Source organism: Neofelis nebulosa, chromosome 6 (genome assembly GCF_028018385.1).
Source record: "Neofelis nebulosa isolate mNeoNeb1 chromosome 6, mNeoNeb1.pri, whole genome shotgun sequence".
NCBI lineage: Eukaryota > Metazoa > Chordata > Mammalia > Carnivora > Felidae > Neofelis > Neofelis nebulosa.
In genome coordinates this window covers 141412975-141477503 of record NC_080787.1, presented here as the reverse complement: position 1 = coordinate 141477503, position 64529 = coordinate 141412975, and the positions used below count along the sequence as shown (strand labels likewise).

The window sequence follows — 64529 nt, the reverse complement described above, 5'->3', positions numbered from 1 at the left end:
AAAGAATTAGAAGACATTCCATTAATTCCCAAACTGCATGCTTTTCTCTATTTGTTGAACCTACAGTAATCTAAATTCTTATAAGCATATGTTCTACACAAATTTAAAAGTATATCATTGTGAGGTAATGTGTTTCCTCTTTCTTAAGTCAACCTGTATTAATTAGCCAAATTTCCTCTAGAGCCCTAGCTTGTACTAACCTTCAGAGTAATTTGTTTCACCTTATTCTTTAAGAAATAGCAGGTTTACTATTTACTGAGAAAACTCAGTAAAGACAGGCATTAATTTTAAAACTGGCCAAAGGTTATCAAATACATCAGAGAATTTGAATTTCCCTTGTAACATTCTGTTCATGGAAGGACACTCTACCTTCACAAGCACATTTGATGAAAATAGCTTTCCATGACCTATGCAACTCAAGAATACACCAACTTGTTAATTAGACCACAGGCAATTCCTGCATAAGGTCCATGTAAGATGTGTTTCCCAGTTTGTGTCTTTTAGGTCTTTCAGGGTTTCCTTTTTGAATGAAAGGGATATATCTATGTTAACTGAATATTACAACATATTATTTAATTTCTCTTTACCTCTTCTAACAGGCGATAATTAGAAAAGTTGGACTGAGATTGTGAAGAGTCTTGACTATTGAATTTCATTCTGTAAACAAGAGAAGCTCTTAAAAGTTTAGTTATCCGCACCCCCCGCCATCCCACTCCACTTCCTCACTCCCTGCCCCATGGGAAAAGGTCTGATAGCTGTATTAATGAAGGTGGAAAAGAACTTTTGAGCAATTTTTAAACTTCCTGTCCATTAGAACATCACGGTTGGTTGGAGAAGAAATCATAATACCTAGGTAATTCTAACAATGTTAAGTTTAACACATGCATCAGTAGGTGTATTATAAACACATGCAGACTGATTGACAATTCTGGTATGAATGGACACTGGCTTCCACTTCACTCACTAATATAGCTACTACCAGAATAACAAATGTAATTTTTGGAACCCAGGGAAGGATCAGGGTAGAGCAACAGTCGTGGCATGAGGCCAACTGGAACCCTAAGTCTAATATTTAAGGGCTTCCAAAGCTGTAGCTGTTCGTATAAACAATGCATCTATACAGCTATCTTCACTATAAACCATGCATTTTGTTGCTCCCACTCCCTTTGCATGTGCTGTGCTCTCCACCTGGAACAGACTCTTGGCTTACCTCAGCAGAAAGATTTCGAAGTCCAACCTAAAGGGCACCTTAGCCTCTAGGCAGAATTAACTGCCCTTCATTGGCAATTCCACAGTACTTTACCATACCAGGATGACAACATTTATGGCAAGGTAATACCAGTCTCAGGACTGTGTGTTTAATAAGGAAACGGGAAAGAGTGGGTCAGGGACTAGAATAAGCGTGTGTTGCTAGACCTCTCACATTGTCTCATGAATGGACAAAAGTATGTTTTCTTCATTCTTGTCTCCTCAGGACCAAACATTATGCTACAACAGGCACTAAACAGATGTGTAAAAGGCAGTTATAGCGAAAATATTTGTCCAGAAATCTGATATGTTATTCAGAAAAAAACAATTTCAGAGTGGCCTAGAACAGCAGTCAATCAAAACTTACTCAGCTGTAATAGCAATTTTGAAGATGCATAACCAATCACTGTGTTTAAAATTCAACCTGTCATATTCCTCCATAACCCATTTCTCAGTTTTTTTAATGGCACTACCACTCTCCCTCTCTCTCAAATTTAAAATGTAGTCATCTTTGACTCCTCTTCCTCACATGCACTTCATTGCTAAATCCTACTCTCCTCAACACTCTAATCCTCACGGATTCTATTACCACTGCTCTTTCCCACAATTACTTTTCTCCTGGACTACTTTTATGGTCCCCTGACTTCTCCCTCCATCCCAGCTGCTCTCTAGTTCAGGTAACACAACAGCCAGATTCACCTTCCTAAGAAACAAGGCTCTGATTTTGTCACTCTTTGGCTCAAATGCACTGCTTTTGCTTATTAAGTAGGAACTTAGTAAGTTCCTACTGCCTTCCAAATAAAACTGCATGTCTTAAGCGTGCATACAATACATCCATATCCACATCCAGCGTTATTTCATATTGGCCTGTTTTACTCACTACCCCCATTAGGTCACATCAAATTCATTTTTTCTGATAACTGCACTTGCATTTAAGTTCTCCCCCATCATGTTCTTTATGCCAGGCCACCCTCCTCCCCAGTCCTTCAAAAGACATCCCCAGCAGCAGTGGTTTTCATCTAGAGGCAAGCTTGCCCATAGGGGACATTTGGCAATATTTGGAGGCTAAAGATGCTACAGTGCACAGGACAGCCCCCAAGAAATAAGTACCTGGGCCAAAAAGTAAACAGTGCTGAGGTTGAGAAACCTGTCTAACAGATTATTCCCTTATCCTAGTATATAAAAGTAAATTCTCTGTCCTCTAAAAATTCTCAGTGTAACCAGATGTCTCTGACTTATCCAGTGTTGCATTATAGCTATATCTTATACACCTTATCTCCTTCCCTCCATGCTCATGATGCTTTTAGTCATTTACTGAGCATCTGTTATGTCTATTAGGTGGCAGGCCCAGATAACAAGAACAAGGGCAGGTACCATGTCCCAATTATTTCCAGATACTCCATAATATCTTGCATGTTGTAGGTCTGCAAATAAGAATTTGCTGAGGGGCACCTCAGTGGCTCAGTTGGTTAAGCTTCAGCTCAGGTCATGATCTAATGGTTCTTGAGTTCAAGCCCCAGACTGGGCTCTGTGCTGACAGTGTGGAGCCTGCTGGGGATTCATATTCTCATTCATTCTCTCTCTCTCTCTCTCTCTCTCTCTCTCTCTCTCTCTCTCCCCCTCCCTCCCTCTCTCTGTCCCTCCCCCATGTGCATGTACATGCTCTCTCTCAAATAAACTTAAAAAAAAAAATTTGCTGAAAGAGGGCAACTCTCTCTATGCTTCATTTTGTACCTAAAACCTCAATAATTCTGAAATTGAAGTGCAGGAAGAAAGAGGTACATACATCTGTTGATATCTAGTAAAATTCAAAATGGCCCTTCCTAAGTTTCTCACTAAAAATGAAATTAACAGATGCTCATGAACCTACTGAACAAATTATTTGTCAGTTAAAAATATTTCAAAATAATCAATATTTCAGTAGTAGTCTAATAGTTAAAGTCAACATTAAATAATAGGCTGAGAAAGAATGTGATAAACTATTCCAGTATACAATAAAATATGCTTAGCTATGTATATTGCTTTTTATTGCTACAGTAATTTTAATTTTCCTAATAATAGATCTTAGCCTTTTCCTGAAAAGATCAATAACTGCTGGAGAATACCTTTTAAACAGTAGTTAAGGTCCAATATAGTACAGGTGCTCAATTAATTTAATGAAAACCCTTTCTCCCCTCAAATTTCATACATTTGTCCACATCTGGAAATAAAAGAGGAGTAAAGTTCTCAAAGGTCAAATGGGGAAGTAATGTGAAAATGTACTATAAAATCAGGCCTACCCAGCAAAGGAGTAAAGTACAAGGACTTATCCAGCAGAACAGGATTGCAGGGGCACCTCAGTGGTTCAGCTGGTTGAGGGTCTGACTTCGGCTCAGGTCATGATCTCACGGTTCATGAGTTCAAACTCATCGGGCTAGCTGCTGTCAGCCAAGAGTCCACTTCTGATTCTCTATCCCCTTCTCTCTACCCTTGCTCCACTTGTGCCTTCTGAAAAATAAACATTGAAAAAAGACAGAAAAAGAACAGGATTGGAATTTTTGCTTATGAGCTGTGTAGTTCTCTGAGAATTAACTTCCACTTCCGAAAAATTAAACAGTGCCAAGGTTATTGTGAGAATTAAAGACTAACATTTACAAAATGCCTAGAAGACAAAAAGCTACTATAGTTTTAACATGCATTCAACAAATAACTCACTCCCCTGCTGAAATCCCTCCAACAACTACCACTGCAATCGGAAGAAACTCTAAAGTCCACATGTAAACCTACAAAATCCTACAGGATCTGGCTGCCACCTCTCTGACCTAATCTCTTCTAGCACTTGCTCAATGTGCTCTAGACATCCTTATCTCCTTGGAACAAGCCACGCACTTTCCATCTCTACCCTCTGCTTATTAAGCCGATCTTTGCACTGCCTACCCAACAGATCTTGGTCCAAAGCCTCCAAACCCTCTTGACCACCCAGTCATTAATCTATGCCCCTACTGCCCACTCCCTGCCCCACAATCTAGTTTTATATTGCTCTTTCCTGAACTACAATTGTTAACTGTCAGTTTCTTTCCCATTAGCATGAAAACTCCTTGAAAATCAGGGCTTTTGTTTTTCCAACCATATATCTCCAGGACCTAGCTCCGAGACGGGGCTAAGGCAGGCGAGTGGGACACATCACTCAGATGCAAAATTTAAGAGGATGCCCAAATGCCAGTAATCCAGAAAAATATGAATTTAAAGCAAGATTCTTAAAGAGGAAAAGTAATGCAAAACACCATGACGAACTATCATAATTATGCATAACGACGGGATCCAACCAGCATGTGCAAAATTCACCCCAGTCTCCGCCCTGCCTCACTAGGACTTGCCACCGATATAACTGAGCGAGTACCGTAAATCGAGTATTAACTCTCTCTAAAGCTGCAGAAAAGCAAGAGGGAGAACCCAGAAGAACCAGAAGACAAGGAATTGGACTTTTTGGAGCTTACACCCTGTAGCTTCGCCGCGCTGTGGCCAAAAGGCTGACGGCAAGGCATGCACTGTCACCAGTTAAATGCACACTCGGGCTGAAAAGTTCAGCAGGGCTAATACTGTGGCGCCAGTTGTCAACGAAAGCTTAATAAATACTTCGACCCATTCCTGACATCACTAGAAAATCATTCCCTTGGCCCGAGGCTTCCAGCCCTAGAGTGTGGGGACTGAAGCTCTCACGGCAAGACGTTTTATAAACATTTATTTTTGGAGCAGGACTGCTGTCTCTCGCGCTTGGCCCCTGAGGTAAATAAACAAAAACCCAGGAAAGCGTAGATACAAGTCTAATAAACTTAACGTCCGTACAAAGTAGCGGTGGCTGGAGAACTCTGGTTGAAAAGACAAATAAATACGCTTACAAGAAAGAAGCGACTGTCCCCCCGCGGGAAGGCCACGAGGACACGCAGCCCCAGGTCTTCAGCCAGAGCAGGTGTGAGACCCACGGTGCGCGCGCCACCGCGGCCCGCCCCTGCGCCTGAGAGAATCGCGCAGGCGCCAACCCGCCAACTCTGCAGCTACCGCCCGCCAAAGGCGCCTGCGCAAACGCTGAGGGCAGAGGGAGGGGCGAAAGTGAGAGAAAGAGAGGAGCGCGCCTAAATCCTAGAGAGGCGGGCTAAGCGGCTACGGAGGGCTGGGGGCAGGGCTTGTCTTCCGGAAAGTCTGGATTCCCCGACGACCGGAGTCGCCGCTCACCAAACACCCACTTGTGTGCTGCTCGAAGAAAGTCGGCCACGCTATATAACCATGGGAAATCTTCGGACAGAAGCCGGAGCTGCCTTCAGGATGAAATTAGGACTCGGAAAAGACCTACTCGCAAGACGGAAGGAAGCGTGGCGGGTGCACGCATGCGTGGTAGGCTACCTCCACGTGCGGCCGGGCCGGGGCCTCCCCGCGCTCAGAGGCCCCGCCCCCAAGCCCGTCCCCTGCGGGAGCATCTTTCCGGACGCGCGGAGCCGGCCAGCAGGGGGAAGGTTGGGCCTCGGAGCTCGGCCCCGCCTCTGCCGCCTCTAATTGGGCGTGGGTGAGGGCGCCCCCTCCCACCGCCTTCCTATTGGAGCGCGCGTGCGAGCAACGCACCCCATTGGGCCGTACGGATTTGGGCACCAAATTCAAAGATTTTAAAAGTACCAGCTGGCGCCTTTTAGGAGATACAGCTCTGTGAAGCGGACGGCCTGGTCCTCTCCTGCGGCAGCTGTTCCCTCACCTGAGGCAGGCCCCCGACTTCCACTGGCATGAGCCAGCGCCCCTGCCGCTGCTCTCCACGGCCCCCCTCCAGCTCCTGCCGCTGCAGCTACAGCGACCTGACAGCCGCCGGGCGCCCTCGGCCCTCAGACAGTGAGTGTGAGGAGAGGGTGCGGGAGCCCGCCTTCCAGGAAGGGTATGCGGGGTTAGGGGGCGGCTGCTTCCGAACCCGACACCCTCCCGAGTCCGGGCGTGCGCCTCACGCCGGGCCGGGCCGGGCCGGGCCCGGCCGGGGCGGGCGGCCGCGGCGGTTCCTGCGGCCCCGAGGAAAGAAGCCTGGGGCTCGGGAGGGGAGGCCAGATGTGCCGAGGCGGGTGGCGGGCCCGGGTCCCGCCTTCCTGGACGCCAGCGCCCAGGGAGGTGAAGGTCTCGGCCTTTGAGGGCGCCCTTCTCCCCTTGCAGGATCTACCTATCCTCGTCCCCACCCGGCATGAAGAGGCGCCAAATGCCCCTCCCCTCCCCCACCTCGGGGCCCGGGGGCTCTGACAGGGCTCGCGAGCCGGCGGCCCCCGGGGTCTGGCCGGGCGCCTCAGCCCCACTTCCTGCGCCCCTTTTCCGTATTCAGCCCGCAGCCTCGGGGCCGCAGTCCAGTGCCCCGGATTTTCGCCGCCTCACCCTTGCTGGCGGGCGCGGGAGATCCTGCTGGCTTATCTCCCGCCTCCGCACGGCCCGCGCCCTGAGGGGCCACCTCCCCGACCCCCCAGGGCTTCGCCTGGGCTTCCCCCCTGCCCGCTCCCGCCAAACGGAGGGACCCCCTCACCGGGCCGGGCTGTACCGGGACGTCCGAACAAAACCTTTTTCTTTTTGTCTCGGCTTTTCCCCTCTGCCCGGTAACCCGTTCCCCAGGCCTGGCTGGGGTCCGGGCGGGAGGGGGGGCGGGAAGCACTTTTCACTGCAAAACCGTGAATTTGCCCTCCGGTACCTGATTACCTGAGAAATGGAGAATTGGTTATTTTTTCTTTTTTTTCCTGCGTTCCTGAAGCCCTGGACAGCCCTTGATTCCAAAATTCGGATAGAGTGGAAGGCCCTCGAACGGTTATTTTTACCCTCTTTGTGGCTATCTGAAAAGAGATCCAAAGGCATTTATTTTTGCCTCAGAAATTACCCCCAATTTTTTTTTTTTTAATTGGTTCGACTTTGTGGGATTGGGCAATCCCTGCAAGATGCCGCTTTCATTAGAAAAGGAACTTAGAAGACTGGAAGAAAAAATAATACCTGGCTTTTAACAGGGTTAGGTCTATTTCTAGAAGATCCTCCCTCCTCCGTCTCCCTGTGAACTTCTGAAGCTTGATGGCTTTAAGAAGTGTTTTTTTATTACTTCCAGTTTGCCTGGTATTATCACTTGGCTCCTGAGAATATTTGCCGTCTCCAAGAGTTTGATCTGTTTACAGATTTGAGAAAATGAGATTAAAAATTTAATGCAGCCAAGTATTTTTGAAGGCAGGCTTTTCTAAAATTTTCTTTCAGAGATTACGGCTGATTCCCCGTTTGTGGCTGCAACCCTTGGGGGTCTCAGATTCTTAAGGAATAGCCATGCTTAACGTCGCGCACGTGTGATTATTTTCTAGGTACTGGGATTGTAGAATTTAATCATTTAACGTTGGGATAGTTGTAAAACTTTTTCAACGTGTTTTTTTTGTTTGTTTTTTTTTGTTTTTTTTTTTGGGACAGAGAGAGACAGAGCATGAACGGGGGAGGGGCAGAGAGAGAGGGAGACACAGAATCGGAAACAGGCTCCAGGCTCCGGGTGACGCCGGGCTCGAACTCACGGACCGCGAGATCGTGACCTGGCTGAAGTCGGACGCTTAACCGACTGCGCCACCCAGGCGCCCCAGTTGTAAAACATTTTAAGCATTGTAGCCTATTTATGGTATTTAAGTATGGAGTGTCACTTCTGCCTTAGAAAGTTAAAACGGAAGGTCAAACTTTGTACAGTTAACTACAATACCACCTTTGCACGATTGGACAGTGAGTGAGTAAATGATGTTTAAAAAATGCAGTATATTGAGTCTTCAACGACATGAGGCAGATATTAGTACCTCCATTTTAGAAAAAAATGAAATGTCACAAATCTAGTCAAGGCTGAGCAAGTATTTTTACTTGAAGATGGATCTGATTCCTAGGAAAAGTATGTAATCTGTAATACATAGTGTGGAAGGTATTTTGCTACTTTTAAAACCTACATGATTTGCAATAAAAGGATTACAAAGGGATTTGGCTTAAAAATGTGATAAGAATACTGTATGTGATGGGACTCTGCCATACATGTAGTCCAGTTTTGCATTCTTAACCCCATTTTATAGATGAGAATACAGAGGCTTTAGAAGTTAACTGCCTCCCTTTTCACCAATTCAGCAAATGATACTTTATAGCTTAGATGCTCAAGACTTAAACCCCAGGGTACTTTTTTACTCCACTTTCCTTCATTCACATCCAAAGCATCCACAATTTCTGTTGACTTTATTCTCCTAAATACATCTCACATCCACCCAATTATCTTCATTTCCACTGCAGTCATCCCAGTATCAGTTACCCAAACTGCCTGGACTCCTGTGATCTACACTTCTAACTAGCCTTCCTCTTTCCGCTTGTACCTTCCTACAGTCCATTCTCTACAGCTGCCAGTCTTTTGACAATGTAAACCAGATGTCTGAACTCAGAACCCCTCAGTGCTCTTTATTACACAATGAATAAGATCCGGTCTGCCCTAAAATTGTACAGGCCATTCTACTCTCCCAACCTTACAGTATATTATATAATTTCACATTTTAAAACTAAACCTACAACCAGCATCCAGATTTTGGAACCAATGAAAGGAACTAGAGTTCCATGGAGAAACAAGTGATTCTATGGCTGGAACAGGGAAAATAGAAGATGAGCCTGGAGCATCTTGTGCCAGAAAGTAAGAAATGCTCCAAAAACAAAATAATGGAAGTATTTCAAGTGGGTATGAACTTACACAGTGGTGAAAGCTGAAACAATTTGAGGAATAACCTAATGTAGTATTGGATTATAACCCAAAGTCTATGAGCCTATATGTATACTTTATATACACACACACACTTTTATCTCACTTTCCAGGATAAGGTAATGGAATGAACACTAAATTTATAGTCAGGAATGGTAATCTGTCTCTCTTAACTACCTGTGAAATTGTGGGCAAGCTACTTAGCTGAGCTTCAATTGTCCTTATTTGTAAAACTAAGATAATAACCTCTTCACCCTACATCAGAAGGTTGTGAGGATCGAATGTTTGAAAACAAATTGGAATTGTAAACTTCTAAACAACTATAAGATGCTTGGTACCTGGGTGGCTCAGTCAGTTGAGCCTGAGACTTTGGCTTAGATCATGATCTCATGGTTCCTGAGTTCAAGTCCTGTGTCCAGCTTTGTGCTGACAGCGCAGAGCCTGCTTTGGATTCTCTGTCTCTGTCTCTCTCTTCCCTTCCCGCACTTGGGCTCTCTCAAAAGTAAATAAGCATTTAAAAACAATTGGAGTGCCTGGGTGGCTCAGTCGCTTGAGCATCTGGCTCTTTGTTTTGGCTCAGGTCATGATCTCACAGTTTGTGCGTTTTAGCCCCATGTAGCCCTACATCGGGCTCTGCGCTGATAGCTTGCAGCCTGCTTGGGATTCTCTCTTCTCTCTCAAGTAAATAAACTTAAAAAAAATTTTAAAACAATTAGAAGATGAGTGAATCATCATTAGCTCTAAATTTTAAAGAACTTCATGTTCAAACAGTGGTGTTGAATGAAGGGTTCTATGGGATAGTTCAGTAACAACTCTGCTAACTAAAATGAACAGAGGAAGAATGCTTTTGAAAAGAATTAAGAGTTTCTGAAGTACGTTTTTCAGGCCTCTTCCTTTTAGGCAGCTAAACAAAATAAAAGGTTTGTCTTTGTAGGTGTCTTTGCCCTCAGATAAAATGTGGTCATATGTAAATCATACTTCATTCTTGAGGCAAAAATTAAAACAATCTGTCTTAATATTTTAATCTTCCAGGTGAAAGAGAACCCCTCAATAATTTATTCTAGCATTATGATTAATGTTGGTGTTAGCAAATGTTGTTTATTCTTTATTTGCTTTTTGTATACTTGAACTTAGTTTGAAATGAGTTTTTAGGGCTAGTCCAAGTTTTAGTGGTGTTCTGAAGTATGTACTGTGTGTCCTTCACTGTGTTAATCATTGGGAATTTCAAGAGACTACCTCCCTACAGGTGTTCTTTTAGTACTTAAAGGTTTTGCTCTAAATAAAAACTAAAATTTAACATGGACAGATTACCAGTACTTAGTACAGACTAAACAATCTGACTGGTACATACACTTAAAAGTTAGATTGTTACCTACCTATGATTGGTTTGCAGGGGTAATAGTAGGTGTAGAATACATTTGAAGCATATACTATTCACATACTCAGACTTCAATAATGTTAAGTAATGTTCCTGAATCAATCTACTGTATTCCTTCCCAGAATTGTGCTTTTGTTCAGGTTACCTTCAGTGAATGCTTTCTCCAGCCTCTACTGCCTGACAGAATCCTAGCTATCCTTTAAAGCAGTAGTTCTCAACTGAGAAATCAGACATTTTGACACCCCTGCCTCTCCCCACCCAATATTTGTCAGCAACTGGTGATTGGAGACATTTTTTTATTGTGCCACAGGGAGTAGAGGCTGCTAATGACATCAAATGGGTAAAGCCTGCTAAACATCCTAAAATGTAGAGGGCAGCCCCCAACAACAGAACTATCCAATCCAAAATGTTAGTAATGCAGAGATTGAGAAATGCTGATGTAAAGATATTAAGTGCTGCCTGTTCATTTGTAGCTTAGCTGATTTCTTAGTTGAACAATTAGTTGAGCTAATTGCATAGTTTGTTGATAGTATCATAACTTGTTGTTTTTCCCTCTTATGCTACTTATAAATAACAAGCACATTATCTTCTCCAGTTATTTAAGACAGCTGAACAGTAATGCACACACTGGTTCAGTAATGCACCACCCTCACATTCTTATATCTTGTCTTACACCAATTATAGTGTCACTCTTATTTACCAGATCTTCTGATTGGTAGCTGAACTATTCTTCTGACTCTGGTTAATTAGTTATGAGAAATCTTCATTCAATAATTGAAGATTGCAGTCTCTAGCACATACTAGGCAAGATAAAGGGAGATGTCCCTGTGCGTGAGTTCACTATCCAGTAGGGCAGACAAACTGTCACCCATACCACTGATCCAAATAAAACTTAAGAGATGAGAGCTCTGGGACTTCAAGGAGATTTTAACTTAAGGGTATTTAAATTTATTGACTTTAGTTCTTTCTTGAGTAATTATTGTAAGGCTTATAATAATTGCTAGTGTTTCACTCTTATATAAAATTATTTTGATTCTTATACACTTCCCCTCTCCATTGGTCTTAAACATATTTACTGTCATTGGTTTGGGTTATGCTTAAGTCAGAGCTGATTTTAATGCCATTTCAAGTTCAGGGATTGTAGAAGTGTTTGTGATTACTATAAGGATTTCCCTGACTTCAGACCCCACTCGATGCATCACATTTCCTTATTTGTTCCATAAGCACAGATACTTATTAAATAGTCCCCTTTTCCAGTATTTTTTACTCAGATAACAGACTCGAAAAGCCAAATATTACAATTATACAATTATACTGCTTTTAGCAGTCTTCCGAGGTACCCTTTTAAGAATAAAATACATGTACTTACTAAAAGATTTAAGTAGTATTCATTGTCACATCTCAGTAATTAAACTTCGATTCTTTCACAGCTATATAGTGCTGAGAGAATGCAAAGTAATTAAACCTCTGTATATTCCAATGTAAGAAGTAGAAATGTATGAAAATTTTGTCATTTAGTAAGTGCTTTGTTTTGTTTTTTTGTAGGTTGTAAAGAAGAAAGTTCCACTCTTTCTGTCAAAATGAAATGTGATTTTAGCTATAACCATATTCATTCTGGACTTAAGTTAGTGAAGCCTGATGATAGTGGAAGACAAGTTTCCTGTACTCCTGCATATTTGGAAGGTTCTTATAAAGATTGCATTAAAGACTATGTGAGGTTATCAGATATTGGGTCACCAATTGTGAGCCCCAGGATTGTAGAACTTGAATCTGAAAACGAAAACAAGCTCTTTCATAACAAGGAAAATCAGCATGTGCAACAAATCCTTGATAGTTCAAATGAGATCGAAGAACTAGAGACCAGTGGACCTTATGAAGACAGTGGCTATACTTCATTTTCCCAGCAAAGTGGCTTCAATGAACATGAAGAGAGTAGCCTTCCCTTGGAAAATTTCAGTGACAGTCCACAGTCCTGCCTGCTTCAGATGCAAAGCCCAGAGCAATATCCCAGCAAAAACTTGCTGCCGGCTCTTCACTTTGCTAAAATGGTTTGTTCAACGTTAAAAAAGAATACCAAACGAAATCCTAAAATAGATTGGGAGAAACTGAAAGAATGTATATTCAGTGGAAATTTTGGACTGCAGAATATAATTGGAAGGAAAATGGGCCTGGAATATGTAGATATTCTCAGTGAACTCTTTCGAAGGGGACTCAGACATCTCCTAGCAAACATTTTAACACAGCTCAATGATATGGACTTAATCAAGTAAGTATGGTTGCTTTGAGTGTTAGTATAATCCACTGAACATTTTTGTTAAGATGGCTCAGCACTACCAGCTCATACAAAGACATAAGAGGGAAGTCTTTTATGTTGTTTGAGGTAATGACTGCCTGATAGCTGGTATTTGACCACTTGTATGCTACTAAGATGAAAGAAGATTTTTAAAGTAAGCATTTAATCCAGTTATTTCAAATTTCATATTTATACTGTTAGCAAACTATTTTTGTTAAATTGGGATTTTTGTTTCTGAAAATTACTAATACTTAAGCTACATCATATCTACTTAACTATAAAACAACAGCCTAGTTCTGGTGTATAGGTCCAGTAGGCTTTATGAGTTCTGTCACACTTGAAAGTATGAAATAGTTCCTGATGTTTTTAGGCCATTTTTAATGTAGCGCTCCCCTAGGTTTGACAGTGATAAAAATAGGGAAACCCACAAGTGGATCTGATTGTGACTGTTTTCTTAGAAACCTCAAATTTCCCTTTCTTCCTCATTCTACCAAATATGAGTTAGGATGAGGTGACAGCATTAAGATAATTATAATATAGACTATTGGATTAGATCCCACTCAAACAGGTGTGTTTTTGGCATTTTTGGAAAAGTTGTGAGAGGTACTTATCACTGGTCTTTATGAAAAATAGCTAAAGCAAAATAGAAGTATTAATTTTTATAGTTGGCTACCTTCTTGAGGGATAATTGGCATCACAGCTTCTTTGTTAACAAAAATGGATTTTTGAAATTGATGTCTACTAATAGCAGTATGTCCTAGAATACTTTGAAATTTGTCTACAACTTTTATTGATACCGAATAGCTAACATACTGTCATATATATATAATAGGGTCTACTTATTTGATGTTTGCAGATATTGTGAAAAAATGAAGTATCAAGGAATGATTGCAATGGTTCTTAAGCCTAGATGTATGTACTTAGAATGACTTGATAGGGAGCTTTTAAAAACAGGACTCTGGCCCCCATTTTAAGCCAGTTAAACCCAAATGCCTAGGCATGGGACATCCTTAAATCTTAAGTGCTGTAGGCAATTCTAATGTATAACCAAGTTTGAGAAGCACTGCTAATAGAAATTTCTTTTTTGCACTGTTAGTATTTCTGTAGTATGTTCATTCCTCTTACCTCTTTGTGATGCCTTGTTTCCTTTATAACCTTTTACTTTTCCAGTGTGTCTAAAGTGAGCACAACTTGGAAGAAGATCCTAGATGATGATAAGAGAGCATTGCAGTTGTACAATAAAGCAATAGAGAGAGTTAATGTAAGTCTTTGCAGTTGATGTTTTCATTTTAAAAATATCTTAGAACATTACCTTAAAATATAAAAGCTCGTGCTCTTTACCTTTATAAATGGGGGAAATAGGACAGATAACAGGTAATCTGGAAATCCTTTACATTCACAAGGCATTTCAGCTTTTCACTAGAACTCATTAAGCAAAATTCAAAGACAAGGGGAAAGGAATTCCACGTAAGCCATTATTTCTTGGATTCTTTCTAGAAATGGAATGTCCAAAAGTACAAAAGGGAAAATTGGTCAGTTCTCTAATAATGAGAGTTGACCATATAGCTAATTTTCATTGCCATTTGTATTTTTTCAGTTATCAACATATTGAACATTCTTAATGCAGAAGAGAATTTATCTGCCTTCCAAAATACTTGGTAAATTTCAAGATGTTTCTGAGAATATCTGTACATAATTGAAATTTCAGGCCTAGCAGTTGGCAGACTTGGGTCTAAATTTTGGTGCTGCTACTTACTAGCTGTATAACTTTAGACAAGTATTGCTTAAATTCTCCAAGTTCAGTTTCTTTATTGATAAGGTTAGTATTAATGAGAAGTTTTCTAATCTAAAAGGTTGTTTTGAATCCATGCATGACATTGAAGTGATACTTAAGCATGACTATTGTCATTTATTGATGATAAAAGCAATGACTTTTTGTTTTGGCATCAGTACTTTATAAATCATGTATCTGGGGTACCTGGGTGGCGCAGTCGGTCAAGTGTCTGACCTTAGCTCAGGTCATGATCTCGCGGTTCATGAGTTCCAGCCCCGAGTCATCAGGCTGTGTGCTGACAACTCAGAGCCTAGAGCCTGCTCCAGATTCTGTATCTCCCCTTCTCTCTTCCCCTCCCCTGCTCACTAGCTCGCATGCTCTCTCGCTCAAAAATAAACATTAAAAAAAAATTAAATACATCATGTATTAAATGCTATATAGACTCTAAGTATTTAGTGCTTTCTCACAATTTCTGGTTTGCAGTTTCTGTCAGTATTATCTGTGTGAATAGTTGTATGTGGCTATATTTAAGCATATGCAGGTAAATTGGGTATAGGGATAAATCTTTTACATTCTCATTTGCCCTTTTTTTACATGTACAAACAATAAAAATGCCTGAATGTTAAGAATATAGGAGGATATTTTTAAGTCCTATTAAAATATTTTTTTTAATTAGGAAAAGAACGTTAAGTTTTCACCACATGCTTCAACCAGAGAATATGTTATGTTCAGAACCGCTTTAGCTTCTGTTCAAAAATCAGCAGCCCAGGCTCACCCCAAAAAAGATGCTCAAACCAAGTTATCCCATCCAGGTGATCAGAAAAGTTCTACTTACAGTCGACACAATGAATTCTCTGAGGTAATTTTTTGTTTGTCAATAAACTAGAAACTTATGGGGCCTTTATTGTTAAAAGGATTTAGAGTAAGAAATGGAGAACTTTAAATTTAATTATAGCATAAGTAGAACTACTAGGGAATTATTAATGGAGATGTTATCTTTTGTCCTTGAGACCTTCATTCTGGTCTCAAAAATGTTAGAAACTGAAACAATTTATAACTCAAGTAATCCAGTTAGGAAAGTACACAGAGATGTCTTTCTATGCAAAAAATAATAGCTACCATTTGACATTGTTTATGACCACTCAGTGATGTTGAGATCTAATTTGGAAATGCTAAGGAAACCTTGATTTTTAAATTTCTTACCAAACTTGTTCAATACTACATTTTGCAATTGCTGCCTTTTATATCTACGGACCAGAACTAAACTGGAAAAGGCCAGCTTTCAGAAATTGAAGCCCTCCTATTGTACCTTCAAATCATTGGGTAATGTGTATTGTAAGTTCTACTGAACACATGGAAAATTTGGCAAGCTTAATTTAAAAAACCATAACGTCACCTAAGAGTGCATCTTTGAAATGTTGACGGCCTTCATGCTGGTCAATAAGTATAAATTATAGTTAAGTTTAATTTTCTAAGTGTTCGTTACATAATGACTAATACAACATGTAACGATTCAAACAGCAGTTATTGAGCATCTGCTATCAGGTAATCCATGGATAAGAAAACATGGTACCCTTCATAGCCTTGTAATCTAGAATGGAAAATGGCTACATAAAAATAAATGCCATATAACATGATAGGTGCCTTAAAAAAGCTAGAAGTGAAAGAGCAACCAACTCTAGTAACACTAGAAAGACTTCACAGTAAAGGTGACATTTAAGTCAGGCATTGACATGTAAGTAGCATTCATGAAATAAAAGAACATGTTTAAAGGTAGGATTAGGAAATAGCCACTGGACCAGTTGACAAGTGATACTATCTCACTCATTGAACAGTGAGCTCCTTAAAGGCAGGAATTGACTTATGTGTGACATTGGTCCTTTATTCATGTTTTGAGGAAGCCTCAGAAATGCCCTTCTTGTTTTTACCAACTAAATTACATTCAATTCTTAACTAAAATTTGTTTATGGATTTTCTTTCTAGGTTGCCAAAACTTTGAAAGAGAATGAAAGCCTCAAAGCCTGTATTCGCTGTAATTCACCTGCGAAATATGATTGCTATTTACAACGGGCAATCTGCAAACGAGAAGGCTGTGGGTTTGATTATTGTACAAGGTGTCTGTGTAACTATCATACCACCAACGAATGTTCAAATGGCAAACCCCTAAAAGCCAATTATAAAACAGGTCCTCTGCCCGGTACCAAAACAAGCAAGAAGAATTTACGACGATTGTGATCTCTTGTTAACAATCAGTTGTACCTGATTATGAAGGTTAGTTAGAAAATGTTAGGTTTTAATTTAAGAAAAATAAAATGTATTGTAATTTCCAATTTTGTGTTGAAATCAATGTAGTACGTGGGATTTTCTCCCCTTGAGTAAAGACAATATACAACTTAAAATATTTTACAATTTAATTTGAAAAAGTTTAAAATTATCAGTATAAATCAGAAAATTTAAATATTTTAAGAAAAAAGGAAAAGTGGCTATCTGATTCAGGGATAAAATAAAATTGATTCAATTTTATGGTAAAGGAAGACCATGTAATTTTACCTAGATAATCTTAAATAGATATCTTGTTTACCATCTATTAGCATTTGAGACATTTTATTTGCCCTACCAAATTAATTCCTATTGCAGTAACTTCTGGAGTCTGTTAATTTAAGTGTTTTGTCATCTTTCTTTAACCTCTTTTTCAGTGTGTACATTTCCCAAAAAAGTACCCTTTGTGAAATCTTGCTTTTTCCTATTTGTGAAGTCTGTATGTTTTATATTTTTGTACATAATGTAAATATTTCTGTATTTTTTATGTCAAAGTAAAAAAATAAAGGTCTCTTTTGTATACGTATACATCTAAATGTAAATTTTGTACCTGTTATGAATAAAATTGTTATAAGCTTAATAAATAATGTGAAACTTTTATTTTGATAAACATTTTAATCTTAGAAACAGCTAAATTAGGAAGCTATAGGAGACTGCATTGTAAAGTAAAAATGTTATCTTTGACTGCATTCAGAACACTTGTTCTAATAAGAGCCCAGGATAAAGATACATATTTTTTTATTCCTTAATTCTAAAGTTGAATATATTTTGGTTTCAGTTATGGATATGGTGAAATATAGGAGTTTGAACTCAGACAAAAAGTCCTAAAGATTTAAGGGTGGGCCTCAGATTCTCAATAGAGCTTCAAAGACCCTCAAGGCCTTTGCCTTCCATCTCTGCAGAAGCCTGAGGTAGAGGATTTATCTTAAATGGGTTTATGGGTGTGTCTTCTCTAATAAAATAAAGCCTCCATGAAATTAGCAGTGACTTAAGCAGCTTTATTGAGGAAAATTGACAAAATAGACAACATTCAAAGTATAATTTGACATTTTGATATATGTATATAAATGTGTGTGTATGTATATACATGTATTTGACATATGTCTATACACACATGAAGCCATCACTACAGTTAGTGAATGTAAGTATAACCAAATTTCTTTCTGCCCATTTTTTTTTAATGTTCATGTTTTGAGAGAGCATAAGCAGGGGAGGGGCAGAGACAGGAGACAGAATCTGAAGCAGGCTCTAGGCTCTGATCGAGGCAAGGGTCAAAATGAACCCTGAGAGTCTACGGTCATACCATCCTGAACGTGCCCGATCTCGTCGGAAATGAGCCCTGAGATCATGACCTGAGCTGAGGTCTGATGCTTAACCAACTGAGCCACTAGGCACCTCCTCTTCACATTTGTAATCCCTCCTGTCAGTCCCCAGGTAATCGCTGATCTGTCAATGTTGATTAGTTTGCCTTTCCTAGCATTTTATATAAATGGAGTCAAAGTGTGTACTCTAATTTCACCAGACATTAGAGATTCATCCATTTCGTGTGTACCAGTAGTTAATTCATTTTTCTTACTAAGCAGTATCCTGTTGGATATACCAGTTTGTTCATACGTTCACCTTTTAATGGACATTAGCTTCCAACCACCCCCCACCCCCTTGTTTTTTTGCTATTAGAAATGAAGATCTTAGGGCCCCTGGGTGGCTCAGTCGGTTAAGCATCCGACTTCTGCTCAGGTCATGATCTCGCAGTTCATGAATTCCAGCCCCGCGTCGGGCTGTGTGACGACAGCTCAGAGCCTGGAGCCTGCTTTGGTTTCTGTGTCTCCCTCTCTGCCCCTCCCCTGCTCATACTCTCTGTCTCTCTCTCAAAAATAAACATTAAAGATCTTGTAAACAGTATACAAGTCTTTGTAAGATAGGTAGTATGCTTTCATTAAATAGTGAAATGCTTGGATTATATAAGTATGTTTAACTTTTTTTTTTTTTTTTTTTTTCAACGTTTTTTATTTATTTTTGGGACAGAGAGAGACAAAGCATGAACGGGGCAGGGGCAGAGAGAGAGGGAGACACAGAATCGGAAACAGGCTCCAGGCTCCGAGCCATCAGCCCAGAGCCTGACGCGGGGCTCGAACTCACGGACCGCGAGATCGTGACCTGGCTGAAGTCGGACGCTTAACCGACTGCGCCACCCAGGCACCCCTGTTTAACTTTTTTAAGAAAATATCAGAATGCTTTCCAAAGTAGCTATAGCATTTTACCTTCACCAGCAGTGTATGGGAGTTCCATTTACTTCATGTTCTCAGTAACTTGGTATAATCAGTCTTTGTAGCTTTAGCCATTGTAATACAGGTGTAGTAGTATATCATGGTTTTAATTTACATTTCCCTCATAACTAATTATGTTTAACATCTTTTCATGTTATTTGCTAACCATAAATTTTCTTTGGTAAACAAATGAGTTTGTTTTAATATTGGTATTTGAGGGTATATATTCTGGATAGGAGTGCTGTATCAGGGTATAGCTTATCTTTCATTTTCATAGCTGTGTCTTAGAGTTTTTATTTTGATGAAGTCCCAGTTATCAATTATTTGTCTTTTATGGATCATATTTTCGGTGTTATATCTAAAACCTGCCTAAGACCTAAGAGCATACAGATCTCCTATACTTTCTTCTAAAAGTTCATAGTTTTTAATTTCACATTTAGGTCTATGATCCACTTGAAGTTAAATTTTGAATATGGTATAAGAGGTATGGACCAAAGTAAATATCCATTTGTTGACAAGACTATCCTCTCTCTACTGAAATGCCTTACATCTTGGTAACAATGCATTTTACATAAATATGAACTATTTCAGGACTCTCTTCTGTTTAATTGAGCTTTGTCTTTTGAGTTCCAATCCACACTGCCTTGATAACTAGCTTTAAAATAAGTTTGAAATCAGGTAGTGACATTTTTTTTCTTTTTCAAGCAAAATTAATTTTTAAGTTGTCTATTCTAGGGTCCTTTGCATTCCTACATATATTTTATAATTAGCTTGCCAGTTTCTACAAAAATACCTAATGGAATTTTTACTGGGATTGTAATGAATATTATTCTATTGGGTTAGATAAGGAGAGAATTGACATCTTAACATTGAGTTTTTCAGCCCTTGAACATAGTACTATTTATATCTTTAAAAACTTCTCTTAGCAGTGTTTTATCTTTTAATTATGTATGTCTTTCACATCTTGTGTCATATTTATTCCTGAGTATTTTATATTTTAATACTATTATGAGTATTTGTTTTTTAAGTTTATTTACTTATTTTGAGAGAGAGCAGGGGAGGAGCAGAGAGAGAGAATCCCAAGCAGGCTCTGTACTGACAGCAGGTCTCAGTCTTCATGAACTGAGATCATGACCTGAGCCAAAATAAAAAATCAGACACTTAACCGATTGAGCCACCCAGGAGCCCTGTAAGTGGCATTTTTAATTTCAGTTTTCAGTTGTTCATTGTTAATATACTGAGATGCAGTTGGTTGATTTTGTAGCCTACAACCTTGATAAACTCAGTTATAACTGAGAGTCCATTAGATTTGCAATGTAGATGATTTTGTCTTCTGAATATAATCTGTACTATAGCCTTCCATTATAATCTATAGGTTTTTTATTTCTTTTTCTTGCCATATTATACTCGCTAAAACCTCCAGTAAAATATTCAATAGAAATAAAAAAGGAGACATCCTTAACCTTGTTCCAGATGTTAGGGGAAAAGCATTCATTCAGACTGATGTTAGTTGTAGGGTTTTTATAGATCTTCCTTAGTAAGTTGAGGAAGTTCCTTTCTATTCCTAATTTGTTGAAAGTTTTTAGGAAGATTGGATGTTGGATTTTGCCAAATGTTTTTCCTCCACCTATTGATATGCTCATATCGTTATTCTTTTTGAGTTTCTTAACATGAATTTTACTGATTGATTTTCAATTGTTAAAGCAACCATGCATTCCTGCAATTAACTTCACTTGTTCATGATGTATTATCCTTTTTAGATATTGTTGGAATCAGTTTGCTACATATTAATACTTTTTGCATTATATTCATGACGGATGTTGAGCTGTAGTTTTCTTACAATGTCTTTGGGATATATTCTCTGCTTTTCAATTTTCTGGATGTTTGTGTAAATTTCATGCTATTTCTTCTTTTACTGTTTGCTAGAATTCTCCAAGGAAGCAATCTGAGTCTGTAGGTGTTTTTTTGGTTTTTTTATGGGAATGTGTCTAAAATATAATTTTTTCAGTAGATATAGGACTATTCAGTTTATCCATTTCTTCCTGGATGAGCTTTAGAAATTTATGTCTTTCAAGGAATTTTCCTATTAATCTAATTTACTGCATTTATTGGAATAAATTGGTCACAATATTACCATATTATCCTTTACTATTTGTAAAATATGTAGTGATGTTTTCTTTCATTGCTGATATTGGTTGTGTCTTATTCCTTTTACTCATCAGTTTAATGAGAGGTTTATCACTTAGATTGATCTTTTCAAATAATCAGGTTTAAAAAAATTTTTTTTAATTTTTTGAGAAAAAAAGAGAACAGGAGTGAGTGAGGGGCAGAGAGAGAGAGGGAATACCATGAGGTACAGAGATAGAGTGTGTGGAGCCTGGGGCAGGGCTCTAGCTCACCTGAAGTGGGACTCGAACTCACTTGAAGCAGGGCTCTCACACACGAATTGTGAGATCATGACTAAACCAAAGTCAGATGCCTACCTGACTAAGCCACCCAAGTGCCCCTCAGATAATCAGTTTTTTATTTCATAGATTTCTCTCTCTCCTTTCCGTATCATTGTTTCTTGTTCATTTGTTTTTGTTTGCTTTCTTCTGTAAGTAGTAATTAATTTACTCTTAATTTGCTAGATTCTTGAGATGGCAGCTAAGGCCATTGATACGATCTTTTCTTATACAGGTGTTTAGTGCTATGAATTTCCCTCTAAGTTTTGTTTGAGCAACATATCACAAATTTGGACATGTTATTTTTGTTCATTTATAAATGCATTATAATTTTCTTTTTTATTTATTTTTTTGATCCACAGGTTATTTAAAAGTATGCTGTTTACTTTCTCAATATTTTAGAATTTTCTAGATATCTTTCTTTTATTGATTTCTGATTTCATTGTGGTCAAAGTTACTTTATTTGACTTGAATCCTTAATTTATTGGCAAACATGGCCTAGAATATGCTCTGTCTAGGTAAATGTTTCATGTCTATTTGAAAAGATGATAAAATTTGCTGTTCTTTGGTATAATGCCTTAATTTCTTTTTTAAGTGTATTTATTTTGAGAGAGAGCATGTGTGCACATGAGCAGGGGAGGAGCAGAGAGAGAGGATCCTAAGTAGGCTCTGGAGCAGAGATTGAGGATCCCAAGCAGGCTCTGCGCTGTCAGCAGGGAGCCTGACACAGGGCTTGCACCCACAAACTATGAGATCATGACCTGAGCCAAAACCAAGAGCTACCCAAGCACCCCTGGTGTAATGTCTTATAAATGTCAATCAGTGTTTTTCTATTTTATATATCCTTTCTGATTTCTATTTACTTGTACTATTATTGAGAGATGGGTATTGAAATCTCCAATTGTAATTGTGGATTTGTCTATTTCTTTTTGTAAATCTATCTTTTTTTTTTTTTTTCTTTATGTATTTTGCAGCTTTCTGATTAGCTACATAGACACTTAGAATTGGTATGCCTTCTTGGTAAAATACTCCCTTTGTTGGGGCACCTGAGTGGCTCAGTTGGTTACGGTTAAGGTACCTGGTTTCAGCTCAGGTCATGATCTCAAGGCTTATGGGTTCAAGCCCCATGCCAGGCTCTGCACTGATAGTGCAGAGATTGCTTGGAATTGTCTCCCTCTGTCTCTGACCCTCCCCTGCTAGCATTCACTCTCTCTTTCTCTCTCTCAAAATAAATAAACATAAAAAAATATATTCCCTGGGGCACCTGGGAATATATTGAAAATATAGGTATATGTTAAATTAAAAATATATATCTATAAATTAAATTTAAAAAAATATTCCCTGGGGCACCTGTGTGGCTCAGTCGGTTGAGCATTCGACTTCGGCTCAGGTCATGATCTCCTGGTTCATGGGTTTGAGCCCCACATCAGGCTCTGTGCTAACTCAGAGCCTGGAGCCTGCTTCAGATTGTGTGCCTCCCTCTCTCTCTCTCTCTGCCCCTCCCCTGCTTGTGCACTCTCTCTCTCAAAAATAAGTAAGTAAGTAAATAAATAAATAAATAAATAAGAAAAAATGTATACTCCCCTTTTCATTTTAAAATAACTTTTTAAATCCTTGGTAATATCTTTACTGTGGAGTCTACATTGTCTAGTATTAAATAGGCACTCCAGATGTGTTTTGCTGTTGTTGTTTTAACTAATGTTGGTCTAGTATATATTTTCTATCCGTTTACTTTAACTGATTTTTGTCTTTGTATTTGAAGTATGTTTCTTCTTGGCATCATATAATCAAGTATTAGTTTTTTAAGAAATCAATAATCTCTGCCTTTTAATTGGAATAATTAGACCATTTTCATTTAATGTGATTATGATATGGTTAGATTTTACCAGTTTGATATTTGTTTTCTATTTTTCTCATCTGTTCTTTGTTTATATTTTTCTATTTTTCTATTTCTATTTTCTATTTTTCTATTTCTATTTTTATATTTTCTATTTTTCTATTTTTTTCTATTTTTCTTTTGGGTTGAGTATGTTTATGATTTTATTTTATCCCAACTTGTTACTTAATTAGCTATAATTATATTATGTTTAATATTCCACTATAAGGATATACCACATTTTGTTTATCCATTCACCAATTGATAGACATTTGTGTTGTTTTCACTTTTTGGCTATTATGAATAGTGCTTGTATGAACATTTATATATAAGTTTTTATCTGAATATATGTTTTTGATTACCTTGGGTTTACTTAGTGTTGGAATTGCTGAATCACATGATAACTCTGTATCTAATTTTTTAAGACTTTTTTTTTTAAGTTTATTTATTTATTTTTGAGAAACAGAGCACAAGTAGGGGAGAAGCAGAGAGAGGGGGGGAGAGTGAGAATCCCAAGTGGGTTCCACGCTGTCAGTGTGGAACCTGATGTGGGGGCTCCATCTCAGAAACTGTGAGATCTTGACGTGAGCTGGAATCAAGAGTCAGACACCTAAACCGACTGAGCCACTCAGGTACCCCCTGTGTCTAATTTTTTTAAAGAACTGCCAAACTATTTCTCATAACAGCTGGCTGCATGATTGTAAATTCTCACCAGTAATAGATGAAGGATCTAATTCTTTTTTTTCCATAGTCTGGGTGATTTCTATTCATTTTTCTTGTCTAATTGCCATGGCTAGAATCTCCAGTGCAGTGTTGAATAGAAATAACAAAAATGGACCTCTTTGACTTCTTCATGAACTGAAGACATTCCTCTCCCTGTGTCACCATTCTGTACTGGGGGTTTAGGAGACAGATTAGTTATCCCTTTAGTTCACAGATGCTTAGATTGAAAAAGAAAAACTGTACTGTATTTCAGGAATATGCCTAAGGGGCCTCATCTACACCAAGACCAGAGTTAGGTAATAAGATTCTGGATTTTCAGCTGAAGCTATAATAGATTTTTGAGAGTTTGTGGAGAGGACTAAGTGTTAATTTTCATGTGAAATGGATGGGACTGTTTTAGTCAGCCCTAAAATGTTCCCCAGTGATTCCAGCTTCTTGATATTTGCACCTTTGCTTTACTGTACTGGATCAGGTTTTGTCACTGTGACTAATAGAAAACAGCAGAAGAGATGGCATGTCACTTCTGAGACTAGGTTGTAAAAGACGTGATTTTTTTACCTCTCTCTCTCTCTCTCTCTCTCTCTCAGGTCACTCACTAGGGGAAGGTCAAGTGCGAGCAGCTTCCATAAAGGCCCCCACTCTGAGACCCTTAGGTCTTTGGAAAGTCCCAAGTGAAGAACTGAGGCTTCCTGCCAATTGTTAAGGATGAGTCTTCTTGAAAGCAAGTCCTCCAGTTCCAATCAAGCCTTCAGACAACTTTAGTCCCTGCCAACATGCTGAGTGCAACCTGAATCATGTACTAAACTTCTCCCAAGTTCTTGACTCCCCCCCAAACTGTGGGGTAAGAAATGTTTGTTGTTTTATGCCTGTAAAATTGGGGATGATTTGTTATGTAGTCGTAGATAACTATAGGGAGTGGGCAAACCCTTTTAGGAGCACTGGGCAAGAGAAAGATGAAAAAAAGTCTTTTCTCACACCCTTTTTTTTAGACATGTAATTACATGGTCTAAAATCAATACTGGTTCAAACATAGGATGATAGGCCACCTTGCAGGTGTGTAGAATATTCCCTAAGGAAGGAAGCCATGCTCTCAGGCCAAAATAGGTTTGGGACTGGTATGATCACAAAAATGGACTATTGTAAGTCTGCTACAAAAGGGAGAATGAACACACTTTAATATGTAGTATTTTCATGGTTATTGTGATATATATATATATATATATACACACACACACACACACACACACACACACACACATTGTGATATATTGTGATATACACATTGTGATATTGTGATATATATAGCACATCAGCACTGAATCCTAGCTTGCCTTTAGCCAAGGTTCATGTTGCACTGATGTGGCACCCAGCGTTTAGCACTTCCAAGTCCTCTGACTGAGAAGTCTGTTATGCCCAGTTCACATATCTTGAGGACCTGCCAAAAAGACTGCATATGAAAGGAAATAATGATAGTTCCTTGACTATCACCGAGTAGTTTCTGAAACTCATAATCTTACCCAGATTGTTTGGTACTGTTCCCTTTTCCCCAGATTCTGTTTCAACGACGTAAACAACACACCGCCACAAGATGGTGCTCTTTTAACACCACACTTTTGAGTTTGTTCATTCACGTGAAGTTTAATATAAAAATGCATGAAATAATATGACTGTCCTTCTATGCAATTTGTATTGTCAAATTAAAAAATAAAGTCCACAACATAGTGTTAAGCAAGGATAGGTAGATATAAACTCTTTACTTTTTGGTCTCGAGTCATAAGAACAGGTCTTGCTTATCTTCAGCATCTTTATCCATTGTTGATATCGAAAGCCTAGATCAGTACTGTTCAGTGCAGTAGCAATGTGTGGCTATTGAACACTGAAATGTGGCCCATCCAAATCCAAATTGAGATTTACTGTAAATGTAGAATATTCACCAGATATTGACGACTTGGTATGAGGAAAAGCAAAATCTCCTTAATAATTTTTACTTTGACTACTTATTGAAATAATGATATATTGGACACACTGGGTTAAATAAAATTCTGTGAAAAGAAATGTTTAGTGTGGCATCTAGAACATTTTAAATGACATATGTGGCTCTCAATACATTTCTATTGAACAGTGTTGCTCTAAGATCACATAACAAATAAGTATCAGAGGAGTCTTTTCTGGCCCATGACCTAAACAGGTCACGGTATAGTACCCTAATACCCAGATCCACCATACATTCTAATAAGTTAAGTTCTAGATATGGAGATGAGAGGGCATTTACTAGAAAAAGAAAGACTAGAGGTCTAAATCGACATGGATCATTTTTTTTTAGAATGCCTTCCACTCATGTGTTTGTGGTAAGTTGCTCCTCATCTCAACCTCTGTCCTCATCCTTACTCCCAAGTACCTGGTTACCTGTCAGGTGCCAACACAGGTCAGATCTTTGTATTCCCATCACCCAGAAAACGCTAAATTCATATTTGTGGAATGGATGAATTGCAGGAACCACTGGATGGATTCAGGCTGACTTAGTCAAGGGAATGCCGTGGAACTTGTACTTTGCCTCCACATCAACAGTAGCACCTGCGGTGACCCTTTTCAGAAGCGTCCCTGCTCACTTTCCTCAGGACAAAGCTTTTCCTTTCTCCCTGAACTTTGACAGGACCTATCCTCTGAGGTTTGTAAAATACTATTCTGCTAATGCCTTTTTTGTTTTGGTTATTGGGGTTTATTTTTTGGCCCCAAATCCCTTTACATATTGGACACAGATGAGAATGAAAAAAAGAGCACAAGAGTCCAGCTGTACCTTGTCATTGGATTTCAAAAGGATTATAGAATAGACAGTGAAAAGAAGTTACTGTCATTCAGGTAAAAGTGGAAAGGAAGGAACCATCCCCTTTCTTGTAAGTACTGATGGCCGAACACCCACTGTATTTTGTTACTATAGTTCTTTCTATGCTGCCAATATGCAGAAGAAAGCTCCACCTATAAGCAGAAGAGGCCACATTGTCATATAGTAGATAAACCTGAACTTTTATTTGTCCAAAACACCCATGGGATAGCTGTGTCCCAAAATGTGAAAAGCACAATAACAGACATTTTTGGTTTAGAATCCTGACTCTCCACTTACTTTTAACGTTGGGCAAGTTTTTAACATCTATGAGCTTTAGTTTTCATATTTATAGAGAGGTAATAATGCCTACCTGATATTGTTAACATAATGATTACATTAGAGAATGTAGGTAAAGTGGTAATACAATATCTAGTACATAATAAATAAATGTAGTTGTTGTAATTTGGGCCAAATGTAGTTTTTTTATTTGGGCCAAAATATTAATACTCACAAATACCTGGATGTTTATGATAGTCTAAATAAAGAAGGTCCTTCCTAAATCATTCTATAATTTTGATAAGGTGAGAATAATCTCATGTTAAATTTTCCATCACCTATAGTTTTTACTCTTGAGAATTTAGGTTTCTTTTGTCTTCAGTAGATAAGCAGACAAAGTCACCTTATTGATAGAAAATAATTTTGTTAAAGCATGGATTGAATAAAATTTCATATGACTTCAAAGCTCACAGAAGTTTACAGTTATTCATTTACTTGTTTATTAGAAAACATTTATTGAGTACCTTCTATGTGCAAGGCAGTATGCTGGGTGAGGTCAATTCAGTCTTTCTCAACTAGGGTTCCAGGGGAGAATTGAGTTTTAATAACCTAAGGCATCTATTGTATATAATAAATTAACATTCCTCCTAGGCATTTAGAATGGCACCAGTTATGTATGAATCTTCCTTGTAGAAATTAAGAAAATAATCACTCAAATAATTCATGTTCTGTGACTCCAACACAAAGTCCAGTTGAGAAAGTCTAAGGGGTAAGGAGAAAAAGAAATACTAAATTAACTACAGTTGAAACAAAAAAATACAAAGTAAGCAAAATATAGCAAGAGAATGGAAGGAAAATTACTTCTAACAAAAGCATCAGAACAAAGAAAATATTGAAAAAATCTTGGATGATAATAAGAATTACCTTTTTTTCTTGTTCCTCCCCTTCCCCCCTTTTCTTTTTCCAAAGGTGAAAAGGTGAAAATATTTGCCATGCCCTGTGACGAATTCAGAAAAGAACTGGTCACGGGGCTTATGTGGTTTCAGGAGCAGAGGTAAGCTCTGTAAGAGAGGTACAATAACAAATCACTGTATGGATTCCAAGCGGGAATGCGGGACAGCCTTAGAAGTCCCTTTACTATAAAGTCACTCTTATCCCCCGTTTTCTTCACACAATAGGAAAAAGTGATAGAGCTGGGAAAAATCCGGTGGAAGCTGTTATTTTGTTTTTGTGTTTTTTCTTTGTTTTGTTTTTGAGAGGGAGGTAGAGGGCCCAAGTTGAGCCAGTGGCAGAGAGAGAGAGAGAGAGAGAGAGAGAGAGAGAGAGAGAGAGAAGCAGGGCTCAAGCCTGGCTCCTGTTCACCGGATGCGGGGCTCAAGCTCACGTGAAACAGGAGTCATGCTCACCCGAAGAGGGACTGGAACTCCAGAACCGTGAGATCCTGACCTGAGCTGAGCCAAAGTCGGAAGTTGGCTCAACCGACTGAGCCACCCAGGTGCTCTAGGAGCTGTTTTTTAAAGACGTCAGAATAGGGTGGCAGAAGAGGAGAGTACGAAGTGATATTAGAGATTTTGACAACTCGAAGAAGCACGTGCTTTGTTGTCCTAAGTTCACGACACATTATTTTTAAGGAATAGTGCTAAGTTATTATTTTTTTAAGTAAACTTTTTTTTTTTAATTTTGAGTAAAAATACTTCAGGATATTTAAGGACGATTTTTTTTTCTTCCCAGAGGAGGAGTTAAAAGCTCTCTAAGTGAGAGGTAAATGGATCGTAGGAAAATAAAAAGGGTAGATAACGGTAATGTCAGTGGGTCAGCCTACTAAAGATCAATTTTTTAGTCTTAGAGCATATTAGATCATATTCTCTCTCTCTAGATAAATTAATATCCACGCAAAGTCCCAGATTCTCAGCATGTGGACACACAATTACTCATTTAATACCATCACCTTCTTCCTGAGAGAACCCGTAAGGAGCAGAGAGCATGGTTGAGGGCGGTGGTTTCTCACCACTCCAGAGAATACCAGAAATTAAGAGTCTTTCTGAGCATCTCCTGGCCTCCAGCAACAAGGTGCTTATCGCTGCTGGGACTGAAGGAGGAGAGAATAAGAGGGTGACACTCCCCACCCTCTTCTGCTGCCTGAGCACAGCAAAGGTGTCAACATCTCTGACTGCATATAAAATGCCATGTGGTTGGCAATTTGCACCAGTCAGCTTATGTTTAAGGCCTATTGGCTTTGACTACTTGAGTGTATAGTCTGATAAGCAAAGAAATAACATTTATTCTGCACCTGCATTTGCTTGGGGAATGAGGGGTATGGGATGCAAAGGCAGCCTTGAGGCACCTTAGGAGACCATGACCCAGGAATTCACAAATACTGAAAATTCTAGTGGTCCAGTAAAGGAAATGCCACATTTCCCATTAGCAATTCATTCCTGACAAGATAGTGTGCAATAGCCTCATGTTCATGTTTTTTGACCTGTCTACAAATACTTTTTTTAACTGAAATTATTTCTAGTAAAATTGATAATTCTGCTGTTTATCTCTTGAAATTTTATCTCCCAATTTTTTTGGACACTTGTCACTCTGGAGACTTATTTGTGTGTAGCCAGGATGGGAGGGATCTGCATCGTGTTCACTACTCAGAGTCTTACTCAGCATTCTTGTCTTGTTCCTAGAAGATTTTCTTGCCATTTTCATAAGCCTGTAAACTTTTCAAGAGCCAAGAATGTCAGTAAACTTGCTACTTTCTCCTCCTGCAGCACTTAATGCTCCTTTTCTTTCCTTTCTTTGGTCTTCCACCAGAGGGCATAATAAACCTATCTAATACACAGCCAGACATGGACGTTTTTAATGCATGAAGTGAAACTTTTGAATTAGTTTAAAATGGCTCTAATTTCATTACTCTAAGGCATTGTGGTGAAGAGTAGGGTCTCTGCAACCAAACTCTCTGAGTTTAGATCCCAGTCCTGCTACTTACCAGCTCTGGGGCCTGGGAAATGCCTTCATTTCCTCTCTAAACGTCAGGGTTCTCATCCTTGTAAAGTGAGAGCAGCCTGCCTCACAGGCTTGTGGTGAGGATTACATGAGTATAGACACCTGCATAAAGCACTCAGCACCCTGCCTGGCTTTGGTTAAGTGTTATGGAAGTGACAGATGTTAGGAAAGTGTATGCAAATGGAAGCTCTCCTGATCTAGAGCTCCTGGAGAGCTCTAGACAGTAACTAAATAAAGCTAATTATTCCCATTTTAGAGTGTCAGGTCGTGTGTGCCAGGCCCTACTTATATGCATTATTTCCACCCAACAGACAGATGAAGGAGAAGTCTATGTCCATTTGTTCAGTGATCCACACCCCCAGGGCTACAACAGTGCCTGCACATTGGAGGTGTTCAATACATAGGTTTTAAATGAGTGCAAGATATTTTTGTTACCCCATGATCATAGGTAAGAAACCAGGCTCAGGAGTTGATGTACATCCTCTACCATCACACAAGTAAGTAGGATATGTATATAAACCCCAATTCTATCCAAAGCCTATCCTCTTTCCATGGGGTTTTCTTTAAGAAAAGATGAGAGGATTCAAGTCTTGAGGAAAATGAACTTTGGTGGAATATCATAACTGAACTGCCAGGCTGTGGTTTTATACCGTTTTAGCAGGGAAAATGGAAGACATTCCTTTTAGTAACACTTTATGAGGATTGTTTCCTCCAGAATTTAAATGGTGCTTAGCAAAAAGTCAACTTACCGACCATTACTTATTCTCAAGCACGTCTAGCAAATATTCCTAACTCATGTTTTCCCTAAGGCATTTTCAACCTATTTTCCATAACTGATATACAATAAACAAAACACAAAGGAAAAAGAACTTCAAAAGCCTGATTACACTTAAATTTTACTATAAAAATCATTATTTCTTTTATTGAGATATAATTGACATGTCATTATATTAGTTTCATGTGTACAACATGATTCGATGTCTGTATATATTGCACAGTGATCACCCACAGTAGGTGTAGTTAACTTCCATCACCACAGTTGCAATTTTTTTTCTTGTGAGGAGAACTTTTAAGATTTACCCTCTTAACTTTTAAATATACAATACAGTATTATTAATTATGGTCACCACGCTGTACAGAACATCCCCATGACTTATTTATTTTATAACTGGAGGTTTGGGCATTTAAAAAAATTTTTTTAATGTTTATTTCTTTTTTGAGAGAGAGAGAGAGAACATGAGCAGAGGAGGGGCAGAGAGAGAGGGAGACACAGAATCCAAATCAGGCTCCAGGCTCTGAGCTGTCAGGGCTCGAACTCCCAAACTATGAGATCTGACCTGAGCTGAAGTCGGATGCTCAACTGACTGAGCCAACTAGGTGCCCCAAGAAATTTGTGCCTTTTAATCCCCTTCACCCATTTTTTCCACACCCTTCCTGTCTACCTCTGGCAACCACCAATCTCTTCTCTGTATCTAAAGCTTGTTTCTGGTTTTGGTTTTGGTTTTTGTGTGTTTTTTCTTTGTTTTGTTTTGGGTTTTTTTTGTTTTGTTGTTTTTTAAGATTCCACATAGAAGTGAGATTATACAATATGTATCTTTCTCCCCCTGGCTTATTTCTCATAACATAATGCCCTCAGGTTTAATCCATGTTGAGGCTAATGGGAAGATTTCCTTCCTTTCATGGCTGAATAATATTGCATTTTATACATACATTTTGTTGTACCTATAATTTATTTTTTATATATATTCTTTATATTTCTTTATGAAGAAATATACTCATTGATAAACACTTTGGTTGCTTCCATGCCTTGGCTATCTTAAATAATGCTGCAAGAAATTTGTAAATGCTGAATTTATACTTAAATTTACCTTTTGGGGGGCACAGTGGCTGGTTCACAGTTCATGCTCATTTTGTGTTTGTCGAGTGCCTGTGTGTGGGAGGGAACAGAAACAAATAACTATGACTCAGTATTCTAGTCCCTTAGTATACCACGTGTGGTCTGCTGGCCAGCAGCACCCAGAAACTTGTAGAAATGTAGAGTCTTTATATGTGCCTGTGAATGTCTGAGCCACATCCTTCACTAACCCCACCAAACTGAGTTCCAGGGAAAGGAGAGGCAGAACCTTGCTTTGCCTATCAGAAAGGCAAACAAACACTTCCTTCTTGAGATGTTTGTCAAGGACAAGCTTGACATTAAGAAATATGGGAAGTGATTTCCTTTGTCCTTCAACATTTTCATTCTACATTGAATGGACTCCAGAACTCAGACCTCAAGCTGGCACATGAAGCCCTATTTTTAAGCCGCACTTAAAAAACAAACCACACAAGTGTTTATGGTTAGCCATGGAACATGAGTGCCATTTAGATGCTTTGTCTCTTGGAAAGTATATTCCAAGGTTTTGAATAGCCAGCTCAGAAACTCCTGTAACATAGTCCTCTGTAAGTCAGGAAGTACCTAAACTAAAAAAATGGGAGGGTGGGGAAGTGAACCAAGAATATTGTAGAGATAGGAATAAGTCTTCTTTTCCTGAAGTGTTTAGAAGAATATATTTCAGCTATCCCGAGTCCTATATTAGATTTTATGTAAGCCTTTATGTTTCTCCTTGTCTCCTTACAGTTCCTATCTTTAGCGCTATTAAAAGTTATCTTGTAATTTGAAAAAAAAAAAAAGAAATGTAGAGTCTTTGTTCAGACCTACTGAATCAGAATCAATATTTTAATTAGATTCCCAGGTGATTTATATACACATTAAGTTTTGAGAAGTGTTGCTCTAGCCAATATGGTTAATTGTGGAAAACAAATGATTGATTCCCATTAACTAATTAATTAATCACATCTTATTGAGTATGTTTCAAAATGCAAGGAACTGGAAGAAAACTTATGCCAGGCACTATAAAACTTCAAAATATTTTTTGAGGTGAGGAGGGAGAACTCTGTGTAAATGTGTTAAAAAATGGAAACTACAAACATTTATTTTTCCTTTTATGGGAATTGTACCCATCATACCAATTTAGGGTAAGTTTCTGCAATTTTACAAAATGATTTCTTATGTGGATTACTTCTATGAAAGTTTTCATTTCCTTTTATTTATGGGCTTCTATAGCCTAGGTCACGTTATCATCCGTATTATGCTTACACTCTACGTATGAATCATCAAAATGTGTTCTTAAATCCAAGATAGAGATGGATAGCCAAGCTTAAATTCATGGAACTGTCATTCTTTGTAAGAGATATCTCATGTGAGGTTATACAACTTTTCTTCCTTTCTGAAAAGGCAAAGAAATCTGCAGTGATTATATATAGATTTCAGCTATATGTAAATACATTATAAAAACGTCTCGGCCTAGTATGCTATATAATACACACATGCACATGTTATATATATTCTACACGTATACATCTATAAATATCACTTTAGTGGTATTTAATATACACAGTATATTTTATATGTAGCACCACTAAATGTGGACAGTTTTTAGAAAGTTTGTAGTATCATCTGATATCTTTTCATAACTTTGTAGGCACAATAATTTGTCATAGTAAAAATAGATATTTGTCTTTATAAATACTTTAAAAAGTTGTAACACAGTAACAGCTCTGAAATATTTTGGTGGATTTTTTTTCCTGTTTAGTATTTAACCATCTGTATAGTCCAGTACTATTAAAAATTGTTAATGAACTAGGAATAGTAATAGTAATAAAGTATGATTAACAACTTCTTTCATTAAATTATCCATACATATATTTTTCATCTGCAAAATTGAGCACTTTCTTTTTTAAAAAATGAACTTGATCACTATCCTTCCATAAGTCACTAGCTCCTCTCTGATGTGAAATGAACTCGTTTGTTATATAGAATGCTTTGATTAGGTATCTCTGAAATTATCTCGAGTTCAAAACCCAAATGATAGCATTTCTTTCCCTTTAAGTCTCTATGAATTTGCACAGAAGCATAGATTTTCTATCTCTAGCGTTCTGTCCTTACTTCAAAATCTAATTGAATAAAACACCAGCATTGGTTAGCTCATTGTTTGCTTGAGGACTCTTTCGCTTCTACTAAAAGAAAAGGGAAGGACACAGAGCAGCAGCTGCTGCAATGTGTTCACCTGAAAAATACTGGCTTTGACCTTCTATTTTATATTTACTTCCGTAAAACGGGGGCTTTATTCTGCAGAAAATAGTTTTGTGCTTGTTTATGAAGACAGCTGTGCCCATTTGCTCTTCCTCTCTCCCTTGTGTATACTATTATAGATGCCGAGTCCGTAGAAACTAAAAGGGATCTTTGGCAGTGTTTGGTGCTTATTGTAGCCATTTGGAAATGTAGTCAAATTGGAGCATTTCCTCAATAGCCATGGAAAATATTTAGGAAGCAATATTTCTGTTATATATATGTTTAATATATTCCTGTTTTATTTTAGTTGAAAATGGTTTCAGTGAAGCATGGAATTCATATTCAAGGAGCTCATCTTATTATTCAATATCTGTAAGAAAAGGGAACACCAAACACAAGAAAAGGCACACTTAGATGTTATTTTTGTCAGTGAAAAATATTCCGTGGGAATTTGATCTCTCAGGATTGGTAAGCAAAGCATTTTCAAGGGATTTCTAGTAACAAATTTTTCATGATATTCAAATCAATAGCAGAGCAGAATGAACATTTTCACTAACGGTAAGACCATTTTAAGAACTTCTTGGGGCGCTTGCGTGGCTCAGTAGGTTAAGCGTCCAACTTCGGCTCAGGTCATGGTTTCACGGATTGTGGGTTTGAGCCTCACATGTGGCTCTGTGCTGACAACTCAGAGCCTGGAGCCTGTTTCAGATTCTGTGTCTCCCTCTCTCTCTGCCTCTCTGCCTCTCTCACTCTGTCTCTCTCTCTCTCCCTCTCTCTCAAAAATAAACATTTAAAAAAAATTTTTTTTAAAGAGAGCTTCTTAACTAGACTCTCTGTTACCACTTGCATCAAATTTCCACCAAGTGTAAAAAAGTGAAATTTACAAAAAGCAAATCAGATTATGTGCTATATTCTCCCAAGGAACAAAAATCTTCGAAAAAAAGTGATCTCATCCTCAAGGAGGTTTCGATTTACTGATTGCCTTGAGAGGGACTCTGTAGTTGTGGCTACATGGTTCATGGGTGTTGTTGATCTGTGCATTCATGTAGGGCTCAGCACTCAGGAGATCTAGAATGTCTTAATGCTCTGTTCTCAACCCCTTGAAATCCTTAGTAATTTTGCCTTTGAATTTACTTGTTGTAACTGAAGTCTAATGGGACAATTCTGTCTTATTTCTTTAAACTGGTTACAAAAATATCTTCTGCACCTTTTTTACTTGTTTTCAGTGGGCAAGAATATCTAAATTACTAATGTGCCATTATCTGCCATCAAAGTCCTGCTGGATAGATATTTGAGCTCAGATTTGGTTTCAGTAGGACTTAGATATTTATTTGTTCTAAGTTTATTGTTTTGAACCAATTTTATAGTATGTATTTTATTTGTTTTAAAATCCATTGTCATATGGGGTGCCTGGGTGGCTCAGTAGGTTAAGTGTCTGACTCTTGATTTTGGCTCAGGTCATGATCTCACAATTCGTGAGTTCGAGCCTTGCGTAAGGTTCTACGCTGAGAATGTGGAGCCTGCTTGAGATTCTCTCTTGCTCTCTCTCTGTCCCTACCCTGCTTGCATTCTCTCTCTCTCAGAATAAAAAAATAAACTTTAAAATAAAATTCATTGTCATAAAGGGAGTCATGATGTGCTCTTTTAATTTTTTTAAGCTTTATCTACAGTTCTTTTTCTTTTCCAGTCCTGACATAATTTATTTGAGAACTCCCTTTTGCCTTTAAGAATCCTGTTGAAAACAAATTTTTAATCATTTAATCACCCTTTGCAAATAATCAGCTTTTAACTTTGGGAGCTTTTCCTTTTATTTCTATCTTAATTTCTTCTCCTGTCCTTACAATTTCCATTCTTTTATGTCTTTGCATCTCTGCCACTATTCTATTTCTATATTCTTGAGTTAAATAAATAAATAAATTTCAATCTTGTTTTTTTGCTTTTTTTTTTTTTAACATATGCAATGAGGGCAATATATTTTCTTCTCACTATCACATCAGCTATAGGCCAAAAGTTTTCATATATGTTATTGTCACTCTTGTTTCATTCTAAATGTTTTATTATTCCCATTACTATTTATTTTTAGACCCACAAATTATTTACAAATAAATACATTAACATTTCTAAATGAATAGAATTTTGAGTCTAACTTTTTGCTCATGTTTAACTTTATTTTACAATAGAAAATATAGTGAAAAGGTACATATGTGAGATGAGACTGATTTTTTTGAGATTTGCTTTGAGGACTAGCATGTAATCCAATTTTATAACTCATCAATGTTTCTTGTGAGTCTCCTTTTATTGCCGGTTGTTTTTATTTTTATCACCTAGTGACTGATGGGATTAGAAGCTGAGTGTTAATTTTTCTTAATTCCAGTCTATTTCTGGTTTATCTTTACACATAGGATATAGGTCCCCTGACTCTACAAGTCCCAAGCTTCTTTTGCAGAACTTGAGCACCAACTACTGACCCTATCTCTTTAAGTTTGCCAAAATCTCTAGTCAGTTTTTCAACCTCTCAGTAACCTCTTCTGGAACCAGTAAATAATAATAATAATAATTCAAATCATGAATGTCCAGGTACTCATGATGCCTTGAAGACCTTTTAAAATCTCAAAGGATAAAATGTGTTTGCACCCAAATATTAAAGTTGCATTATTTCGTTATTTAGTTATATACAAACACTGGAAAATTCTGTATGTGCAGGGATAGAATCGAGATATTGAGATTTATTTAAAAGTGCCTATTTTTAATCCTCACAAATGGACCAGTTCTTTGTTTGCTATATTACTTGGGGTAAAAAAGAAAACTTCAATAGTTGAGCATCTCTAGATGTTTAAATAAGGCTTGTAGAATAGTTTTAAAAATATATGTCACCTCAAGAGAAGGTGGAAAATCCTACCAATAAGTATGAAATGCTTGTGCATATATACATATATATTACTAATATTAGTTCTAATATATGTTCCAATATAGTTAAAATACACAGTTCTAATGATGATTCTGTAGAAAGACTCCTCCTCTAAGTCCCCACGATGTCGTCCTTAAAGGTGTCTCTCTTTATTAGAGTTAAGTACAGGAGGGTGCAAGGTAGAGGGAGCCAACCCTGTAGCAACTCAAGAAGGTCTAAGGACAATGAAAACAGTGTGAAATGCCTGCCTGGGGAGCCTGATATCCAAGAAGAAAAAAACAATGAAAACATTATCTCAGATATTACCATAATCCTCATATTACCATAACCCACTGTACCATCTGATTCAATTAAATTGTACCTGAGAGGAATAGAACAAAAAAAAAGAATTGATTATCATGTGAACACCACAATCTTATTTACCTTAGAATTAACCAAAAAATTCTATATAGACTACAATTATTTCTCAGCAATTACTTTCTCGTATTCTTTTCCTCCTGTTTATTTACTGTAGGAAAGTGGTAATTTCAAGACTTGGGTTTGGAATTTGGGCTGGAGAAGGGAGTGGGAGACGGATCAGTCTTCTCTATTTTGGTTTTAAGTATGTAGGTTTCCTGATGTAGCAATCATGTACTTTCCTTATAGTCTAGTTAACTTCATAGATGTCTAGGTTTGGGGAATCAAGACTCAACTAAAGACAAATTATGGTTTGTTTTCCTTTCATTTATAATGTGTTTCCTTGAGGTGAGTTGGGTGTGAATATTTTCACTTCACTTAAAAAATAAACTGTTAACTGAATTAAATACTTTTTTCCTTAGTTATTACATTCCTCCAAGGTAGGAAAACCTTCTAGAGAAACCAAATTATTATCAAAAGGGTGCTTGTGGGGGCACCTGGCTTGCTCAGTTGGTAAAGCATGTGATTCTTGATCTCAAGGTTGTGAGTTCAAGCCCCACACTGGGCATAGAACTTGGTTATAAAAAAGGGGGGGGGGGTGGTGCTTGTGATTATTTTTAGTTTGGTATTAAGCTGTGAGGGCATGATTCATGCTTTTACACTGTTGGGAAGTTGGGTGCTTTTTCCATGGACATGGAAAATACCTAATGGTCTAATTCTTATTGTTTGGATATTTTCCTATATTTCATGCAGCCTATTTCCTGAACTAATTGGCATTATGTATCACAGTTTACCTCATGATATAGTTCCCTTCCTATGGCTCTCTGAGAGGGCTTCTGTCACATTAGTTATATGGGTACTGGCGTATCTAAGAGTGAATTATTTTTTCTGTCTTTCAGTGTTCTCTTTACATATGTTATTTCAGGATTTATTCCCCCAATCCTAGCCTAAGGTATGATTTATTTAATTAAAAGCTTTATTCCTATGGTCTTATCAATGAAAGCACTACTTATTGGGATCTAGCATATTCTGCCTGATAATCTATACCAGGTGTCAAACATAACTTTCATTGAATTGAATTGCTGTAAGAAGAAAACTTTCTGCAGGTTACATAAAAAGTCGCTTTCTCCACAGAATAGATGTGGAGTAGATATGTGAACAGAGGTATCAGCAGGTGAAGAGCTAGTTGAACAATCATCATAGAACCAGAGTTTCTTACAGGATGCAATCTTTTTTTAAAAAATTTTTTTTTTTAATGTTTTTAATTTTTTTTATTTTTGGGACAGAGAGAGACAGAGCATGAACGGGGGAGGGGCAGAGAGAGAGGGAGACACAGAATCGGAAACAGGCTCCAGGCTCCGAGCCATCAGCCCAGAGCCTGACGCGGGGCTCGAACTCACGGACCGCGAGATCGTGACCTGGCTGAAGTCGGACGCTTAACCGACTGCGCCACCCAGGCGCCCCACAGGATGCAATCTTTAATGCTCTCGAGTCTGATTAACCTTCCTTCATGATTCTTCTAGGTATATAGCCATTTATACCTGATGTATCTGCCATGAGAATTTTTCTATTTTACTTTAAGAAATGAGAATAATTATGGCAACTGACATAATTGAGTGCCTTCTGTGTGTTAGGCAGTAAACTAAGCATTTTACATGGTATAGACTCATTTGAACCATTTAACCCCCTTTTCCCCTCCAAAAGCCCCTCAAAAACTGGTACTTTTTTGACACTCATTTTTTAAAAAAATATTTATTTATTTTTGGGAGAGCACAAGCAGGGGAGGGGCAGAAAGAGGGGGACAGAAGATGGGAAGTTGGCTCTGTGCTGTCAGGCTGACAGCAGCAAGCCTGATGTGGAGCTGAACTCACAAACTGGGAGATCATGACCTGAGCTGAAGTTGGACGCTCAACCAAATAGCCACCCAGGTGCCCCTTGACTCTCATTTTAAAAAGGTTTTTCTTGGGACTCACAGACGCTAGGTCACTTAAACCCAGGTGTGTCTGATTCCCAGACAGTACCGTTAGGTTTGATACCCTCTGACCAGCTCTATCCATGTCGGGTACCCACAATCTTTGTATCCTGCTCCCTCTCTTCTCTGCCTTTCCTAATACAAACTATCTACATCTATCCAGAAGGGTTCACTTTGACAGTAAACATCAATTTAAGTCAAAGTGTCTTGTCTTTGGAGAACTCATACTTTTGGTCTTAACCCTAACTGAAATAATAGATCTTGTGGAATACATTTTTGGAATTGATGAGAAGATATTTTAGAAACAGGAACCTTGCTTGATGCCTCTGAAATCATACCCCACGGATGTCCATCTCCTTTGTCTATGACTAAGACTGACCTTTAATAAAGACTATTGGTTTCTTTGCTTTCCACTCCTGGGGCCATGAGTGCCATCTCAGTTGAAAAAAGAAAATAAAAGAACTCAGGGCACATATGACGCAGAAGTGAGTCATAGGAAGAAAATGATAATGTATCTATTCCCAGATGACAATTATATTTAGGATAATCTACTTTTCATCAAAATACAGGGTGCAGACAGAGTTATTTTTTATTGCTTTTTCAAATACTTCATAATGTACTTCAGAAAATTTTTATGATAGCTTTTTAACAAAATTTTAAGAGAAATAGCCATGTCAGATAAAATTATATTTTAAAATATGATTTAGCATCATGTAATTGGTTTCCATACTGATAACTCTTTTTCACATATGTACACATAAGAACTATGTGTCAATTTAGGAGAAATAATGTCTATTTTTCATTTTTTCTGGAGTTTTCGTTTTATACTAAGTCTATCTCATATTTTTAAGTGCTTTTCCAGTTTTTCTTAAAATTCATTCAAAATGTGTTTAGTATAATCTTTTGCTGCAAGACACTATTGATTTAATAACTTACAGGGCAAAAGACTACTAGGTGGAAATAATTGAAGATGCTGAAATATTGAGCATATTATTAAAAGTGACAGATTAATTCAGGCAGATTGAATAACGCAAGCATGAATGAGATCTGTGCATATTATTATGAGATAATACATCTTTGAATAATTCAGACCTTAGTTATCATTAAAGTTGAAAGAAAAATAAAATTATGTTAACATTCTAGAATACTCTTAATTAGCCTGATTTTCTCTTATGATTATAATGTAATAACAAAAATACATTATTAAATACTTTCATTTATTATTTTTAAGTGTTCATTAAGATCACATCATTAATCACAAAAGTCAGAATTGGAAAGTAATAAATAAGTAGATAGACCAAATATTATCCACAAGCATTATTTAAACAGATGGAGTCTAGTAATCTAATAATCTACCAAATTGTGTTATTATTTTTCTTCCTGAATTTTGAGTATACATTTATTTTTAAAGCATATGTTTCTAGTTGTTAGAAGTGACTACATATTTCTGTTTTGAAATGTTCTTCTAATATTAAAATTAGTTTAAAAGATAAAGACCATAAAAAGCTTTAAATATAATAAGCACTAGAGTGTCCGGTTAGATGGTTACAGGGAAGATTATTAACTTGATACAAATTGACCTTTACAAAATATTTGGCTTCAAAATACAGAGGGCTGGGGAAAAAGTAGGCAGAATAGAGGTTGGGAGACTGCAGCCCCAGTGATGTCACACATCAATCATTCATTTATTCAGGAGTTTATTTTATACAAGTTGCCTGATTCTATTAGGCACAGGGGAGTCATCTATGAAGAAGGCAGATGGAGGCCTTCCTCTTATGGCACCTACAGTACCAAGTCGGTGGGGGAAACAGAATTAAACAAGAATAATCAAGTGTGATGTATTTTATAGATCATTATCCCCACCATACCTGACCATGAGTAGAAATATCAAGGAAGCTGCTATAGACTGAATTTTTGTGTCTTCTAAAATTCATATATTGGAATCTAAACCCCACTGTGATGATATTTGGAGATGGAGAGTTTGTGAGATGATTTGGTCAGGAGGGCAGAGTCCTTGTGAATGAAATTAGTGCCCTTATAAAAGAGGCCCCAGGGAGCTCCCTAGGCCCTTCTGCCATGTGAGAAGAGGCGTCTGTAAACCAGGGAGTGGGCTCTCACCAGACTCTAAATCTGCCAGCTCCTCGATCTTGGAACTTTCAACCTCCAGAACTGTACGAAATAAACTTCTGTTGTTCACAAGCCACCCACTCTATGGTATTTTTGTTATAACAGTGAAAACAGACTAAGATAGAGACATAACCTAGTGTAGGGGAGAGTCCAGAAAGGCCTTCCCTTCCTCTGAGATTGAAGAGTGTATAGGAGTTTGGTAGATGGAAAAGAAAGAGGAAATGTTGTCTAGACAGAATATGTTCAAAGGTCAGAGGAAAGAAAGAGCACAATGGTAAGAGGAACTAAGAGTGGTAGGTAAGGCTGGGCACTCATTCTCCATTTCCGGGGTGGGGGGTGGGAGTTTCTGGTTTCTGCATATGCGATGCATTCAAATGCCAATGGTAACCTTTTACAGAAGGGTTTAAACAGGAAAATGGTGAGGTTAGATTTGCTCTTTTGGTAGATTTGTACTGACTGCTTTATGTAGAGTAGATTAGATTTTTTTATTGTAAAAATGAGAATAAAAAGAAGCCAAAAGAATAGGCAAAAAAAAAAAAAAAAATTTTTTTTTTCTCTTCTAAGAGGAAAAGATGCCAGGAACGTACGTCTCTAGGATGATCGGAAATTGGATCTACTTGAAATGTTAGCATTGGCTTCAGAAAAACAACTATATGCTGTGTGTAACCAGTCACCATATACTAAACTTAAAGCTTTTTGATACCCAATGCAATATGAGTACAAAGAAAACTAGAGTTGAATTAATCAGTGATTATTAACAGTTGGTTATTTATTCCTTTAACAAATATTTATTTAATGTCTTCTCTGTACCTAGCATAGTTCTGGGCATGGGATGCACAGTGAACAAAATGGATGTGGTATCTGCCCTCATGGAATTTGTAGACTATACATTCTGAATCAAGAAGTTAATAATTTAAAAATGTTAAACTCAGCCATATAACTTTGTTCATTGCAATGGCCTGCCCAACTTGCCATTCTTCACAGTTCTAAAACTTTTGGCCACTGAGCCTATTTAACCTCCAACCCCATGTCTGCATTCCCTTCTTCCCACAGAGTTAATCATGCCATGTGTTACAGGAGGGACCCTCGTGCTGGGCATTGAGGACCCCTGGGTCAGTAACTCTATCTTGCTGTGGCTCTTGCTCTGTCCTTGGTACCATGAGTCCTGTTGAAGGGATTTCCTGGTTTGTACTTGAAGAATTGGACCCCCAACCTTCCCAGTGCCTTGGTTTTCTGTCAGTGGTCAGTTGTCCCCCACCTAGATAGACACTATGGTTGATAACCACGTGGTAATGATAATGATGATGGTGGTAGCTGGAGGAGCAATTATATACTGCAAGCTCATCCTTATCAGCTGCTATTACCTTTACTCGTACCACTTGGCTCATATCACTTACATTTTTAATGTTCTGTCCTTGAACACATCTCTTATTTTGGTTCTGCCTCCCAGGCTTATGGATTGACATGTCCATTCTGGAGTAACAGTACCATAGGCTCAAGTTATTGTCCAGTGTTAAATGATAATGAGTTACTCTTTCTTCTAACGGAAACTTTGTTTGTTTGTTTGCTCTCTCTGCCCCTCCCCCACTCTTGCTCTGTCTCTCTGTCTCAAAAATAAAATGAACATTAAAAAATAAATAAATAAAACAAAAAAATAAATAAAGTTAAGCCTAAATAGCTAGCACCAATTCAGTATCAATGCTCCTAGTTTAAATATTTAGAAATTCATTAGTTGATTAATTCACTAAGTACTTATTAGACAATAACTGTGTGATAGGCTCTGGCTGGTCTGTGTTCAGGAGATGCTAGTCCTTCTGGTGAGGACTAATATCCAACATTTCATCTCATGGCCAGACAAACCACGTACCGTTGGCTTGCAGGCTTATAAATGGCTTGTGGAGGTGATTTATACCAATCACTAAATGTTTCTAAACAGATAATATAGTGCATTATATACTTGCAAATACTTTCAAAAATTATTAAGCCCCCAAAATTGCTACTTTGGGCTTCTGTATTTTTGCCATGTCCTTGTCCAAAGTACTGTGTCCCCTCTCTCCACACCATTGTTGTCATTTCTTTTCATCACTTAAAACATAATAATTTTTTTTTAATGTTTATTTATTTTTGACAGAGACAGAGACAAAGCATGAGCACAGGAGGGGCAGAGAGAGAGGGAGACACAGAATCTGAAGCAGGCTCCAGGCTCTGAGCTGTCAGCACAGAGTCCGACGCGGGGCTCAAACTCACAGACTGCGAGATCATGGCCTGAGCCGAAGTCGGACGCTCAAGCGACTGAGCCACCCAGGTGCCCCTAAAACATAATAATTTAAGGGGTGCCTGGGTGGCTCAGTGGGTTAAGCGTCTGACTCTTGATTTCCACTCATGTCATGATCTCACATTTCATGGGATCGAGCCCCATATCAGGCTCTGTGCTGAGTGTAGGGCCTGTTGAGGATTTTCTCTCGCTCTCTGCCCCTCCCCCACTTACACATGCACTCTCTCAAAATAAGTAAACATTAAAAATGTAATAATTTAAAATGTACTTATAACAAATTGATCAACAGATGCATTCTTTACCACCAACTCTCTATATAGTGCTCATAGGCTTGAGAGATGCTTGGAATCCCCCTTCTACACATTCCAGGCCAAAAGCCATCCTGTGTTGTGTGTTTTGGAAGAGAAAAAGTTTAAGACATGGTGTTTTGATTTTTAGGAATTTATAGATAAATTTGAGGGATATGAATAATATGAATAGTATGTATGAAATAACAAATAGTACACATGTACCTAAATGCTGAATTTTAAACTATTCTGAGATTCTAGGAAGAGGAAAACTAACAGGGACTTGATCTGGGTAGAGGACGTTGGGTTACTAGGAGTGAGAAGGATGCAAATCAGGGAAGAAATGAAACATGGTCTGGAATTTGAGGGATGGGAACTGTGATGGGAAGGAGACATTTTCTGGGCAAGAGGGGGAAGCGTATATAAGACAGCAGGGGAGAAAGAAGGAGTAAGAAGTATGTTCATAGGAATGACCACCTCAGGGTGCAGCACACTACTGGAGAATATGTATTGTGAGTTTATTGGAAAATTAAATTTGGATACTTTAAGGCCCAAGTATGAAAGACTCTGGAAACCAAGTAAATAAATGGTTTAGCTAGACACAGAGGGCGTGAGACGGATTAATGTTGATGGCTGTGTTCAAACAAGGTGGATCATGCAATGGTAGTTCAAATAAATACAACCAGGAAGATTGCATTTGGGAGCCATTCTCTTTTCTCATTTGAATCTGCTCAGAAATCCTGTGTACGTAAACACACACACACACACACACACACAGCCTCCATGTAAACAAAGAAAAAGAGCAAAGATGTCATTAAATAATAATCACGTATTAAGATGCATCAGTGATAGTCATTTTTTTTTTTTTTTTTTTGCATAATGGGAAGATTTCTCTCTCTGCCTTATATACTTTTTACCCATAAGTCTTCAGATTCTGGTCGCTTCAAAAGCGTTATACAGTAAAGACTGATAAAAATATAAAAGGCAAGACAGATACTCATTTTCAACAAAAAAATGGGACAAATGAAATACCATTCTCAGAAAACCTTTCACTCTTTTCTGTGCAATCTATTTAGTATCAGAAAGAATGTGGCTACTATCAGAGGTCTTGTTACCACATGATGATATTCTTTCCACATGCAGAGCAAATAACTGTCTAACCATATTCATGAACAGAGACTTTAATCTCTTTTGGATTCTTTAAGAGACTGTGCTCCAAAGGTGATGTGGAGTCTCGCAGGCCACAAACATCTCTAGAATGTCAAATGCCGTTGATTGGATTTGTGCAGCCCAGATGACAGACACCATTCAACAAATTGAACATAATATTGTTGAAGCTCATGACAAAGAAGGAAGGACAAAAGGGGATTAATTGTCAATTAGAATCTGAAGAAAACATTTGTTTATGGTTACTCACATTTTTAAAGGTTACTTAGCTATATTTTAAAAGTCTGGAAATATGAAGCATTCCTTATTTCTTTTCAAAAATGAGGACAATAGGAAATTATGACTATAAGGAATGCAACTTTAATTTAATATTTTGACATGAAAGTATACTGTAGTAATAAATTCTAATTTTTACTAGAAAAAGATGAAGGAAACCAATTGCTATTAGATAGCAGTCTGCCCCTTTTGTGTATTAAATGACAATTCATATGCATTCAACACTGGTCAGAACATTATTCATATAATGGCTAGTTTTACAGGCTTCTAAATTTTAAAGCAAGATATAAAACTTGAATAGGATTCAGGGGAGAACCAGACAACTGCATTGTTAGAATATTAATGCATAAATCCCAAGAAAGGAGACTAAAGAAACTAAAATTACTTAATCTGGGAAAAATTTTTTCAGATATGTGATATTTTCTCTAAGAACAGAATAAGTAAAAAAAAGCAATAACTAAAAAGATTTTGAAATAGGTATTGGGAAAAAACAAAAACAGAAAAACCTTCCTGGGGCGCCTGGGTGGCCCAACTGGTTGAGTGCCTGACTCTTGGTTCTGGCTGGGATCATGATATCCCAGCTTAGGAGTTGGAGCCCCGCATCAGGCTCTGTGCTGATAGTGCAGAGCCTGCTTGGGATTCCCTCTCCCTCTCTCTCTGCCCTTCCCCCTGCTTGTGCACATACACGCTCTCTCTCTCTCTCTCTCTCAGAATAAATAAATAAATAAATAAATAAATAAATAAATAAATAAACCTAAAAAAATTGTTTAAAAAAAAACTTCCTTACAATTAGTGCAACTAGACAGTTAAAATGTTATCTTTTTTTGGAGATTTTTTAAAGTAAGATGGAATCATGTTCATTCATTCATCCATTCAACAAGTATTTATTGAAAAGCAACTAATGTACAAGATAGACAAGATCCTTGGTCTCTTAGATCTTACATTATAGCAGGGGAAATAGACGGTAAATAAAGTAATATGCTAAGAATTTCAGATCTTAGGAAGTATCGTGAAGAGAACAAAACAAAGCAATGGAAAGAAAGTGGCCACATTGGGAGTTTGTACTACAGACTGGCAAGTTAGGGATGACTCTTCTGAGGTGGCAACATGGGCACTGGGACTTGATGACAGGGAAACAGACGTGCAAAATCTAGAAGAAAAGCGTGTAGGCAGGGTGAATGGCAAATGCAAAGGCCCTGAGGTGGGCTTAAACACAGGAGACTCTTGGGAGGCAGAAGGCCTGCGTGTGCTGAGAACAGGTGAGGAGGAGGAGGGGAGGCAAGGAAGGAAGGGTGACGTGGTTGAGGCTGACTCTGCAACCTGTCTGCTATTCCAAGCCCAGAGGAGCGCTACAGGGCAGCTGCGGGGCAAAGAAGTAGGATAGGCAGGCTTTTCAGTTGGCTTTACCACTGTGACTTGAGAATAGCAACCCAAAGGCTGGTTTTTAAAAAAAAGTTGTTTTTCTTCCATAGAAAAGAAGTTATTCTAAATTTAGATGTAGAAGCATTTAGTTGTCCCCAACTAAATTCAGTATCCTAAAAACAATATCTTAGTCTATTAAAGAAATGTTGTGTCTGAAAAGACTACAGGAATCTGGCTATCTTGTGAGCCTAGTTAGATATCCTTTCTAAATACCATTCCCAGACAGTGTTTTCCATCTATTTCCCATTGCTTTAAGATAAGAGAGAATATGATTTGGGCGTTGAATTTTCCCTTGTGAGTAATACTAACCATTACGTTGAATAAAACCACTGTATTTTATTTTCAGTGTAAATCTGTTCTCTAACATCAGGTATTGAATCTGTACTTCTTTTGTAGGAAAGTATGGATATGAAATAATCATTTAATATTTAGTAAGGTAGGGAAAGAAGAAGGGGGTTACCAAATATTAGTGCTTACAATCTCTTTTGCACATTGTCTACAGCTTCACATAAAATACCAAGAAAGAGTGACTCTCCTGAGCTCATGGGGAGTACATGGACTCAAACCCTGGAATCATGAATTCCCGGATATCTTCTAGATTTTCTGGAGCCAGTCAAACCTAGTGCCTGAATAAAGACTTTCTACATGATCCCTAATAACTTTGGCTTTAGTTTCATAAGCCTCTTACTATCAAAATGAGGTTGTTGTTGTTGTTTTTATTATGGGAAATAGATTTGTGCTTTACTCCAACCTTCACCTCTATTTACCTAAATGGCATTTATTTCCAGGCCTCCTTTGGGTGCTTGAAGAGATTCAGTTAAAGGACAAAGAATGTGACCATATTCACTACCATTCTTCTGATTTATCATACTCTGAGGAGGCACAGGAAAGTCAGAGCCAATCAATAGACTCCTGATATGATCAATTATTTCTTTCTCACTATTCCTTAAGCTTTTGTCATATTTATCGTTTCCCCCTAGTACTTACAATAGTCATTTATAAATAGTAGGTTTTCAGCACATTTTGTTGAGGGAATGAGTATGTATTGACATTTAGTATTCTTTATGAAATTCTTAGTTATAAAAAATAGTATAGGCTCCTATGTTCTACTAGAAGAAGGATAGTAAAATATTTATTCTACTACTTATGTTTTGTATAACTTACTACCAAAAAGGACTTGAGGAAGCTTAACAACAATTCACTGAAGCAAATCAGTAAAAATATATTGGTAGCTTCTGTGTGCCTGGCTCAGCAGGATGTGATGGGGATACCAGAATGGATGTGGTCTTCTCTGCACCCAAGGAACCCACTGCCTTCTGGAGGCTAGCAATTAACTATAACTCATGCGATCAGTACTGCAAAGGTGATCTGAGCAAAGTGCTCTGATGCAATAAGACAAATGCAGTAAGACCAGAAAATCATTACAATTCTGATAAAACAACAAGAGTCCTGCATTGGGTGGTGGCAGATATTTGAGAAACCTGGCCTTGGTGTGCCTAGGTGGCTCAGTTGGTTGAACGTTAGACTTCAGCTCAGGTCATGATGTCACAATTCGTGGTTTCGAGCCCCACATGGAGCTTTGTGCTGACAGATCGGAGCCTGCTTTGGATCTTCTGTCACTCTCTGCCCCTCCCCTGCTTGTGCTCTCTTGCTCTCAAAAATAAACAAACATATAAAAATTAATTAATTAATTAATTTAAAAAACCCAAAAACCTGGGCTAATAGAACACTGGTATAAATGAGCTCTCCTCTAGTAAGAGGAATCATTAAGATTTTCTTGGGAGAATTATCTTATTTTTATGGCACTAAATTTATCATGCTTGTCTTTCTATGAGTGCAATGCAAAACAAAACTGGTACTACTTATGTAGTTATACCAATAAATATACAAAATTTTTTAAATAGTGTGTTTTTCTAAAATCAATACTTGACAATAGTTGATAGTACAATCATATATTGTGTTGTATCTCCATGAAGATGTTGCTGCAGGAAATAAAGACGTATAGTCAGGCTGAGAGTTTTTTTGGTTATCTGATTTGATGTAGAGTTTAACTTACAAGTTATAGACAAGTAAAGAGCATATTCCATATCCCAATTGGACAGACTACTGCTAGTCACTTTTGTCACACACAAGAGACCTTCACCTTCAGATGTGACACATACCATTGTCTTCCTGTCAATGCTCCAGAGTCATTTTTCCAACAGTGTCAGCAATTTCTTCCTCAGAGGCTGGCCGCTCAAACTCTCCACTAATCTAAAAGGCAAGTCATTAAAAGCAGAAATTAGATTTCTTGCAAGTAAGATTTTTAACAGCGCTAAACTGATAGTGCGTGTCAGGGTTTAAAAGACTTGGGGACTAATCCAAGGAAAAAGATATGCCTACACAACAAAATTGGGCAGAGCTTGGACAAGGTTTCCTGAGAGGGGAAAGTGTCTCACAGTGGGAGGCTGTCCAGAGGCTCACAGAGGGGGCCACTATCTAGGAGAGAGGAGGGAAGGGAACTCCTGGAGGTGGGGCCAAGGGGGGAATCAGAGAAAGGACTTCTTGCTTTCAAGTGCTATCACTCAGCAGCACCGTTTGGAGTCCCTGGGTCAGAAGGGCTACAGCATGTGGGGTCTTATCATCATGTGGCTATATCTTAATGGCCAGCAGATGCCTGGTGAAGTTTTGCAATGATATAAAGTAGAAGGGTTCTAAATGACTCAAATCTGCTTTTTTGGTGCCATTTTTAAAATAATTGAATCCGTAGAAGTTTACATTTTGTGCTTTGTGAACTTTTGAAATAACAGGTCTCAGTCTGAAGTGAAGATATAAACAATCTAGGAGTCAATATGCCGAGGCCATCTTTGGCTCATTTATGAAGAAATGAATTTTTTTCCCCCTTGCTCAGGGTTTGGTTCTTTGTAAAAAACAAAACATTCCATTGCTTAAGAAGTAACAGTAAACAGAAGTTTATGAAAATTATGGAAAATACTTTAGTTATTGTCTAAGGTTAAGAATTCGAAATGGGATAGAGGCAGATATATTCTGCAGAGCTTTTTAAGAACTAATATAGATCTCATGATTCACAAGTTGGATGAAATACAGCTTGATGCATTTTATGAGTCACTTAAACTCAATCAATTAAATTAAGTGTTTGAAGAATTTAGAGACCCACCAGATCTATTTGTGACAATGGAAATACACAACAAAGTGGTTGCTTGTCTTCTGATTTAACCTCCCCTCAAGATTCTTTACTGTCCCCCGTTACCAGAAGAGTCATTGGATAACCTAAGTGATTTGTAACTTGCTCCTGTCTGCAGTAATAACTGAACTTTCCTTTGCTGCTTTAAAATAATTTGCAGGTGTGTTTTTATATTTATGTTCAAACAGTATTTGGTTGTATATATTATTTAGCAACTAATCAAAATAGTTCGTACAAATTTTACAAAACTTCAAGGAATAATTTTCCATAAAATTTTTGGAGTAAACATTTACTCAGTGTTGAATGGTTTTATTATGATAATAAGCATTTATCAAGTACACATTCATATGTAAGGAAGTCTAGATCATTTCTTTTCAAGGGTCTTGATTCATATATATATATATATATATATATATATATATATATATATATATATATATATATATATATATATATTTTGCCAGGAAGTAGGATTTATTGGTAAGCATGAATAGCATGTTAATAATTTAACAAGCATGAACCTCATGCTGAGGTTCTCATCAGTTCAGAGACTGCTCTATTCATCCAAGGGGCCACGATTAGGGATGTATTTGACCCCACAGCCATCTGGGATGAGCCGCTTTTCAGCCACCATGTCTTCAAATTCATCTGCATTAAATGGGCTTAGTAAAGCCCTACTTCTTGGAAATGTGGATCATCTGGTGGCCACGGAACTTGAATTTGGCCCTGTGTAGGGTGTCAATCACATGCTCCTTGTTCTGCAACTTGGTACAGATGGACATGATGCTTGGTCAATGTGGACCCTGGCCATTGTGCCCTGGGGCTTTCCAAAGGCACCCCACGTACCTGTCTGGAGCCTAGATTGGAGATATCATGAGGTCAAACATCAATGTCCACTGGAAAGGGCTGTTTCCAAGGTCCCTTAGGGCAACCCAGACAATCAATAGACTGCATACCCTACCAAGGAGGCTGCTGTTTGCAGCCATTGCACACTGGGCCCCCATGGGGAAAGAGCACAGTTTAATTGGCTGCAGATTGTATATTCTTAATAACTTATCTTTAAGTTCTTGACTTAGTAGTAAATACACTACTGCTATACTTTAAAAATTCTTTTTCTGAGTTCTAACCTTATTTTTTTAATATTATGATGAATTATTTATCTTTTTAAACTATTGAGAATTGTGATGCATCAGATAATATCATAATATTCTTTCATTTAGAAAATGCAAATTATTCCTTTTAATATATTAAAGCATTCAAATTCAAAATATAATTGTAATTTAACAAAGAAAGTATGTCATTTTTTTTAAAGCCACTGAGAGCCTTGTGCAGTGGTGTTCTAATTCCTCATTCAAGGCAGGTATAATCCAGGTGGGAAGAAAGATGTCTGGACTAGAAACCATCTAAAACAAATTCACTGAAATACATGTCCAAGATTTTACATACAAAAGTTTTAGAGCAGTTTTTAAGGTTAGTTAATATCTTTTATCTGTAAAATTCCAAATTGAGCCCATTCACTATGGACTGTGGGCTGCCTATAATCATAGAAATGCCCTGTACATTTTCTGATGTTCTTCAGGAAAAATAACTTCTATTTGATATGCACATAATTCTGGAAAAATGTTGCATAATTCATTGACACTAGTGTCAGAGAAAGTAAGCCAAGAATGAAAATTTTTGCAGACACCTCTTCAATAACTCTGGGTTGATCAGCTACCGTCTGTGGTATGGGTTCTGTTGCAATGTAACATCTCCTCTTTGAATGAAGAAATTACAGTGAAAGAAGAAGAATTTTCTATAAGATACATGAAGGAGTAATGTGTTTTCAGAAGGGAGAGGTGCAAGGCAGAAAATAACAGATGTTGACTAAAAAAGGAAAAGGAAGACACAAAATAAAACAAACACAAACAAAAAACCCAAGATATCATGGATGCAGAAATAACAAAATAGAATTTTTGGAGATATGAGTCAAATTTTCAAAAGTTTAAGTAAGAGAAAAAAACCTAATCAACATAAGTAAGTTGTAAACAGATGCAAATAAATGATTCTTTTCATATATATCTAAATATAATATATAAGTAGATATATCTATGTATCTATAATCTATAGTAATTTATCTACATTTATATAACTATATATGATTTATAGAATGAAGTCTTACTAGGGAATTCTCTGTTTAATTATAAAATGTATTTGAAAAAATCTATAAAACACTTCTGAGCATCCTTAAAGAACCCTTATATACCTGGAGAAACCCACACCATATTTTTTAAGTCTTTTTTTTAATTTACTTTTATTTTTTTAGTTTTACATATAGAGAGAGAGTGAGTTGGGGAGAGGGACTGAAGGAGAGAGAAAGAGAACCTTAAGCAGGCTCCATGCTCAGCACAGAGCCCAACATGGGGCTTGATCCTGTGACCCTGGGATCATGACCTGAGCCAAAATCAAGAGTTGTTTTCCTTCTTCCTACCCCTCAAGTGAGACAGGAAGGCTGGAAAGTACCAGGCTTGGGCACTTCCCCTCCCCCATGTTGGTTAGGCTCTGGTAAAATAGTTTCCCCGGAGGACACACCTTTGTTAAGGAAAACAGAATGCTCTGGGCATATTCCAAGGTGGTTACTTTTCTTCTTCCCCCTGCTGGAAGTACAGGGGGTTTTCTTCCAATTTTCACAAGGAAAATCTGGTGGAGCCCCAGGAGGCAAAACTCATGAAAGTGTGGAGACCCTCTTAAGACAAGCCACCAGAGCTTTTAGCTCTCAAGGTCATCGACTCTGACCCTCCAGCAATCCCTCCACTGCGGTTTAGAGCTCCTGCTATTAGCTCGTGCAGCAGGTGATACTCTAGGTGATTCTCTTTGTTCATCTCTCTCAAATTGTCATGGCAGTGGCCATCCCTGTGACCTCAATTCTCTCATGACTCTAAGAGGAGGGTTTTTTGTTTTGTTTTGTTTTGTTTTTTTAAGCATTTGTTTTCATCCCCAGTTTCCTTGTGGGAGGAGAGTGATGACCTCCAAGCTCTTTACATGTCAGAATGGAAACCACAAGTCTCCAGAGATAAACTTTCTAAATGTTACAGTGCTAAAAATTCACTGAACTGGTTTCCAATTCAGGAAGAATCTTAAAATCTACACGCTAAACTATTATGTGTATGTAAATAAATCTTCCTGTTCATTGAGAGGTCTAGATGCTCAACATTCCTTACATTTTCTCTAACTATCTTTCTTTTCTGTGACTTGTAGCAAGAGTGACGGAAATAAATATAAGGCCACCTCCGTGACAAGCTTCTGCATACCCCATATGTTTTATTTGCAGACTCTTTTTTTTTTTAATTTAGATAAATTTGCCTTTATTATTTAGGTGATAATTGATGTTTTCAGTATTCTTGGGTTTCCTTAGCCAATATTTCCATCCTTAGTATTTCCATTCCATCTGTCACTGTCTCTTTCATCAGTTTTTGCCCCCTTTTCTTTATGTTCTTAAAGAACAAATTTGTTTGTTTTCCTGGTCACTGGTTTCAGTTTTGCAGGGTCAGTGGCAAGCATTACAGCTTTACTTCTTCTCTTACAGTTTGGATTTTCTTTAATTCTCTTCTGACGTCAGTCATTTTTCACTTGATCTCACACTATTTTTGATTTTCTGCTTCTGTCTCAATGCATCATTCTTGAGCTTACCAAGGAAATCTTTTTGAAAACATTCCCCTGGTTCTTTCTGAAAACTGTTTTTTAGAGATACTTTTCCCTGTGTTTTTAGGAAACGTCATGAGGCAAGACCTTTGTGTCTACAACACTCAGATCTGCCTTGTGCTTTTGCTCAGCTTTTAAATAATGTGTGAGAAATGTCCTTGGTTTTCTCGCCACCACCTGAGGGGTCCAGCTTCTTACTCAGATCTGTACCAGAATTGCAGGTTGATTATGCAAATTGAAAAAGACTTTGTTTTTAAAAAAATTTTTTTAATGTTAATTTTTTGAAAGACAGAGAGAGAGAGAGTGAGCGAGCGTGGGAGCATGAGTAGGGGAGGGGCAGAAGGAGAGGGAGACAATCTGAAGGCTCCAGGCTTTGAGCCGTCAGCACAGAGCCCTACTTGGAGCCCAAACTCAGGAACTCACAAACTGCAATCATGACCTAAGCCAAAGTTGGATGCTTAACCGACTGACCCACCCAGTGCCCTAGACTTTCGACTTTTTAGTAGATTTTCATCTAGTGTGACTAATCTGATATATGCCTTTCCTTTTGGGTCACTGTACTGCTCTAGAGAATCAGCTCCAGTCCTGACTGTTTTATTTTTTTTAAGGGTAAAGCATTTGGTTATTTTATTTCCCTATGTGGTTACCTCTCCTTTCACCTTTGTAACTTGTCTACATATACATTCCAAGGAGCAAGGTGTTACTGCAGTCACATTGTGTTCTGCCCAGGTCATGGACTAGGAGTTGTAGTGTCTAAAACAATTTTTGAAAAAATAAAAATAAAAAAGAAGTAAAGATAGAAATGGGGGGTGGGTAGTGAGAGGGCATAGCTCTGCCTCCTGGAAAAAGAATCCTCATGAGGTTGGATGTCTGTTCCTGATTAGGTTTGGTAATAGAATAAAATGGAGTAAGCATTGCTAAGAGGATTATTTAAAAGAGCCAGGAGGACATTGAGGAAGTGAGGCTTATGTACATCTTCTGTGTTAAATTCTCAAAATTTTTGCTGCACTCAGGCTTCTGTTATGTGTTAAACTGGACATAAATGGACTTTCCCCCTGTCACTAGCCCTAGCAATCAATCACATATAGGTTAGTGTAAATATAGCTATACCAGCACCAATCCGATCTTGTTCACAACAATTTAGGGGCTCCTGGGTGGCTCAGTCGGTTAACCGTTCAACTCACGATTTCTGCTCAGGTCATGATGTTACGGTTCCTGAGATCCAGCCCCGTGTTCTGCTATCAGTGCAGAGGCTGCTTGGGATTCTCTCTCTCCCTCTCTCTCTGCCCCTCCCCTGCCCCCTCTCTCTTTCTCTCAAAATCAATAAATTAACCATTAAAAAGGGGGAAAAAGCAATTTATGTAAATCCCCTCTTTCCTTTTAAAAACTCTAACTGCTTTTCCTCTCAGGAGCACACTCAATTTCAACCTAACCTTAGGGATTGCAATCCCTAAGACCCCAAATAAATGCACCCATTTTATTTTGCAATTTTGTCTTTCATCGGTTGACAGGTTTTGTTTTGAAGTTATTGGTAAATCCTCAGAAGTCCAGCTTCACAGAAAAACGAGTCAGCGTTGATGCAGTTTAACTGAAACTAAGATAATGCTTTCTCAAGGTGTTTCGTAGAGTTAAAATGATTAAAAAACAATTAAAATTATTTTTACAAGTAATTATTAACCACATTTTTTTAATAATCGGGATATTCAACTCCCTAGTGCCCCAAATAGCTACTTTTCTGAATTGCTTTTTTCCAGGAGATGCTTATAATAGACTCTGTTATGACCACATGGGTCCCCCTTCAGGATCGGGTCCTCGCTCCTCAGAGGCCACCTGTGTTGACTGCCAGAGGGCTCCTAGCCTGAGAACTCTCTACCTGAGAACTGCCCCTGGCTGAAGGGAGCTGCCTCACCTGAGATGCCCTCTCCTCAGGGGCAGACAGCATCCAAAGATTGGTAAAGCTGAGAACAAAAGCCCAGGCCACTTGTCCCAATTCAGGACATCTCCAAAGACCTGTCTCAGCAGCAGACACTTGCAGGAATCGGCTGGGGCATTTGTTGCCGCTGCATTACAGCTCAAGTTTTGCTCTGTCCAATCACAGTTCCTTCGAGAGTACCTTCCTATTTTGCCCGCACTCCTGTCTGTTTGCGGGAATCTGTTTCCCAGGAGCCCAACTGGAGACAATACTTCCATTTGCCCGCTCAGATCGTCTCTGCCAATCTCTGTCCTGGGAGGCTCACCTCTTAATTCTGCTTCATTGGGCTACCTTGCCTTCTGGTATCCCACCATCTCCAGCCATCAGTAGATAAAGGCAGGGGATCAGAGGGTAGGAGGACAGTGGGACCTGGATATTTAACCCCCATCCTCCTCCTGCTTCATGGTTTTGATAGCAGCTGAGTTACTCCGTGGTCAAGATTCTGTCAGCCTCTTATCCGTGTCTCTGGGCCTTGGGTTAGTAAGGGCTTCCTTTTATTGCTGGTTTAATACCATCCTCTGCCCACATTTCTGTAAATAGTCATTTCATTAAAATTCTTTTCCATTCAGTCTTTTAAGTGCGCTGGCTATTTCTTCCTGGGCTCCTGACTGAAGTCATTTTGAAAACATCTTTCTTCATTTACTGGTTCTAATTTCCATCATCAACCATTCAACAACACAAGGTTGAAAAACTGCCATACAGCACATATCATCCTCTTGCACAACAGAACAGAAACGATGTTTGAAAACCAGTTCATCATTAGCATAAGCCTTTATTACAAAATGCTGGATGTGAGAAGGCTCCAAAGGAGCATTATAATATGGGCAACCATGGCGAAAAATTTTTTTTTAATTTTTTTTAACGTTTATTCATTTTTGAGAGACAGAGAGAGACAGAGCATGAGCAGGGAAGGGGCAGAGAGAGGGAGACACAGAATCTGAAACAGGCTCCAGGCTCTGAGCTGTCAGCACAGAGCCCAATGAGGGGCTCGAACTCACAGACTGCGAGATCCTGACCTGAGCCGAAGTCAGACACTCAACTGACTGAGCCACCCAGGCGCCCCAAACATGATGGAAATTTTAATCAGATTTTACCTGAAAGGGTCAGCCAAAGTTCAGCTGGTTTGGGGAATATAGTGGTCCCCCCTTATCAGTGGGAGGATACGTTTCACAACCCCCTGAAGCCAGATAGTACCAAGCCCTAAATGGATTATATTGTTTCCTATACATACATACCTGTGATAAAGTTTAGTTTATAAATTAGGCATAGTAAGAGAATAATAGCAATAATTAATAATAAAATAAACCCTTCATGTGACAGTGTGAGATGACAAAATGCCTGTGTGGTGCAATGAAGGGAGGTGAATGAGGTAGGCATTGTCACATAACATTAGGCCACTACTGGTCGTCTGACACTATGTTAGGAGGAGTATCATCTGCATCCAGACCGAGGTTGACTGCCAAAACCATGAAAAACAAAACCCAGTTAAGGGCAGGGGCCACTGTAGCTGGTCAAAGATAGTTCTCGTGAAGTATAAAGGATTTTTCTTACAAATCCAAAGCCATTGTTTGCACAATTTGGATTTGGTCAAAAGGAGTAGAGAAGAGCAGTTAGGGATAAGGTTGTGGGCTCCAGGAGTGGAGGGACGTGGGGCTGTGTGGGTAGGGTCGTGCGAGAGGCACATTCTCAGTCCTTCTCTGTGTCTCAGAGTGAGGACATGACTTTATCCTCAAGATGGGTAAATCATAACCAAAATAATTTAAGAGCTTAAGAATATGTAGGGGAAGGGAGATAGAATTTTTCTTTTAGATTTAAGCTTTTTAGAGGATGAAACCCAAAGTATGGAAATGGATTAAAATAACTCAGCACACCTCTGAGATATTTACATTCATTTCTCAAAGTGAAAAAATATTCCTCGTTAAAACAATGAACTAGATACATCTTAGGAAAAAAATGAGAACCTATTTGTTTTTTAATTTAGACAATAGAGCCCCTAAGCAAGGAAGTTTGGTTGAGGAAGATAATCTGCCTGAATCACTGTGATTGCAATTTAAATTAGAGAACCTAACAAAATACCTAATATAATTACTGAGATGCGAAAATCCTTTTCTCTCTCCTTTCTCCTTCCTTCCTTGTCATTTGCCATCTGACCTCTCATTGAGTGAAAGGAAAAGGAGCTTATCACTCCAGGGAAAAAGGCAGCACCACTTTCAGGAAACCACGAATTCTTTCTCCTCCTTCCCTCAGCCCCGCATGCTATTCACACTGCAAGCAGAAAAGCTCAGTGCTGGGGTAACTCAACTCTAAGAGGAACAAACATTTACAAGGGATTGTTGTGAGTGGGCAGTGTCAATTTGCTTCCTTTCAAGTCAACACTAGTGCCAGCGGGAACAACCACGGTCTCCACATCATTTGAGATTTCGTTGAGGCAGGAACTGCCTGTCAGTTTTACATATTTTGTAAAACTCTGACTTACAACACTGGATACGTTCTGTTCTCAAGCAACCACACTCAGTTGTTCTCACTGTGATTTCTTCTCTGCTGCCTTTGAAGTTAATATGAATATAATTTTCAAGTAGCCAAGCATGTGTTGATTATTTCCTTTGTCTTATAGATGGCCAGAGGATTGCATCTCGTGAGGACTGCTTAAAAACTCATAAAAACAATTTGGAAAGGGCCCTTTTTAAGCGAATGAAATAGAACAACCGGGTTTTAATTCCAGGAACTCATAAAACTATATTAGCAATCTCTATGAGTGTTCTGTTGAGGTGCCTGGGAACAATTGGATACAGCTCACTGTTTCTTATCTTACTAACTTGTACTTTCCTATCCTATAGGATTCCCTTTGGAGATTGTTCTCACCTGTATCTTAGGCTTACCTCCTTTCTTTCTGTCTTTGTCTTATTCCGTGCCTTCATCCCTTCTCATCTCACTCATCTGTGATAGCTGATTTTCCACCTCTAAATTAACCCCATAATGGCACCTGCTGTACAAAAATTCTTAGTTTGCAGGACAAAAGTCAAGCAGTAAGATTGGCTTCAAACTGTAAAGGGCCAACTCATTCTGAAATCTTATTTCCTTGTCACTTAGTTAAAGAAAAAGTATTCACGACATCCATGACACTCGTTAGAGGTGGTATAGAAGACTCTGTTTAAGAGGGACCATGCAGAGTGTTTGGGAGTGGGGAAGAGAGATATGGCTCACCTACCAGACACAAGGACAAGCAGGGATTTATAGCCAAGGAGTGCGGTGGGGGTCAGTGAATAGAAAATTACTAAGAGGAAACATCAAGTCGTCAAGGATTCTTGCTAGACTGGCTCAGCTGGATTCTGGCTGAAGGCAGGCCAGGGTGAAGATGGAACTGAGGTGGGAGATGAGGAATTTGATCAGGTGTAGAGGGCCTCATAGGCCTGAGGGTGGAGGTTGACATTGAATTGACTATGCAGAATCCTTGCTAAAACTGGACTAAGTGAGCCAAGGACAGCGCTCAAGGTCAACAGCTAATCAAGAAGAGACCCAACGTCACTCATTCCTTTTTCACTCTCACACTGGTATTCTTTGCAGCACAAAATTCCTTCGTTGCATTCTGATGATTCCTACCTAATTGTCATAAAGCATGCTATTTCCTCAGCCTGAAGTTTTCTTCCTGCCTGCAAATAGTTTACTCCTAGTCATCTTTTAAAATTCAGCTCAAATGTCGCCTTCTCTTGGAAGTCCTCTCTGACCCACAAGTCCAATTTGGATGCTCCTCCTCTGGGCATCCCTTCGTTCATTCAACAAGTGTTATTTAGTGATGATTCTGGATCATTCCCGGAGCAAAGCACTGAAGATGTGGTGGAAAATGCTGTGAATGAAACTTGCAGCTTCGTATTGTCTTTAGCTCTGTGGGAAAGGCCATGTTTTATTAGACACTGCATCCCTAGAACTTAGCCCAGAACATGATGTGTACTAATACTCCATGTTCAGTAAATATTTGTGGAAGGCAACGATTAACAAGAGCAGGAAGTAAGAATGGAAGGTGCTGGGGAAATGGAGTTCAAAACAACAGAAATTTATTGAGTCTCGGTTCTTAGAGAATGGAAATCTGGCATCAAGGTACTAGCAGGTTGCGGCTTTTCTCCTTGGCTTGTAGATGGCCATCTTATTCCCTGTGCCTTCACATGGTCTAACCTCTGTGTGTGTGTCCAAATTTCCTCTTCTTATAAGGATACCAGGAAAATTGGATTAGAGCCCCCCCCAATGACCTCATTTTAAATTAATTACTACTTAAAAAACCCATATCAGAATATAGTCACTTTGTGAAGTACTGAGGGTTGGGACTTCAAAATAGGAGTTTAGGAGGACATAATTCAGCTGATAACACCTGTCTACCTTGATGAAAGTAGAAGAGATCAAAGAAGAGAGCAGCTTTATTATTGAAAACACATTAAACCAGAATTTGATGCACATCACATGTAATCCACTACAGAGATGGCAAAGACAGGACTACACTTCCCCTTTTGTATGGTCAAGCAGATACAACACATTCGATACATATTCTTTTTGTTTGTTTGTTTGTTTACGTTTATTTATTTTTGAGACAGAGAGAGACAGAGCATGAACGGGGGAGGGTCAGAGAGAGGGAGACACAGAATCTGAAACAGGCTCCAGGCTCCGAGCTGTCAGCACAGAGCCCGACGCGGGGCTCGAACTCACAGACCGCGAGATCATGACCTGAGCTGAAGTCGGCCGCTTAAACGACTGAGCCACCCAGGCGCCCCTCGATACATATTCTTAAGAGAAGCAACAGCCAGCCCTCAGCGGAGAGGGGGGACCACACCATTTGGCACAGAGTCCATCCTAAATCCCCTTGGTGAGGTGGCCATCTGTGCTTGCTAATTCCTTTTTCTAAAGAAAAGATACATTTTTCTTATCTTTACAACAGGAGGTACTTTTGCAACTTGGAGTAAGGCACCCGTTGGAAGTTAGGCTCCTACCCTCCCAAAGCAACTGAGACCCGGGAGCTCTGTCTTCCTTGATGGTTGTGTTTTGAAAAGATGACTTCCAGGTCCATAAGAAAAACATCCCTGGGCTGTAAAACTGGACAGAGGCTTATTTAGCCTTTTAAAAAGATTTGTGTACATCTCAAAGGAGCAAAAAACGAATTTACAGTAAGATTTCTAAAGTAAATGCTGAAAGAAAAGGGAAGGGGGGAGTCTCTTCCTTATTTTCCACAGGTATAACTAAACCTTTTATTTTAAATTTCTACTTGCCCTTGCAAGGACAGAAAGGGAGGATGTCAGACACCAGGTGTTTCCTTCTCTCCTCTGAGGTGATACTCATGTTGTGGGACATTTGTACACATGGCACCATTCACAGGTATGCTCAGGGGTCTGTTCAAATCCACCGCACGCATTTCCACTCAGTCCTTCCATCTCTACTGTTTAGAGAGCACAAGAGGACTCAAATCGATGGCAAGCATAGTTTATCCATTCTGACTTATTAAAATGGGAGTCACTTACATACACTCATAATTTAACCACCAATAGCAACAATTCACTTGCTTTTCCCTTTTAAACTACCTACTGTACTTGGTGTGATACTTGAGAACTACTAAAAATGACACAAAATAAAAAAAGGAAAAGAAGAAGTTGTGTTTGTCATTAAAATTCATTTAGAATGTGCATTACTAACCCCCTCTTTCCTCTAAAAACAAGAGGAAGGAAAGTGAGGAATTATGTAGATAAATCATCTCACTGATAAGGTACCTATGCATCTACCACTGCCTCAGATAAGCTCTGAATTTCTCCAGCCTTCTGTTCCCCAAAGGCCATGCTGCTTTGGTCACAGTAACAAAGAATGGCAAGAAGCATGTAAAGATACACACTTTTTTTCTTGGAACCAGATACGTATGCAAATACAGTAAACATTTTTGTTTTTAATTTAAATCCAAGTTAGTTAACATAGAGTGTAATAATGATTTCAGGAATAGAATTTAGTGATTCATCTCTTACATATGGCACCCAGTGCTCATTCCAACAAGTGCCCTTCTTAAAGCCCATCCCCCATCTAGCCCATCTACCCACCCAACACCCCCTCCAGCAACCCTCTGCGTGTTCTCCGTATTTCAGTCTCTTATGCAAATGAAGTAAACAGTTTTAAAAAATGATTTGAATTATGCACAAAAGGAAAGTAGTAGGAAATATACAACACATGGTGATTAGTCAATGATAGGATGATAGACAATCTTTTTCCAATACTCTTACTTTCTAAATTTTCTACAATAATATGCAAAATAATTACAGCAATAATTTTGTTAACATTCGAACAATGAAAATTACTAATTCCATGATTTTCTGGGTTGTTTTCCCTAATTCTATGTGCTGGGAAAAATAAGTATACATAGAATTGTTTATCTCCACTCCGATATCTGTTGTCTTTTGGCAACACGAAACATCCAGTTCTAAAGAGCAGCTGCTGAAGAGAGTAAATAGTCATTAGCAGGGTTGTACTTATTCTTCATGATTTCCTCCGTGATCTTGAAGGCAGTCTTATTTACCCCCAAGATACCATTTGGACGCACACATCTGGATTTTGTCATTTCCCATGTAGCTGCATTGGAGTATTATATCACTGAGTTCTAATTACATATTTTAGCTGTGATACAAATAAGTCTTTGGGGTTCTTTTCCAGTTATTTACTAATGTTCTTATATAATTCAGATAGACGGAACTCTAGTAGGATGTAAGATTCGGGAGAGCATTTTGAAAACTGTCCTAGAAGAGTAGCATCATGGATGGCCTACATGTCATCTAAATCTGTGTTTGGACTGTGTGTTCATTAGGCATTTCTGAAAACAGATGGAAGGCTAGACCAAACTGCAAGGCCATTTGCAAAAGTCCAGGAATCTGCAAATGTGGATCTTCGAGACTCTTTCTTACGGGCTAGTTGAACAGCTACAGGTCCACCAGTTGGGCTGAGCTGGGAGCACCCTTCTGTCAGAGAGGTGCCTGAGACCAGCAGAGTGCTGCACCCCTCCAGTGACTTGCATTGTTTATGATGCTGGCACTGCCATCAGTGAAGAACACTGAATCCTTGTCCATCTCAGACAGTTGGTCCCAAGGGGCTCACCATGTAGCCAGAGGAGGAAGAAGTGGGGGTACCATTCCCAATTCCACATGGCTCTCAGGCAAGGGGCTGAGCATGGAAGAAGTCACATCCTCCTGTAATTTAGAAAGATGTTTGATGTCAGGATGAGTCCTCTCCTGAAGGCAAAATAGGGGCATCAGAGGCTTTGCTGAGCTTCTGCTGGCAGGCATGTCTAGCCCAGGGCACTAGTACTAAATGGGGGCCCATTAAGACCTTGGTTCCTAAAAAAGCCCAATAGGATGCAAAAAGGTGGCACTCAAAATAAATATACTGGGCTGCCCCTGAGGCGGGTGCTTTGCCTAAAATCCCATAGGAAGTCAGGTAGACTCATGTTTGGTCCAGAGACTCCAGGAGGTATAGTCAGGTGTGGCCAAGGACTCAACTCAGGATGTAAAGCCAACTGGGAGTAAAGGTGAAGCTTGTTGGAATATCCATTGAGCAGCTTCTAAAGTGCCCTGTTGGGCCTCACCCCCATGGAAGCTGGCAGACTTGCATACGGTTGCATATATAGGCAAAGAATTAGGAGAAAACGTGAAAAGGCCTAGTATGTGTTGTGCCTGTCTGAGAATAGTGGGTGGTTCAGTAGTGAGCAATTGATGTTTGATGGCTCAGGGAATCTTTCAGTGCCTAGAGAAGCTGATGCTCAGAAACTTGACAGGTGAGGCTGTCCCTTGGCTCTTATAGGGGGAAGTTTCCTAGCCACACTGAGGTAAGTGCTGAGTAAGGGTGTGCAAATCTTCCCGTACCACTTCCTCAGAGGGTCCCCTCAGCATAATGTCGTCTATATATCATCTATATGTCGTCATTAAATGGCCCCAAATGGCCATTTCCCGACTGTAAGCTATTGAAATCCTGGCAACAGAGGCTACATGCTATGGCAGGGTTGTTTAAATGTCTCGTTATGAGCTGCCTAAATGTGTACTGAGCACGCTCAAAAGTGAAATCAAATTGGGATTTCTCTGTGATGGGAACAGAATCAAACACATTAGCTAGATTAGTGACCACACAGGACACTCCTTGGGCCTACTGTAGCTCTTCAATCAATTCTATAACGTGAGGAATTGGAGATTTAATAGGTGGAACATGAGCACTGAGGTTCCCGTAATCAATGGTGAGGTACCACTCATTAGTGCCTGGCCAAATGGGGCTGTTGAAAGAGGAGATTGTGGGCTTAATGATTTTGTCTCAAGCATTTGTTTAATAACAGGGCGTAGGTCTTCAGTGCTCTGTTTAAGCTGGTATTAGAGGGTGTTTACCATCCTGACTGGAGGAGAAAGAGGCATCAATGCTCGTTTGGTGGGTTCTACCAGGAAGGCCAAGGACTGGGGCTTGTTCCATAAAGTGTCATGTCCAGGACTCCATGCCTGTAATAGGGAAGAAAGAGCCAAGGGGGCCACCACCGGAGGAAGCTATTTGAGGCAAGTGGTATCAACAATTGCATCAAAATGGATTTGTACACCTGTGATTACTTTACT

General features: G+C 38.6%; 1 protein-coding gene and 1 non-coding gene across 6 annotated transcripts; one reads left to right on the top strand and one right to left on the bottom strand.

Annotated features, from left to right (window-relative positions):
* Positions 1-5874: 5874 nt before the first annotated feature.
* FBXO5 (F-box protein 5) lies at positions 5875-28219 on the top strand. Of its 5 annotated transcripts, XR_009263413.1 has the most exons (8): positions 5875-6102; positions 11901-12621; positions 13819-13909; positions 15099-15281; positions 16406-16693; positions 24639-24892; positions 26545-26719; positions 28121-28219. XR_009263413.1 is itself a non-coding variant. In XM_058735706.1 (6 exons), exons 1-5 carry the CDS (start codon positions 6000-6002, stop codon positions 16655-16657), a joined length of 1350 nt encoding a protein of 449 aa, XP_058591689.1. In that variant the 5' UTR covers positions 5875-5999; the 3' UTR covers positions 16658-16693; positions 19449-19467. The 5 variants fall into 5 exon arrangements, 4 of the variants coding, with proteins under 4 accessions (XP_058591689.1, XP_058591688.1, XP_058591691.1 ...); XM_058735706.1 differs by lacking the exons at positions 24639-24892; positions 26545-26719; positions 28121-28219 and adding an exon at positions 19449-19467; XM_058735705.1 differs by lacking the exons at positions 24639-24892; positions 26545-26719; positions 28121-28219 and having other exon boundaries at positions 16406-17264.
* A 22958-nt stretch (positions 28220-51177) lies between these two features.
* On the bottom strand, positions 51178-51307 carry LOC131515610 (small nucleolar RNA SNORA70). The gene has a single exon (XR_009263664.1). It is a non-coding gene; the product is annotated as a small nucleolar RNA SNORA70 (small nucleolar RNA).
* Positions 51308-64529: the final 13222 nt, after the last annotated feature.

Bases quoted from the DNA above. Each gene is read 5' to 3' on its own strand.
- FBXO5 (XM_058735706.1), top strand. From the start codon at position 6,000: ATGAGCCAGCGCCCCTGCCGCTGCTCTCCACGGCCCCCCTCCAGCTCC. The intron at 6,103-11,900 runs GTGAGTGTGAGG...GTTTTTTTGTAG, and splicing joins GCGCCCTCGGCCCTCAGACA to GTTGTAAAGAAGAAAGTTCC. The intron at 12,622-13,818 runs GTAAGTATGGTT...TTACTTTTCCAG, and splicing joins AATGATATGGACTTAATCAA to TGTGTCTAAAGTGAGCACAA.